The sequence below is a fragment of the Amphiura filiformis genome, chromosome 2 (assembly GCF_039555335.1).
Source record: "Amphiura filiformis chromosome 2, Afil_fr2py, whole genome shotgun sequence".
Lineage (NCBI taxonomy): Eukaryota > Metazoa > Echinodermata > Ophiuroidea > Amphilepidida > Amphiuridae > Amphiura > Amphiura filiformis.
Window position 1 is genome coordinate 89,025,172 of NC_092629.1, and position 72,089 is coordinate 89,097,260.

The following is a 72,089-nucleotide window of genomic DNA, read 5'->3' on the forward strand; positions in this document are numbered from 1 at the left end:
TTTTAAGGTTATGAAAACGTTTTATACTCTTAATATACCCTTTATATAACCCGACATTTAAACGTTTTCTGACAACCTTTTATAACCTTTTGCGGATGATATCGAAAACGTTTTGTGTTTGCTGGGAAGGTAGACTTTCTTGCCGCCGAGCCTCCTTCCGTGGGCAATTTGCGCAAAAAGTAGACTTTACTTGCTCCCAGCTTCCTTCCATGAGCAATTTGCACAGTAAAGTATACTTTCCTTGCCCAGGCCTCCCTTCACGAGTAATTTGCACAATAAAGTAGACTTGCCTTGTTCCGAACCTCCTTTCATGAGTAATTTGCACAGTAAAGTAGACTTTCCTTGCTTCGGGCCTCCTTTCATGAGCAACTTGCACAATAAAGTAGACTTTCGTTGCTCCGTGCCTCCTTTCATGAGCAATTTGCGCAATGAAGTAGACTTTCCATGCTCCAAGCCTCCTTTCGCGAGTAATTTGCATAATAAAGTTTACTTTCCTTGCTCCAAGCCTCCTTTCGCGAGTAATTTACACAATAAAGTAGACTTTCCTTGCTCCCAGCCTCCTTTCGTGAGCAATTTGCACAGTAAAGTAGACTTTCCTTGCTTCAAGCCTCCTTTCACGAGTAATTTGCATAATAAAGTAGACTTTCCTTGCTCGCTCCCAGCCTCCTTCCATGAGCAATTTGCACAATAAAGTAGACTTTCCTTGCTCCGAGCCTCGTTCCGGGAGCAATTTGCACAATAAGGTAGACTTTCTTGGCGCCGAGCCTCCTTCCGTGGGCAATTTGCACAGTAAAGTAGACTTTCCTTGTTCCGAGCCTCCTTTCATGAGCAATTTGCACAGTAAAGAAGACTTTCTTGGCGCCGAGCCTCCTTCCGTGGGCAATTTGCGCAAAAAGTAGACTTTCCTTGCTCCAAGCCTCCTTCCACGAGTAATTGGCACAATAAAGTGGACTTTCCTTGCTCCAAGCCTCCTTCCATGAGCAATTTGCACAATAAAGTAGACTTTTCCTTCTCCGAGCTTCCTTTCATGAGCAATTTGCACAGTAAAGTAGACTTTCCTTGCTCCGAGCCTCCTTTCATGAACAATTTGCACAGTTAAGTAGACTTTCCTTGCTCTAAGCCTCCTTTCACGAGTAATTTGCACAATAAAGTAGACTTTCCTTGCTCCAAGCCTCCTTCCATGAGCAATTTGCACAATAAAGTAGACTTTTCCTGCTCCGAGCTTCCTTTCATGAGCAATTTGCACAGTAAAGTAGACTTTCCTTGCTCCGAGCCTCCTTTCATGAGCAATTTGCACAGTTAAGTAGACTTTCCTTGCTCCAAGCCTCCTTTCACGAGTAATTTGCACAATAAAGTAGACTTTCCTTGCTCCAAGCCTCCTTCCATGAGCAATTTGCACAATAAAGTAGACTTTTCCTGCTCCGAGCTTCCTTTCATAAGCAATTTGCACAGTAAAGTAGACTTTCCTTGCTCCGAGCCTCCTTTCATGAGCAATTTGCATAGTAAAGTAGACTTTCCTTGCTCCAAGCCTCCTTCCATGAGTAATTTGCACAATAAAGTACACTTTCCTTGCTCCCAGCCTCCTTCCATGAGCAATTTGCACAATAAAGTAGACTTTCCTTGCTCCGAACCTCCTTTCATGCGCAATTTGCACAATAAAGTAGACTTTCCTTGCTCCGAGCCTCCTTTCATGAGTAATTTGCATAATGAAGTAGACTTTCCTTGCTCTGAGCCTCCTTTCACGAGCAACTTGCACAGTAAAGTAGACTTTCCTTGCCCCGAGCCTCCTTTTATGGGCAATTTGCACAGTAAAGTAGACTTCTCTTGCTCTGATCCTCCTTTCATGAGCAATTTGCACAGTAAAGTAGACTTCTCTTGCTCTGAGCCTTCTGTCAAGAGCAATTTGCACAGTAAAGTAGACTTTCCTTGTTCCAAGCCTCCTTTCATGAGCAATTTGCACAGTTAAGTAGACTTTCTTTGCTCCAAGCCTCCTTTCATGAACAATCTGCATAATAAGGTAGACCTTCCTTGCTCCGAGCCTCCTTTCATGGGCAATTTGCACAATAAAGTAGACTTTCCTTGCTCAACACAATTCGCATAATAAAGTAGACTTTCCTTGCTCCGAGCCTCCTTCCATGAGCAATTTGCACAATAAGGTAGACTTTTCTTGTTCCGAGCCTTCTTCCTTGAGCAATTTGCCCAATAAAGTAGACTTTCCTTGCTTCTCCTCACAATATAGCTTTCATCTTTCTTTTTCTGATTATCGTGAAATATATAGGTCTATATACAATAAAAAATGTTGTGAATAATACTCTTTTGTTCTAATATACAGATTGTGTTGCCCTAATGAGTAACCTATATTGCACTTGCAGGATAGCCAGTTAACTCTCTTCACGCGGGTGTCGACTGCAGACGACAAGTTTTTACAAAAAATTCTAAATTCAAAAATTTCATAAATGTAAATTTTCATGACCATATTTGGAATCAGCATGAAAAATGCATTAAAATGAGTACAAACAAGTAGTTCTTAAGATAGCTCTTGATATTTTGAGAAAATATTTCAAAACTTGAACTTTTCCATTGAAGCGCATGGCTAGCACGCAGAGCATAGCATTGGGTCTTACAGCACTTTTTGACAATGCTTTTTACTACAATGCCCAATAGCATGTTATACGGGTTGCAATACCATACAATGATAAAATGGGCTATTACGGTTGAATTCATACACCCCTTATGGAAGATATGACCTTAATCTCCCGTAAGTGTGAATTTTAAATGGGTTTACCTGGGGTGCCTCCAATTGAAATAATATTATATGTCTTTCATAGGGGTGTATGGATTTCAACTGGAATATCGCCACGTCGCTTTGAAAGAAACCAAATTCAAACTTTGCTTAAAATCTCTCTCTCTCTATATATATATATAAGAGAACAAACCAAATATTCGATGTTGTATTATAAGTTCTTTTGTTAGGGGAGGGGTTATAAAGTCCGATTAGTTGGTAAAACAAATCAGTTTAAATATAGGCCTAGTTGATCTTTCAGGTTGGAATTTTCAACATTTCATACTTATGTTACAGGGAAGGCGAGGTTAGCCTCTTATAACAAAAGCATTTTCGATGATAGGACACCATCGAGCTTTTGGTTTGTTCCCTCCCTAAATAAACAGCGTCTACATTCTAAAGTACTTTTCGATTACGTGATGTGATGAGTTATTTTCACTGCGCACAGTATTACAAATACAACAATCGACACACCTCCCATCATCTGGAATACCAAGTCATAGTCATTCAGCGTGTCGAAAATCCAACCTGGAGAATTAAACATTTCGATTAGTTGGGCAATTCCCAGTTATATATAGTTAAGGGAGGGGAAATAATTTCTGGCAGATTAATTCGTTTAGCAAAATTTTCGTCAAATTTGACTTTCGTTCTGGTACACCAGAACGAAAATTACAACGGTGGCCTATGGAGCAGTGTAATACACATAATCATGCATAACTCGCAAACGCAAAATCGGAATCAACTGACATTTTGGGAATAAGCTTTTTTCGTGGATATCTACTGAAAAATGCCATAAAAAGAGGATGCTAGCTAGCTCACGAAATCCTCATTTAATGGAAAAGACAGCATTTCAAATGTGATAAATTTGAGCTATTTCCTCCTTCAGAGCGATTCCTACCGGCTACTGAAATGCTCTCTTTTTATTCAGATTAGTATAACTTTGGAAAATAAAATCGCATCGCGCCGAATGAGGTATCAAAATACGCAGAATAAATTTCTCAATCTATTGACTATTTACTTCATTTTGTAAATTAGGTTTAGTGTATTTAAGATATTGATTCTGTTTTAAGTGTTCGGGTACTTTTTGTGCGCAGCATAGAATAATATTTTGAAGTCTTTTTGTTCCGAATGGTTTTGCTCAGAAGGATTTTTGCTCTAGAAGTACTTTATTTCAAATGGTCTTTAAATCATCATTTGGTACAAAAAAAATTTCTGTTTAACCAGTTGAACAGACCTAAAAAGAAACAGCAACAAAAACGATTCCTAGAGATTTATATCTAGCTTTTGAACATAAATAAAAATTAGTGAAGAATATTTTTGGTATGTTGTCCGAAACGTTTTGGGCCAAAAAAATGGGGTTAGGGGAACTTCCTCCAAAACTGAGTATTTGTGCCAAACTTTGAATAAGTTTGACTTCACAGATGGATTCGTCGCATGTTTTCTATGCTGAATATACTTTTATATACTTTAGAGCAACAACTTGGCAGTTATGCGGCACAAAAGTTTCATCACACAGGGTTGATACTGGACCTTTAACTACGTGGTCTGGTTTGAAACAAACATACCTGTAAGCGGAGATGATATCATACATCCTACTCCCGAGAACAAACATGCCCATCCAAGCGCACTGATAAATGTCCCAGTACCACACTCATCAACAAACTGTTTGATCATAACAGTCCATAAACTATTCCCTGATCCAATGACAAGTCCCGCAATCGCCGCGCTGAGCGACATCGTGAGGTAGGTATCAAATAAGGGATCGCACAAAAACAGAAACGAAGTGATAAGCGAACCAATCGCAAACATGTTTGTCGGATCAATAACATTCTTATCTATTACAGGCGCGTAAGCTATTCTTCCAAAGAAGTTAGTAAACCCTGCGACGGTTGACAGAAAGGCTGCGTCTTTAGCGTTTACACCGCGGGCAATGGCGTGCGGAACAAGGTAAACAGTCCATGCCCCGTAAGTGAATGCAAAGAAGAAGATAACAACATCGTAGAATATGATAAGTGGTTCTTGACCAAAGAATTTAACATCAAAACATTCAACAAGAAAATCTTTGAAAGACCTATTAGAAGTGGCGTCCTCATTGTTAACAGTCTGTTTTACAGATCTGCTTGCGCGGTTCTGTTTTAAATATTGCTTTTGCGCAGGTTCTATCAAAGATTTAGTGTCGTCAGCTTCAATCTCGTCTGCTTTTGAAAAATATTTTATCTCTCTCATATTGAAAAGTCTATAATCAAAACTAATGATGCATCTCTTTATCCTTTCAGGCATCGATTCTTTGTATACACCTTGTGTCTCTGATTCGTCAATATTATTTCCTTTCAACTTTATGTAGCGCGAACTTCTCGATGGTCTATTTTGATTCTTATTTACATTCAGATTTTTGCTCACAGTAGATTGATGCGCTTGTGGCATACGCATCAACGCTCCCGCGAAGACAATGTGAAGATCTAAAGCACTAAGCAGTAGCAATGTTCCTCTCCATCCATAAAGTTCAAAAAACTTTTCTGATACAGGTGGTAGCACCATCATTCCAATGGAAGCTCCACCCAAGGCTATTCCATTGGCTAATGCGAACCCTTCTGGAAAATGATAAACTATCGGTTCAACGCTTGGTAGAACAGACAGTCCATGCCCAAGTCCTGTATTAACAAAAGCAGAACACATTCAATATTTTATACGTCTCAAATTGCATGCAATAAGGCTTTCTGAAATATGGCGGGAACAAGAGGAGAGTGGCGTACTTTGGGTAATCTTTTGTATGCTTTCTCAGCTGACAAATTACCCAAGTCAACGTACTCTCTCGATTGAATCAAAGGCTTTCTTGAAGTCAATGAATGTTATAGTGAGTGAAAGTTGATAACTATAGAAAGCCTCTATGATTATACCGAGGATATGCGTTTGCTGTGCAGATTTTCTGCCTGGTCTAAGGGGGATGTCATTTTCTCCGGAAGGGGGTGGGTCATGAATATGTCGGTGACCGGAGTAAATTTTTATGACCCCCCTATCGCGGGCTAAATTTTTAACGACCACCCCCTATCTCAGGTCGAAAATTTGTATGACCCCACTTCCGCGTACTTCCGCCTACACAGATTGACGACAAATTATTCATCGCCGTGTAAAGAAGGTGCGCGGAGCGAGCAAAGCAAACAATTTGAATCATATAACTAAATATTGTGCATAAATTTTTATTGTAAGTTAAAAGAATGCGCGCGAAAATTTTGGGTCACCAGCCCTTGATAATTCTATAATCCTCCCTAATTTTGGTGTAAAAAATTATAACCCCCCTATTTTTGGTCCAAAAATTCTATGACCCCCCCCCGCCCCCTCCCGTATTCATGACCCACCCCCTTCCGAAGAAAATGACAGCCCCCTAAATCCGACCTGGTTGCTGCTTATTATATAGGATCAACGTGGTCCCTAATTCTATTCAGTAGGATCTTATTATGTATACACCTTATATTAGCTGCAACTGACATTGATAGTTGTTCATGAGGCTGCGTTCCGGCGGCGTATTAAAGTTTTGTAATTGAACTTCTGCGCAGAATTGATGGATGATGTCTACCATAGCTTCAACGTCACCCTGGAGTGTCTCAGTGGTAATCACACAGTCCAGTGCAGCAGCTGTTTGTTTTCATTGATTGAATGGCTTTCCTTGTATCTTCCAGGGTAAGGGGATCACCACAAATAGGTAAGTCCTGCTCGGATCAGATATTGGTGGTCCATTGTCATTGTTCAGCAAAGCACAGAAGTAGTCTTCCCACTCAGCAAGTAGTTCTTTGTCACTTAAGGGGACTACCTCATCTTTCTTCTTCACATTGGGATTTGATCTCTTCTTCTTCCACGAGAGATGTGATGGATTATTTTCCATGTGGTGTTATAATTGCCATTTACATTAATTTTGCTATTACAGGTCTTCCATCTGCCTGTATATAGAGGCAAGTTCATCAGCCCTATATGAGCTCGTTGAGGTCTCGTGTTGAGCCTTCTCCATACTTCTTTGGCGCGACGAGTTCTAACAAGTAGGTATGTCTTCTTGGCCGCATCTCTTCCTGATCTCAACTTGAGGGTCTTGTCTGTCACCCAGCCTGGCATTCCACAAGAACTACATTTCCCACGTCCTGTATGGTACATCGAAAAGTGCTGCAGTGAGGGTGGACAAAAATATCACAGAGTGGTTCAGAACTGTTACAGGAGCAAGACAAGGTTGCATCCTATAGCCACAGTTATTTACCGTACTGCTGGAGTACGGTTAGTCATCACCTTAGCAATCCAGGACCTGGACACTGGCATCAAAATCCAAGGCAAAACCCTCACCAAACAACCTACGGTTTGCAGATGATATTGTGTTAATGGCAGATTCAGAGGAAGATCTTCAAACACTTGTAAACTCTAGTCCACACCCAAAGCAATATATTTGGCCTCATAAACAAGGGGAAACTGAAGTTCAGATTATCAACAAAGTCAGCCACCCAATGACATTTTTCATAGGAAGAGACCAACTAAAGGAAGTCCAAACCTTCACCTACTTGGGAGGAGTTATTACAGAAATTTCAACCTGTATGGAAGACATCAAAATGGAGGATTGGACTGGCAATGGGAAACATGCCAAAGTTATCCACAATATGGAAGTCAAAAGAAACCAGTATAGTACGGCCCTGATTTGGTAAAATGATCTAACTTGAAATTAAAATCACTGTTTCGAGAAAAAGAGCTTTTAAAGTTTGAACACTTAACGTTTTTCTTTTTGAATAAAATAAATTATTAAACAGATCTAATGTCTTAGAAAATATAAAAATCTCATTATTTGGTGGCATGGTGGTGATTTTAGGATGTCACCAATGGAAAGAGCGCCCTCACATTACCCATGATAAGGATTTATCTCAAAATGTCCAAATTTCAAGTTAGATCGTTTTACCAAATCAGGGCCGACTGTAGTTAGTGATACAAAAATGAAACTCTACCAGGTGAACCTATGCTAATCTTGTCAATAGCAACATATGGCTCACGCTCAAGAAAAGAAATAAGAAGAGATTGTTGGTGTTTTAGATGTCTTGTTTAAGATGGATAATGAGAGTCTCCAGAAGAGAGAGAGAGAGAGACTAATTAGAGAGTCAACAAATAGCCAGGTCACAAGTATAGTCAAAATTAAAGGCAAACAACTCTTCTACTTAGGACACATCGTACGGATACCCCAAACTTGCCCTTGAAGGTAGAATACCTTGACACAGGCCAAGAGGTAGACCGCCAACCTAAGCAGCTGCCAAGAACTTGGGATTACATCAATTTACAAGTGTATGATCACAAACAGAGGCATATGGACCTGTGAAACGGCTGCTAGCTCCAAGGTTCCCAGGATCCGAGGGAGAAAAGCAATAAGTCCAATTAGTAGCAATTATTATAAATGGGGTGCACTTTGAACACATATCTAAACTTCAATGTTTTATACTTGTAACGCTTTCAAAACTAAAAGACTTTCAACACACTTCTAAACACCAAATGATAAACACATCAAATCATTTGTGTAGGCCCTATATTTTATTGCGTGTATGAACTAAACATCTTAGTGTTTAAAGTTAAGCACAATATAGACGTTTAGTTAATAATCATTGTGTTTAAAATCTTTTATAATAAAATTTGTTTGCAACTTAGCCGAATTTTGTACAATTTGCCGATATCTTAATAATACACCTTTGGGTCACATAAGTTGAGGAATTTACAAAAATCTAATCATATTTTGAGATACATGAAGTTGCGTGATATTTAAGAAATTGTATATAGGCATCTGTGTGCATTTTAAGAAACTATGCAGAGTTTGTATGTGTTTTTGTATTATGATTAACATTTTAAAGCATAATACCGTATCAATAAACCGCTGATCGAGCTGCAGCTAGTTAAAAAAATCTTTTCTAATATTATTAGAAAAGATTTTTTTTAAAGCCTTTTATGCAACTTTGCAAACTTTTTATTGGTTTTTGCATTCTGATTGATAACATTTGTTTTACATTTCACATTAACCAGGTGTGTACTTTAATTAAGCTGTAACTTTTCATAAAACATCCAACCTATGACAATAAAAAAAAATTAAAATTAAATTTAAAAATATGACTGTAAAATATCGAGTCATATTCGTTGAGATTGTAACCAACGCCGAGTTTATAGCGCCCATTTTTTCGCGTCCAGATTTTTAAACGTCGGGAAAAAATAGCGCCCTCTATAGTTTCTCAGCGTTATCCTTTCATAAAACTCGACGTTTAATGGCAGCTGTAGCGTTCCATAAACGCGCAGCGGCCCTTCCCCTTAAAATAGCCCCTCTACGACGGGGTAGTACCGGTATTACGGTTTTATTTCTTAAGACTACAAAAGAGGTAAGTTACCTGAACAGGTTAACGCCAAACATAAATGGACAGGCGAAGTGGATAATGATGCTGAAGCAAGTCCTGTTGCCGCAATAATGCCACCACTTATAACCATCCGTCTTGCTCCATAACTTCGTGTTAACGCGCCAGCAACGGGACCTGCAATGCACAAGAAATTGTAGGCGCTCGACATCAAACAGGAGATGCATGTAATTTTATACACAAGTTATAATTGAAGACCGAATTAAAAAGACTAGTTTGCGTCTGACGTCAGGGTAAAGGCGCGGTGTGATTGTTTGCTGACTGCGCAGTACGACATTTTGGTTTGGTTTACAGGACGTTATACACAAACTAGTCTTTTTAATTCTGTCTGCAATTATAGCCCATTATGACTATTGTAAAACAACAACTGTTAAGGGGGTACTACACCCCTATGGTAAATTTGTGACTATTTTTGTATTTTCTCAAAAAATGATAACACACTGGTAACAAAAGTTATGTATATTATTGGGGCAAGGAATCCAATTACTACACTGAATTTGCAGTGACTCAAGACAAGCGGTTCAGTATATATGATAGGAAATGAGGTACATCCTAGCGGTACCTTGTTTCTTATTATAAATAACGAACCGCTTGTCTTGGGTCACTGAAATTCCAGCGTAGTAATTGGATTCCTTGCCCCTATAATATACATGTACATAACTTTCTTTACCACTGTGTTATTAGTTTTTGAGAAAAATGCAAAAATAGACACAAATTTATCGAGGAGTGTAGTACCCCCTTAAGGATGAAATCAAATCTCGACCACTGGTTGCCGACCGTTTCGTGCCGGTCGAGTTTTGATTTCATCCCTTACTTTTTGGCAAATATTACAATCCTTTGTTACAGAATTGGTCATACTATGTGAAGAAAATTAGAATAACGATTGATTGCTTGATTGATTACTTGATTGATTGATTAATTGAGGAATTGATTGATTTTTAACATACCAAGTAAATAAACTAGTCCACCATACAATCCAAACCCCCATCCAACGCTGGTGACATCGGTTTCAAGCCCTCTTTCAAGATAAGGTAACAACACGCCAAAGGATTTGTAGATTCCAAAAGCTAAGAAATATACCACGAATTTTGCAAAAACAACTGTCCATCGCCATATCGAAGAGCAGCCCATACTTTGATAAACGGATCAAATCATCTGAAAAAAAACCACATGAAATTGGATAAGATGATATCAAATGAGAGAATGAATAAAAATATAGCCGGTATAGGGAATAGACCGAATCACCATCTCCGATAACGCTCCAGGTAGGGCCTATAGGCCTATGGTAGTCAGGCTCACATCACACACTATATGTGGCGCTATTCGTCCATAGGGAAGTGGAATGTGCCTGTACGGTCTAAAAATGGCTTTACTGTGGGGCTCAATGGAAAAAAATAATTTTGACAACCAAAACCTAAGTGATGTTGACTTATGTTGGTACTGGCATAATAATGGATTCATAAGCTATCACATAGTGCAATCTATGTTCCACCAAGTGGACGCTCGTTAAAGCGCAAAAGCAATTTGTGTGTTAATCAAGACCATCCAAAACAGCTTTCTTACAGTAAAGAATAGGAGGTCATCTGGGGTCACATACAGTAGTGTACATTGTACATGTGCCTGCTGTCACAATTTCACACACAAAATTTTGGACAATTTGGTGACCCTATTTTGTCTGTAACTTCAAAAGTATATGAACTAGAAACATGATTGAACCCTTATTGTTTAGGTAATTTGATTCTCTTTCAAATGAAAGAACTTTCAGCTAAAAATATTAAACTTCAACATTTTATGAACATACCGACCTATGGACAAAAGGTTTGGACATGACCTTTCTCACGCGCGTGGAAGAACACCACCTTTGGAGGATCTCCACGCAATGTGGAGCAATCTATAATGTGGCAATCCATGTAAGTAGATCACCTTGTGGATCACCACGCACTGCGTGAGCTTGCGTGGCAACCTCCGATGTTTCAGGTGCATCGCCACGCTATCTTTCGATGTTGGAGGGTCGCCACCCACGCGGGATTTGGATTCCTCACTTTGTGTGAGGTTTCGGTTTGATCACCTGCGTCCCAATCCTCAGATCATGGTGTAGGGTTGCCTCTATTGTGTGACAGTCCTTTTGAACATTGTTGAAGGGTTTTGGGTCGCTCTATTTGAAGCACTGCGTGATATTTCTCCGACGTGCGGTACGGTGGATCGCCACACACATTGCGTGGCAACCCTCCGACTGACAAGCGGTATACCAGTGACGACATTGATGCAAATGGCTCATGAGATTGAACTCTAAGAAGTGTTTCTAACATGACTCACATGAATAATCCCGTTGCTCGCATAACTATAGCATGTGAGGTGTTCCATTCCGAATAAGTGGCATATCAATAAAACCACAACCAAGGCCAACAAAACTTTTGGCCTGCTTCGCAGAAACTTCTATCCTTGCGGCTGCGGTACAACAACTGCTTTCTTAATGTTGGATTAGCATCCTCTGTCTATGGGGATTACGTAGCAAACAGATGCAGAGAACCATAATTCCTCAACCTAACATGCTCACCTTGAATGATTATACTTTAGCACATTCCTTTTCCTTGCCACATATGAAACACTTTTAGGCCTACCTTACACTTCCGACATAGGAATGATGGTGAAGAAAACACTTCATATCCACCAGTTTAACTTCTCAGCGCTTGCCGTAAAGACAAAGACACCATCTATTAATATCCATCATGTTTACATAACTGCCAACGTAATTTTATTGCATCGCTTAAATTATTTTCCATTACCGGAGCTGCGGAGTGATGATTTGTCAACTTACATTCTCGGCGCTTCTCGTAAAAAACAATGCTAGATTATTCCCTATCTTTGCCGCCAATATCAATGTTGATAGCCTCTCTTAAATATTTCCGTTATTGGAGGCAAAAATCATCATTGCCTTCAGCTCGATTGTTCCGTGCAATTTAATTATTTTAACATGCGTGAATGATTGTCACCGCACCTGGTTCAAAACTTTGAACATGTTGAATATACATATTACGCCACTCATAAGTGTAAAAACGAATAACAAACTTGTTTTCCAGCCACTGTATCACTTCTTGCGTAGGCCTGCGCGGTATAGGAGAGTACATCGACTGGAGGGGGTGGTGCTGTGTGTTATTGCTATATTCCTGCATGGATTTATTTTCTATACCGCAGTACTTCGTCAAAAAAAATTGACCTGTGACGGTCATGGTTGATAATTTCAATAGCCCTATAACTGTACCACTACTAGAGTCATACCAAGAAGAATATTCTGGAGGCGACACTAAGTATTATTAGCATGCAACTTGTTGTATTTAAAATACAGTGCCACTAGCTAGGTGGGGGGAGGGGGGCAAGAGAGAGTATGTGCCCTGGGCGCCGTCTTAGGGGAAGCACATTGTCATCGCCCCGATATCTTCATGGCAGAAATCCCCATGATGGTAGGTCGAATCCACTAGTTCTTCACAGCCACGCATAGCGATTTTGTTCTGACTTGTTAATACTTTTGAGACTATGGGCCGAGACTAAGGCTATTGACAATAGCCTGGTCACTGTGACCTCCTGTACGTCAGTAAGTCTGGTACGTTTCTTTCCCACTAATCTGCTTTAGACTCCCTCCACCAGTCGTCTGCAGTCTGTCCACATAGAAGTACAAACCAAATCTGTGGCATCAGGGGCCGATACTTCGCGTCACACGCACTGCGTGTTAAAAATGCGACGCGTAAAGAGCTTGGGGCACTCGGCAAGTACAAATCGCGCAGCAGTTGGCGCGCCAAAGAAGCATTTACGCACGCATTGCACCGAAATAATTATTCTCATCCAGTTCCCGAGGTCTATTTACTTTGTACTTCTATGTGGACCCTGCGCATGTACTGTATGCTCCGTAACCCTGGGGTTGACGAATGAGAGCAGAAGCCATTTGTTTGTTCTGCACATATAAAATCCGAATTTGTATCATTTTTTGATTTCAAAACGCACAGTTGGTTCTCAATAAGATTATCACGTTCTTTCAACACATATATTCAAATGTAAACCTTACAATTGGTTTTCGTAGAAAGCAAAAATAAAACGGGAGATATTCACATTTTCTACCCCGGTATTCAAAGTTCTATCGTCTGAATACCAAATAGCAGACACACCACTCTACGCCATGTACAACTCGGCTGACCAATTACCTTAGCCCACCTAGAAAGGACAAGAGCGCGAGCGGTTACTTCAAATTATCTCATTTCCACCATGTAGTTTAGTCGTTCAGGAATTCTATAGAGACATTGAGGCTGCTTATTTATTGTCCCCTCAGCAATATACGTACGACGTCCGTATATAGGATTTTATTCTGTTTGGTCGTTACTAACAATAGGGTAGTTATCCTTGATTAGGAGCGAATAGAAATGTCAACTCTATTTTGTATATTGCTATATAGCGGCGTGCATAGCAGATACACGTGTATTGATTTAGTTTCCCTGTCTGTACAATATAATTATTTACCTGGCGTTGTCGCTGTGCGTGGTGCAGAACTCATAAGCGTGATCCAGTTGACATAGTGATAATCGAATTACACGTAACACTTCGCTGGCGAATCCTGGAGGTAACACTAAAAATTAGCATGACTTAAACTGTATAGCACTACCATAGACACTAAATCGATTGTATTGCCTCATTAAAGGGCATATATATTGCTCGGACAACTCCATTCGAGGAGAATAATTATTACATTACAAGTTCATTGACACTCGTTGCCATTTTTTTATTCGTATTTCTCCTGAAAAAGGAGAAATAGTGTTGGTAAAATGCGGTCTTGTACGGGTCCTTCCCCCGTTCGAAGCGAAATTGATTTTCAAGGCAAGAGGCTGAATGACGTAAGTAAATGAAGCGGACACTATAGGGGAGAGTGGGGTAATCCCGAACACCCTTTCATTTAAGCCTATAGAATAAACCATACCAATATCAAGAGTGGGTAATACTTTAATTATAAGCACGTTCTCATTAACTAAACCTTAATTAATAATAGTTAGAAGATATGATGAAACAAAAAAAGGGCGTCGTTCGGGATTACCCCGCGATTTGAGGGGTAATTCCGAACGGTACTGGAAAGCTCATTGAAGAATCAATTTTGAGTGTTAAAAAGAATTGAATTTTTGATTCAGCGTGACTTTAAATATATAATTATATATTGTCAGAGGCGTACCTGGGGCAGGGGGAAGCTTCCCCTGGCCCTTTGGCTCGAAATTCGGGATAGAATTGACAAAAACTTGTATATATGTACAGATCTTCCCCGGATCGACATCTTCCTTTAGTCCGTTTTAGGCATTGTCCTACTTTGTGCGCATCTTAGTGCATATTGCAAACATTCACACGGGTCGAGGGACGCTACATAAAATTGGGACATTGTGACACCCCCCCCCCTCCCCCCCCCCCCCCCCTCCAGACACACACACCCCAACACATCCCGACTCCGGTACGCCTCTGGATACAGCCAACATGACTTTATGTAACAATAATTATTATTGTCAACATGGCGCATCTTTAAAATGGCGTGAAGCCAAGCTATCGACAATATTTGTTATAGAAAGATCTGTATAAAAATAATATCGACGCTTGAATTGCAAAAATGTCGTATGTGTTTTGCTATTTGAGAAGCTGTGCTTTATTATGCCTTGGTGCTTTAGTAAACCCGTCTAACTGTTCAAAATCTCTCTTCTATGACGGACCTATTATTTATTAGTAAAGTAACCGATTTATATCAGAGCATCGATATTTTATTCTTAACTTTATATTATTCCATATAGAATCGTATGACAGATTAATGGTCAATGCCAACTAACTAAATTCTGAAGAAAAATCACCTTTGTGTTTTGCATGCATTTTTGGTTTGGTTTTGGTAAACAATTTTAGCTGCCTAAGTCCTGGTAGAATCAAGCTCATGGCTTGGAATTTTTTCCAGGTACTCAAATTAATATAAAGACTTTTTGAATTTTAAACTATATATGAAAGCAAGTACAACTTTTGTACAAATAATTTGTTAAGGTTGGTCTTAACCCTGGAATTATGGAAACTTTCAGGCTTCATAACTGCTAAATTATTGGTCTAAAGAATATAAAAGTATACATTTTTAGAATGGAAATGACTTGATGAATTCATCTGTGAGGTCCAATTTGGGCCATAATGCTCATTTTTTGAGAAAATCACAAAAAACAGGTTTTTTGGCCCAAATTTTTTCGCGCAACGTAACAAAAAAATTGTTTGGCCCAAAATTTGTTTTATTAATTTTTAAAAACTAGATAAAATATCTAGGGACCCTTTTTTTATTTTTTTGAATTTTGACCAACTTTGAGAAATTTGTACCAAAAATGGTCAAAAAATGCAAAATTTTCAAAAAAATCATAAAAAAGCCTGATTTTCGCCCAAATTTCAAATATTTTTGGTAAAGCCGATGAATTTTTTTGCATCAGCCCCCCCCCCCCTTACAAGTATTTGTGAACGGTCCCTTTGCTTTAGAAGAAAGCAAATTCAAACTTTGCTTTTAAAATCTATGTAATAAGGGAACAAATCGAATTTTCGATGACGTACTATAAACGATAGTCCTTTCGTTACGGGGAGCGGAGGTGTCAAAGAGTCCGATTAGTTTGTAAACAAACTAGATAAAGTATCAGTCAAAGTTGATCTTTCAGGTTTGAATTTTCAATATTTGACACTTAGGATAGAGGGTGTCCGCCACTTATAACGAAAGCACATTTGTTTATAGGACATTTTCGAGCTTTTGGTTTGTTCCTATATGTATCATCCTTATTGTCTAACGGTGTGAAGAAATAAAAATTCCTTTAAAAAAGGAACTTTGATGTGATGTGCTGAAATGTATAAACTTTGATGTGATGTGCTGAAATGTATAAAACAGTGTCTACATTCTTAAGTACAGTCTGATTACGCAAAGTACCGAGTTATCTTCACTGCACACAGTATTACAAATATTACCGCTGACACACACCCCATCATCTGGAATACCAATTCATAATCGTTCAGTTTGTCGAAAAGCCAACCTGGAGAAAATAAAACATTTCGATTAGTTGGACAATATTGACGTGGACAATTGACCTTTTTGGTAAATTCCATAATTCTTTACGGTTAGACCTGAGATGACGTTACGCCGAATCGCACATCGTTACTGCGCAATTCGCTGTCGTAGTGCACGTTAGAATATGACCATTGCTAGGTCAACTGGATCACGCTTTCTTTGTTACGAACCACTGATCGAAATGATCACAACACAAAGCCTATAGCATATCAAAATTCGGAACAGGTGTATAAGCTCAGGCTTGGAGCAGTGACCACTACTAACGTGCAATACGACAGCGAATTTATGGCTTTCAAATGCGTAGTAACGATGTTCGTCACATGATGTACACATCGGCGTGACGACATCTCAGGTCTAACCGCAAAGAATTATATGGGATTTACCGAAAAAGTCCATTCCGTGTTATGGTTAGGGGAGGGAAATAACTGAGTGTATCCTAGGGGATGTGATGAAGTTTAGGGTGCAGGACTGCAGGTCAATTTTGAATATTATTCCGAAGTCTTTTTGTTCCAAATGGTTTTAGCTGCTAAGGGTTTTTGCTCTGATAGTACAAGATGTACTTTTTTTCCAACGGCCTTTAATCTGAACGTTTTTCTACAAAATAGCGTTTTTAACCAGTTGATCAAAACTTTTAAAAAATAAGAATAAATGGTTCCTATATTTATATCTAGCTTTTGAAAAAAATAGTGAAGTACTGTTTGTTATGTAGGCTATGTTGGTCCTAAAAATAATGTTGGGTCAAAAATATGGCGTTTGGGGGAATTTTTGCCCGAAACCGACCTTTTTACCAGACTTTGACTCAGTTTGACGTTACATAATAGATTTTGTTGCGTATTTGCCATTCTAAATATACTTTCATATACTTTACAGCAACAGTTATGTGGCACAAAGTTTCCGTAACGTAGGGTTGTTCAGGGTTTGAAACAAACATACCTGTAAGCGGAGATGATATCATACATCCTACTCCCGAGAACAAACATGCCCATCCAAGCGCACTGATAAATGTCCCAGTACCAGACTCATCAACAAACTGTTTGATCATAACAGTCCATAAACTATTCCCTGATCCGATAACAAGTCCCGCAATCGCCGCGCTGAGCGACATCATGAGGTAGGTATCAAATAAGGGATCACACAAAAACAGAAATGAAGTGATAAGCGAACCAATCGCAAACATGTTTGTCGGATCAATAAGATCCTTATCTATAACTGGCGCGTAAGCTATTCGTCCAAAGAAGTTAGTAAATCCTGCGACTGTTGATAGTAAGGCTGCGTCTTCAGCGTTTACACCGCGGTCAATGGCGTGCGGAACAAGGTAAACAGTCCATGCTCCGTAGGTGAATGCAAAGAAGAAGATAACAACATCGTAGAATATGATAAGTGGTTCTTGACCAAAGAATTTAACATCAAACGATTCTACAAGAAAATCTTTCAAAGACCTATCAGAAGTGGCGTCCTCATTGTTAACAGTCTGTTTTCTAGTTCTGGTTGCGCAGTTCTGTTTTATATATTGCTTTTGCGCAGGTTCGATCAATGAATTAGTGTCGTCTGCTTCAATGTCGTCTGCTTTTGAAAAATATTTCTTTATACTCTTCTCACTCATATTGAAACGTCTATAAACAAAACTAATGATGCGATTATTTATCCTTTCATGTGTTGATTCGCCGTATACACCTTCTGTCTCTGGTTTTTCCATATTATTTACTTTCAAATCTATGTAGCGCGAACTTTTTGATGGTTCATTTTGATTGCAAGGTAATCTCTTTTCTTTCTTATTTACATTCAGATTTTTGCTCACAGTAGATTGATGCTCTTGTGGCATACGCATCAACGCTCCCGCGAAGACAATGTGAAGATCTAAAGCACCAAGCAGCAGCAATGTTCCTCTCCATCCATAAAGTTCAACAAACTTTTCTAATACAGGTGGTAGCACCATCATTCCAACGGAAGCTCCACCCAAGGCTATTCCATTGGCTAATGCGAACCCTTCTGGAAAATGATAAACTATCGGTTCAACGCTTGGTAGTACAGACAGTCCATGCCCAAGTCCTATATTAACAAAAACAGTACACATTCAATATTTTATACGCCTCAAATTGCATGCAATAAGGCTTTCTGAAATATGGTGGGCACCAAAGGAGAGTGGCGTAATCTTTGTATGCATTCTCAGCTGACATAAGATTACCAAATCAAAGTACGCCCTCTTTTTTGTGTCCGCCATACTTCAAAAAGGTTTATTGTGTCACAGCACCCCGTTTAGTTTGTTCCTATAAAGTTTTCTTATAATTCTCCCCTTCCATCCGTTAATGGCGTTTGGCTCGACTAGCTCCTTTTAGGACGGAATTAGCGAAACCGGGTTACACAATCGCCCTCGCTTTCAGTTTTCAGGCTACACAATCGTCATTGCTTTCAGTTTCCCGTTTCATTAATTTCAGCCTGATTGGAGTTAGAGGATTTTGATCAAAGTCGTCTCAAATTGTTCCGCTTTGAACAACATTTTAAACAAATAATAGTTTGACATATCTCCGGGGTTTTGTTGCATGGGTACAGGTAGAAAAATAGCTCAAAGTTAATATGATTCAATGGGATTTGACTTTTGTGAGTTGTTTTATGTTTAGGCCTTTTGGGTAAAAATGTATCTACCAAAACACGTTTCAAAACGTAAAAAGGGGCCAAGTTTAAAAAATCTTTCCTGTGTGGCTTTTCACCCTTTTTTTAAACTTGGCCCCATTCAGTAAAGTGGTACCGTAATAACATGAAGAATGAGTCCTAATTTCTACATGCAACAATTAGGTTTAAGACTGTTCGAAAGCGGTGCAATATGACGTAGGCTATGTATTATCAAAAACATTTGAAGGTTTATGTTTCATTATTGCGTGTTCATAAAGAGTATTAGAGTATCATATATACTTAGCAAATTTACTGTCTGTCAACCTGTTACATATTATAGGCCCTACATCTGTACATAAGGCGCAGGATCGCACAAGACGATGAAGAATTTAACAAAGTGAGTATTTGCTACTTTTGCTTAAATCAAAATACATTATAACGTCTTTACGGAAAAAGTTCAATCAAGCACGAACATTAATTAATTTACTCTACAAAATGAACACTGACAACTAAGAAAACAAACAAGTAGCCTAAAGATGACTTCGTATGGGTCTTTAGAAACTTTCATAAATGGGACCAAGTTTTAAAAAGGGTGAAAAGCCACACAGGAAAGATTTTTAAACTTGGCCCCTTTTTACGTTTTGAAACGTGTTTTGGTAGATATTAATTCTTTTTTTGAGGTAAAAAGATATTGCGCGGTAAGTGGTTCTTTGTAGCCATGCGCGGCGAAGTAGTTGGATATCCATATTTCGCGGTTAATGGTTCTTTGTAGCCCTGCGGGGCAAACTAGTTAGATATCCATATTTCGCGATGAGTGGTTTTTGAAGCTTCGAGGGGCAAACTAGTTGGATATCCATATTTCGCGGTTAGCAGTGCTTTGTAGCCCTGCGGGGCAAACTTGTTGGATATCCATATTTCGCGGTTTGTGGTTCTTTGTAGCCCTGCGGGGCAAACTAGTTGGATATCCATATTTCGCGATGAGTGGTTTTTACAGCTTCGAGGGCAAACTAGTTGGATATCCATATTTACGGTTTTTTTGTAGCCCTGCGGGGGCCTATGTTCGATATCCTCATTTCGCGGTTAGTGGTTTTTAAACGACCCGTAACCACCCCAATCAGCTGCATGGGGTAAAAGAATTATTTAAAAAAATAATAGCTGAACCCTATAGTTCAGCCAGGGACTGGAAACGACATATTGATGACTATTCGCTACTTGCACGGTTCCGCCATTATGCACTATGTGCGGGGAGAGCCTCGAACTGGCAGCATACATGAAAGGAAGAATTATGTAACCTTACACAGAACGTTATGACTAGTTCAATTCCCATTCATGTATGCTGCCAGTTCGAGGCTCTCCCACACATAGTGCATAATGGCGGAACCGTGCAAGTAGCGAATAGAATGTATTCAATAAACCCAAGCGGAACGAGAGCTGCTAAGTAACCGCTATCCGAACCATAAACACACGCATTATCAGACAACGAGTGTTCCATTTCCTCATAGCTTCTCACGTTGTACACACGTCAGTCGAATTTGGCGGTGTTGGTTTGTTAGCCCTCCAAGTTATAACATCGTTCACTTTGTGTTGAACATTTTATGTGGGCCGCACTGTAATAACATAAAGATCATTCTGATCAGTGTGATGATATCATTTCAAAAGGTCACTTCCCGATTAACATGATTAAGCTAAACAGCCTATGTGGAAGAATTTTATGCATGAGCATTGAGCAACCACATCAATGATGTAGTAATGAATACCCTCTATTGTTATCGGATTAATTTTTACGACCTTCGATTACATGGGAGTAGCAACGAGGACACGGTGTTTGATTTCACTCACATAATAGATCAATATTGACCTTCATCCAGCAAGGATCAGCCAAGCACTACAGTGGCCAAGCACGAAAGGTTTCTTGTTATCTCTTCAAGTATTTTTACCTTAGGTCTAATAATCATAATGCAGGCCTAAGGTAGTATGAACGGCTACGGTGTCATGCTCAGATTTGCTTCAAAATGATACAGAATGTGGAGATGGGTGAGAAAACCTCACCTGCCAATTTTTAATTTTTTCCAAAAGAGCGTTTTTGACTTATGTAATTTTTTGTGATTGGAAAACCCCATAGACTTTGCACACGGCATGTTTTTGGCATGTTGCCAAGTTCTTCAAATCAGCTTAATTTTTTAACACAAGTAATTTGTTTAAATGTGATTTTCTCTCCTTTATACCCACTGCATAAATCTGGTTTTTAATTTATTTTATTGCAAAAATGCTACTTAATAAAGAACAGCAATTTTTTCCAAGATATTGGCCTTAACAAAGGAGATATAAAATGGTACTGTTAGTACTTTTTTCAATTTTCTTGACTTTTTCTAGAAACACTAAATTACCTAAATTCTAGAATTTTTTTTGAGCTAACTATAGGTCCAATTTCAATTTTTAATTAAGTGTTTCTATTTTAAGTTATAGGTGTTTCCAAACTTCCCTAAAATCAAAAATTTAAAAATAAATTTTCTAAAAAATTAAACACTTTATCCAAAAAAGCTGGTGCATTTCGCATGTATAATGACTTATGTACAACTCTATGGAGAATGCAAACCTTACTGATGTGTTGAAGCCATCGAGTCCCAAAGCCAATATCTCTCAGAAATGTTGTCCAAGGACATATTTTCAACATACCTGAAGTTGATGGTGGATCAAAATGCCTGACATTGGTTTTCAGGGGGGTCAAAATGTACAATTGGGGTTTTGCATGGGTAATATCTCAGCTAAAGATATTCTAATAGGCTCAATATTGGTTAAGAGTAATGTCCTACCAAAGGGCTCTGACTAGCAAAAGAATGGACAAAAAAATTATTTTTACTTTTGGAGTTTTGACCCCCCAAAGTTGGTCCCGGATGGACGAAGTTGCATTTTGAGGGCCCTATATCTTTTAAAGGAGTTACAAGTTTTCTGATGCCAGATTTGAATTCTACACAAATAAGTACCCCAGGATACATACTTTTCAAAGTTGTAAATGGTTCCCTTTATACATTCATGGACCTCCAAACATCGTCTTTCGCGTTGCGACACATTTTTTACGCTGACCCCTCTAAATTTCAAATTGATGCCACGGGAAAACGAAATGGAGTATGAAGCTCAAATTTTCGGGATTTTACTTTCTCATCAATATCTACCACCACACAGAAAAATGAAAAAAAAAAAAAATTGAAGAGGTGCTGCGGTGCACATCCCTGGAGTTGACATGGAATGGGCCAGTACCTGTTTGTTTCCATATATCGGTTATTAAAATTACAATTCACCACAATACACATTCCAGTTTGCGAGAGGTTTATAATGAATAAATGAATAGGTTTTATTATTTCGAATTATATATAATTATTTAGGGAGAGTGTTTTAGGATTTTGTTAGAAAGGGATGATTGTTCATCATGTTTATTTTATTGTTGTATGTATTTTCCTGTCATTTCCTGCAAACCTAATAAAGATATTTTGATAATTGAAAATAGTCTGTATGATAAATCGTAGAGGTTGAAAGAGTCAACAAGAGTCAGAAATTATAATTTGCCATGGAACTTCGGTCATATTTTATTTGAAATATAACTGGATGTTAGGGTCTGCATGCATGGTATGCATAGTATGATGATATACAGACACTGACCTTTCCCTAAAACTATGAAGCAGCAAGTTGTGTATCACACCCATCATGGGTTCGAACCCCTTTATTGTATTTTATTGTTAAACCTGAATAGCGTGATTACTTTTGAATGAGCGGCAGCACACATATTTTGTTTGAGGATAGCTGGATCTATCTCCTTTTCCTCACATCTTCGCTGTAGTACAAAGCTGTCTTTTTATCTAGTGTTTAGACAGTGTTTACTCAACCATTGCTATCAATGGATGTTGTCATTTTTGACGACTTTTAACTTTTGAAATGCCCAAAATGAATCAATAAAACCGTGTATAAGATATTTGCGGGGATATTTGGGCGCGATTACAAAAAATTAGAAAATAAATGGGCACTTCTGGGTTGGGTATCTATCAGAGAAGATGTAATAAAGAGGAGGTTGATCAAGCTATCCTCAAACAAAATATGTGTGAGACCGCTCATTCAAAGTAAATGATGAATCACCCTATTTAGCTGCTTTACAATAGAATACCTCAATGGGGTTTGAACCCGGGATGGGTGTGATACACAAGTTACAGCTAACTGCTTTTAGGGATAGGTCAGTGTGTGCATGTCATCATGCCATGCACACCATGCATGCAGACCCTGTCATCCTGTCAGATTTCGGATAAAATATGACTGAAGTTCCATGGCAAATTATAATTTTTGCTGCTAGTTGCCACTTTCAGCCTCTATTATTTATGATAAAGAATGTTTTCAATTATCAGAATATCTTTATTAGGTTTGCAGGAAATGACAGGAAAATGCATAAAATAGTAAAATGGAAATGATCAACAATCATCACCTCTCTAAAAAATCCTAAAAATGTCCTCTTTAGAAATTTATATATTTACAAAAAAAGGGCGGATTTGGGGGGACATTTTACAGCACTCGATTTCTTTCTTGTATTATCCACATGTGGTATTCCATCCAAGCAGGAGGTCCTTAACACACGCGTTTCACACTTTTCAACAAATTCTCTATAGAAACATCGGAAATATTTCCAATTCTGAAGTGAAAATCGGTCAACCATGGGCGGTCACACACATAACATCATAGGATATTTCAAGTGGATGTTTAACTACTTGAGAATAAAGGACTATGAATAGATGCGACAGGATTACCTACGGGATTATCTCAAGGATATAATTCTGTTGACCCTCCTCTTTATTACATCTTCTCTGGTATCTATAGAGGCCCTGCATGAAATTATTGATTGGCTCCAAACAAAGAATTTGAACCGGTGTCCTTCACCGTAGTTATGGCGGAGTACAGTCCATTCAATCAGATGTTGTCATCAACCTATTTGATCGTAGTGCAGGGTTATGTGTGTGACACCAGAGAAGATGTAAGAAAGAGGAGGTTGATCCAGCTATCCTCAAATAAAATATGTGTGAGACCGCCCATTCAACGTAAATGATGAATCACCCTATTTAGCCGCTTAACAATAGAATACCACAATGGGGTTTGGACCCGGGACGTGTGTGATACACAAGTTACAGATAACTACTTTTAGGGATAGGTCAGTGCTTGCATTTCATTATGCCATGCATACCATACATGCAGGCCCTCTCATCCAGTCAGATTTCAGATAAAATATGACTGAAGTTCCACGGCAAATTACAATTTTTGCCACTTGTTGACACTTTCAACCTCTATTATTTATGACAGAGAAGATTTTCAATTATCAGAATATCTTTATTAGGTTGACAGGAAATGACAGAAAAATACATAAAAAAGTAAAACAGAAATGATCAACAATCATCACTTCTCTAAAAAAATCCTAAAAATTTCTTCTTTAGAAATTTATATATTTACCAAAAAGGGCGGATTTTGATGGAAATTTTACAACACTCGATTTCTTTCTTGTATTATCCACTTGTGGTATCCCATGCAATCAGCAGGTCCTTAACACACGCGTTTCTTACTTTTCAACAAATTCTCTATAGAAACATTTGAAATATTTCCAATTCTTGAGTGTAAATCGGTCAACCGTAGGCGGTCACACACATAACATCACAGGGTATTTTAAGTGGATGTCTAACTACTTGAGAATAAAGGACTATGAATAGATGGGACAGGATAACCTATGGGATTTTCTCAAGGATATCATTTTGTTCTCTCTCCTTTTCTTACATCTTCTCTGGTGACACGAACTGTCACGGTAGATTGCAATCATGCTTTTGTTGAATGCATTTGAGTAGTCTGCCATATTTACGGGATGATATGTCACATGCAATGCCTCTATAGATTCTATAGAATTTAAGTATGATATATTTTCGATGGGAATATATTTTCACTTTCAAAGTTTGTAGTTTTCATAATTGCAATTTCTGAATATTATATAAAAAGCGGGAATAAGTCTATAAATGTAAGGGTATCGGATCATTTTGAATGTTAATAAATACGAAACGCCGGCGGTAGACACCAGCGATATCAGGGATTGCCGCGATTCTTGCAGTAGCTTTTATGAATAGAATACAATAGTGGATATAATAGCGGATACAATAGCGGAACAATAGAGCTCTCTTACGGGCAAATAAACCTCGTCGCGTTTTACTAAATTTCACTTCTTCTTTTTCATGAACGAACCGTTATTTCATTAAGTAACCGTTATTTTTAAAACTTGGCAAAACCTCGACGCGAGGTTTTTAATATCTTTCATTGAATACGAAAAGTCACAATTTTCATATGTAATCATGGTAATGCGATCAAGCAAAATCAGTCGGAACTCGGAAATACTGATTTTGAGATATAGCCAAACAAAGGAAATTTCCTTTTGTTTCCTCTTGTTTTGGAAACTCTTTAATTGCCCGAAACTGGTTCTTCAATTTTATGAGGTTTTCTGCATAATGCAGCTTTTAAATGCCTTTTACTATTCCATAAGAAACTGAAAATTTTACATTTCCGAGTTCCGACTGAGTTTGCTTGATCGCATCACATAATGATCGTCGGCTTTTCTTCCCAGCTACATACACTGCAAAGACAGTGTTTTTTTTCCCATTTTCAGTCATTTTAATAATTACACTTCACTCTTTGCCGTCCCCTCCAAATGTTACAAAATATAGCTCGGCAGTTCTAGGGTGAACTTTCTTAAGGCTACAAACAGATAAGTTACCTGAACAGGTTAACGCCAAACATAAATGGACAGGTGAAGTGGATAATGATGCTGAAGCAAGTCCTGTTGCCGCAATAAAGCCACCACTTATAACCATCCGTCTTGCTCCATAACTTCGTGTTAACGCGCCAGCAACGGGACCTGCAATGCACGAGAAATTTAAGCGCTCGAAATCGAGATTGAAATACTTAAATAAAATGGTTCAACATGTATTACATCATAGATGAATTAGCGCCATTATGACTATTGTAAATATCAACTGTTAAAGTTGTTAAGGATGAAATCAAAACTCGATCGGCGAATGACCGCCGGTTTATACGCCCGGTTCCTTCCGTCCGGTTTCCCATTGTTTAGAACCGGACGGAACCGGCGGTCAACCGCCGGTCGAGTTTCAATTTCAACAGCTTTCAACCATTTCTTGTTTCCGGAACATTTTTGCCAAATATTCAAATTACACTGATTCTCTGTTACAGAATTTTGTCATATCTGAATCAAGGCCGTGCGTCTTGAGCTCGCCACTCAAAAAAGGTGGCGATGTTACATTTTCCCAAATTCATCACAAATTAAATGAGGATATCTCTGCTAAGTAAGAAGTTATTGTCATGCTTGTGGTCTCATTTTATTGCTAAATAAAATGCACTTTCAACCCTGTAAAAAGAATTGGGATTGATATTTTAGTGCATAATCTGCTTCTGTAAAGGCTGTAAATTGGATTTTGACTCTATTTAGCATTGTTTAGCATCTAAAAGACTCATGACCTTACAGCTAAACAATTCTACTAATTGGTTTTAATCATTTATCATTGGTTTAGTCTAGAAAATACAAACTTTTCCATACAAACTACCCGTTTTCATGTTAAACACTGTAGTAAGCATGCAATGCGGATGCACTTCAAATCTAAAAGTTACTGTAACATTTTAATTACTTGTCCTACCATAGTGAAAGTACAGATTTTCTAAAGGGAAATTTGATGAGGAATCTAAATATGGACTTACTTTTACTGTATGGGTTAGGGGCAAAATGTTTCCGTTCAAAATAGGTTGAATTGTAAAGAATTCTAACATACTTTTGGACACCCTGTATTCCGAGATTACCAAACAGCTGTGATTTTGGTTTCTTCCAAAGTCAGTGGGTTCCCCCTATCCTCTAACCAAATGAATGCGTTCCCTGCCACTGACTATTCATCCTCAATGACCCTAAGAAAGTCCCCTAAAGTCAAGAGTTACAGGTGGAAAACCAAAAGATTCAAGGAAAGCCCAGTTCCATACATGGCTGAACTCCTGAATCATGCTTAGTGTTCTCCTGTCCATCTAGTGATTTGGTTTGAATAATTTTTTGTGCGAATGGATGGATGGGAGGGGCTGGTGTGATTTAGTAGCCCAAGCCCTTAAGTGCAATTCCCTCTCCTGTCATATTGTCATATTATCGTAGCCTATCTTTTTATTATGCCGTCACATTGATATTCTATTAGGTTGAGTTTTTGTGCAATGGTAAGTGTGGGAGTGCATCAGTGGATGTTGGTGGGTGTGTATGGGTATGGGAGGGGGTGTGTGGGGGGTGTGCAGGGGTGTTTGAGATATGGTCTTGGGTGAGTAATTCGGTTGAGTATGAGCTACAGCTATTTATTAATTCTTTGATTGTACCTTTTAAAATTTTCATTGAGTATGTACGGTGCAATAATTCAAGTTTTTTATGTATTTTATTATTATTTGCATTTCTTTATATAAATTTGATTGTAATTATTGTAAATCACCATGCAATTCAGCCATTTTGGCTGCTATTTGAGTGTTTTGATAAAATATACCTGAAATATATGTTGTTTACTTCCAGTTTATTACCGCAAGTTGGTAATAAGCAATGCATTAAGTAACCCATTTTTTATCCGAATCTTTTTTATTCCACCCTGTATAACTTGAAGGTCTGCCTGTATAATGAGTTGAAATGTGTATGTTTGAATTGCTTATGCCTTCAGCTTTTCATAAATGTATACTTTTGCTAGTTTAGGGTTGATAATTGTGGAGATAATCTAATTAGAAATTCGATTGGTGTAAAAATTCATAATATTTGTGATGTAACGCTACGGGTGGCGAGTTCAGGACACATGGCCTCAAATTAAAATCACACGTGATTGATTGATTAATTGATTGATTGATTGATTGATTTTCAACATATCAAGTAAAGAAACTATAGTTAATTTTGGGCAATTACACTGATCCTCGACTGTTATAAAATAATTGGTCATACTATGTGAAGAAAATTGATTGATTGATTGATTGATTGATTGATTGATTGATTGATTCATTCATTCATTCATTCATTCATTCATTCATTCATTCATTTTTAACATACCAAGTAAATAAACAAGTCCGCCATACATTCCAAACCCCCATCCAACGCTGGTGACATCGGTTTCAAGCCCTCTCACAAGATAAGGTAACAACACGCCAAAGGATTTATAGATTCCAAAAGCTAAGAAATATATCACGAATTTTGCAAAAACAGCTGCCCATCGCCATATCGAAGAGCAGCCCATACTTTGATAAACGGATCAAATCATCTGAAAAAAAACCCATGAAATCGGATAAGATGACATCAAATAATTGAAAGAATGAATCAAATATAGACGCTATAGGGAATAGCTAACACAAACTTATCTCAACCTACCCATAACCCAAAGCCTAACTCTGAGCTCTGTTCCTAACCTCCGCTAACCCTAACCATATAGCCAAGTCCGAGGGGGGGGGGGGTAGGTTCTGCATGGATAATGATTTTGAATTAAATCTTTTCTTTGCAATGCACTTTTGGATTTTCAAGGATTTTCTTTGAAAAAATGGACTTAATTTTGTCCAGAATGAATGTGTTGAGTGTTAAATGTTATAAATAAATGAACGAGAGAAAAATATTTAATATATTGGTCAGAACACATTTTGCGGAATGCATTTAGTATTTTAGTTGCAAAATTCCAAAGAGCTGTCCTTTTAATATCCGCGCCTAATCAAACTACTGTGTTCCCTGCAGGATTATGTAGTGACCAGGTCCTAAACCATTCAGTCTTATGCGGCCCATTCAAATTTATGAATTGTAGCTGGAAGGATAACTCGTCCACCATTTGAAAATTTTGACCTTTCGTATTGAAGATATAAATTTTCCCCCAAAAGACCTCAAAGGTTTAGATGTGAGATATATGCCGCCCTTACCTATGATGGCTCTGAAAAGAGCCGTTCACTGAAAACTGCACAAAAAAGCCAATCCCACGATTTGATATCTCAGGGTAGACACACTGTTTCTCAATGCACAGTATCAATATTGTTAAAAATTGTCTTTCGGGATATCCTTATTCATGTAATGATAAAGATCACATTTATAATACACTCTTAGGGGGAAAAGTGCAACTTAAAGCCTTTTTTTGTACCATACAGCACCCCAAACAATGATAAGGTTCTATAAAGAACAATAAAAAGTTCTATAAAGATCCTTAAAGATTTAAATAGGCCTAGAGAACTTTCTAGTTAATTAATTCAGGGACTCGTAACAAAGTTTAGAACAGCGAAAAGGAGTGTTAACCCTTTTTGGTTCTAAAAATAATTTTCTAGGCTAAAGAAGCTTTTTTTGTTCTTCTTAGAACCTAATGGTTCCTTAAAAGTTCTTCAAGCTAATAAGGTCCTCCAAAGAACCATTTTCTTGGCTAAAGAACTTTTTGGTTCTACAAAGAACCCAATGTACAACCGACGGGTTCTTTGTTGTACCAAAATGTTATTTAGTAAAGAAAATGACTCTTTGTAGAACCTTGAACTTGAAGAACCTTTAAGGAATGAATGAAAGGTTCTAAGTAGAACAGAAAGAACGGTTCTAAGATGAACTTCTTCCTAAAGAGTGTGAAATAAGCAAATGATAGTAGAGTTACTCCTTCATGTAATATACACGAAATTAGGGTTAGGGTTAGGAATAGCTTACACGAAATAATTTATATGAAGGATCGACCGATAGTATACAAATACAACATGTTTTGAGAGGAAGTAGTCAAAACTACTGGTCGCGCCAGTGGAGGGAAGTAGTCAAATCATCCAACACCGAGGGACCAGTAGTTTTGAATACTTCCTCTCAAAACATATTGTATTTGTTTTACTATACCTCATAAATATTTTCACTATCACGGTAAAATCGTTCAAACAAAAGTCAACAACACCCCAGTCAACGTGCCGGCCAGCATGGTAAATAGGCCTAAGCTTAATATTTTGCTTACCTGATTTTATTGGAGGATTTTTGTTCAATCAATTTACATTTTGACGTATATTATTCTAATTTTCTTTTTAACATTCCATAAATAGCGTTTTGTTTCATAAAATGTCAAATTCGCGTGTTATTATCCATCGGTAATCTCAGCAAAATAACTGCAGCAGACGCCATTTTCACGATAAACGCGTCTGCAGAATCGCCGCTGTGTAGATAATGTTACGTGTGAAGGAACGGTGACTCGCGGGGTCGAGACACCGTGTGGTAGTAGGGTGCGGAAGTTTTTACTACTTCCCCGCGTGCGCGTAATTGCACAGGCGCGGTGAAGTAGTCAAAATACCGTACTCGGACGCTGGCGTTATTAACCAATTAGATGTCTGGATTACCTAATAAATATTTATGAGGTATAGTAATAGCCATCACATACCTGTAATGCAATCAGTACAGTGAGTCAGAATACGTGTCGAGACAGCTCTATCCTAGATAGATATAGTGAGGATCGGCATGATCACAATCTCAGCATCTTCACAAACCACTTTGTGAGGATGCCCGGTTAAAAACATACCAATCAACCAATCAGATAATTATAGTCATCTACTACTCCTACCATATCGGCTTACGATAATAATAGCCTTATTCATCCTATTATAACACCGGGAAGTTTTGGTGTAAACAATGTGGATCTATTGTTCGGGCTATTGTTAGAAGTTCATAATACACGTAAATACCACTCAAGAACGATAGTCATACCAGAGCTTTGTCCATGGAGGTATATAAATAAATGGAGAATGATCCAGCCAAGCCTCCTTTGTACTACGTTGGTTATGACCAATTATTGTTGAATAGGCAATTTCAGGTTTATATTGATTATGCTAAGCTGATTACATTGTGAAGTCTGTTTCACTGGCCATTGATTTCAATGGGGTAAAATGAAGTTTATACTTATTGGAAAGTGCTCATGTTTCATAAAATGTTGATATCAAAATCTCATTTTCGCCGAAAATTGAGTGCTTAAATTCTGAGACTAGTATACCTAGGTTTAGGTATACTAGTCTCAGTTAAATTGCATCAAGAAATCAGTCTTTTTGAAAAAAGAAACACCTTATCTGTTGTCATCTTGTGACTCCCTACATTTTGGTCATGAAAAATTGAATTATGACTTTTTTTCCCAAAAAGTTATGACCCCCCCCCCCCCGTTTATTTGGAACCCCTCCCTCCAAAGAAAATGATAGCCCCCTAATAATATTGATATAATCATTTAGGCCTAAATACTGATAATTATTTATTATAAAATGAGAAGTTTAATGATGATGATTTAGGCGGCCTATACGATTTCATGACAATACAGAATTAAAAGTTTAAAAACAATAACATGACATATCCATCATGGCACTCAATCAATTTGACCGGAAGCTTCAACCAAAATCACGGTTAGCATACACTAAACTATGAGAAACTGTTTAAACAAAGTATGTAGGGCCCAGTGTTGTAGTCAAGACCTCTATGTCCGAGACCGAGACCGAGACCAAGACCTGCCCGTCCGAGATCGAGACCGAGACCGAGACCAAACCTTCCGAGACCAAGACCACCCCTTTCGAGACCGAGACCTCTAAGTTCCGAGACCAAGACCGAGACCGAGACCTTGGTTTAATCCCTGGGATACTCAAGTTTGGTTTGGGTAGGGGTGCGCCGCTGAGAATTTAAAAGGGAACCCATCATTGTACCAACTGTTCAAGAAATTTGGACCTGCAGTTAACACTTTTGTCTTAATTTTTGCAATTTTTTCTCCATATTTTGGGAAAATTTTAAAAATGTTGGCGATAGTGGAGGCAAAATTAGGCTAGTGTGTGAAGGGCTGGAAACAACAGTGCGCGAAGCGCGCAAAATTGAGCAATTTTACCATATTTGGGCCAAAAACACACTTGTTTTTCGTGCTGAAAAGAAGATGCACACTGCACAGGGCAACTATTTGTTCATCTATTTTGCTTTTGTGGAGAATGTTCCCCTTGCAAACGTTAAGTGGGATCCTCACTTCCACCACCTGCCCACCTATGTTTAATCATGAACTGAAATTGGAAGCTCACATCCGAACAAGCTCACTTATGATTCATTTATAACTTTTTATAACCTTATAAAATGATTTCTGTATCTTTATTCTTAACAATTTCTTCAACATTTACTGAAATTTAGGGTAAGGAATAAATAATGAACAAAAACAGAAAATCATATCTTTTTCTTCAGGTCTCGACAGGTCTCGAACAAAAAAAACGTTCGAGACCGAGACTTTTGAGGTCCGAGACCGAGACTTTTGAGTTCGAGACCGAGACCTTGACATCCGAGACCGAGACACTACAAAAAAGGTCTCGAGATGGTCTCGAGACCGAGACCTGGTCTCGAGACCTACAACACTGGTAGGGCCTATACATTCCGTATATCAATTTCTCTCTAGAAAAGATTGTCTGATCATCACTTTTGCTTGAATTCCGAAGTACTTCCGGTAAATTTTGCTCGCTCGTAACTCAAATGGCCCAAATTGGCCCAACATAATTTTTTCACAATCGGAAGGTAAAAACATTTTGCTTTCATTTGCACTATATTTGAACTCCCTCAGACCCCTTAAAAGCTTAATATATGAACATGAAAACTAAGTATATTTGTCAAGTTACGGCACAACTAGTGTAGAAAACAGTTTCATAACTTGAGAACAGAACATCCGAATTTCTTCGGGTTTTCGCACGATCATACATTGAAACTATAAGCTATCAAAACTGGTGACTTTGAACATCTGATTGACTAGCTGACGTCATTATACAGTCTCTTTTACAAGGCTTCCGGTACGGTTCAATGTAGGGCGGTCAATTCCTATGAGGAAATTTTGGGAGTGACAATCAATGAACCATCATGGTAGAGGCTCATAACCATCGTGGAGATCAATATTTATTTATTTATTTTATTATTAGAACATACGCTTTTATATCAGCGGCACACGTCTACCCGACGGTGCGTTCACAAAATTACAAAGTAAAACAAGAAAACACAATAAATCAACAAACATAAAACATGGCAATATGTTAATGAGTAAATATTATCGATCCACTAGGCACAATCCCATTTACATGATCACGAGCAGGAAGCGGTGCAATGGCAAAAGCGGGAACCTACATCGTAGGTGGAGGGCGCGCATTTAACAAACATACCAGAGCACAAGCATTCAAATATGGCTGAGGAATAAAGTGTGATTGTGACTTGTGGAACAACAAATTTACTCAATACAAAACATAATTTACACAGCAATTACGGAAAGTGTACAATGTACATATAAAGGATTAAAGTACTTGCAGGGCTATCTTGGAGTCTTAATTTGTGAGTTCATTACGAAGTCGCCACGCCTTTTTAGGAATGATTTACATACAAAGTCAAAAATATTCAAAGCACAATCAATATCAATACCACCTATGTCAAGAAAAAAGGTGTTAGATAAGCCTAATAAGAAGCATGTCTTAACATTTAAATCACTAGATATAAACAAGTACCATAAAGCATCTAAACGATTAATTTTCAAATCATTTTCAAGACTTTGATATTCGGCGGCTCTAATACTTTGAAGTGATTTACAAACAAACAAGAAGTGCTTTAGATCCTCAGTCCCATTCTTACAGAGTGGACAAATACTGTTACCATCTTTGTTCCATAAATAAGTGCGACCATTTAGAGGCAAAGTATTCGACCGTGCCTTGAATTTAAGAGATGCCGCGTAAAAATCTACATTAGAAAGGAGATATTCTTCAAGGTGTGGTGTGTCTTTTAACAACGCATAGCTTAACAGGGACGATTTAGATCTGACACCGTTTCTCCATTTATAATTATTTACATCCATTACAATATTGTTAAATCGATTAATCCGTGCATTACCAATTACTGATACATCATTAAACACATAATCCGTACCGTATTCAGTAAACACGTTATACATATGGTCATGTTTTTTGAGGTGGGACCCAATTGTGTCACATCTTGCAATTTGTCAAAAATCCACTCCTTTTTTGTATTTCTGATTATAATTCAAAAAGTTTTCACTCAAACTATGTAAACATATACATTTTTAAAAAGCATATATTGTCAGAATTGCAAATCTGTAAAGTTTGAGTGGATATACAGGGTGTACCAAAAAATATACAGGGTGATTTCATTGAAAAATACCGAAAAAAACAAATTTCTTTGCCACTCCAATATTTCTACATAGTATATTAAATTGGGAAATGAACTTGATATTTGGAATGTACACAGTTAGTCCTTTCATTAAATATATAGTTTGTGCTATATTTGTTAAGCCCATTGTGTTATAACAGGATGTGAAAAAAGTTGTATTTTAAATTTTTTAATTTATGTAAAATTTCCCTAAGTGCCATTAAATTTGGAAAATATATTCAAAATAGTTTAAAGAATTGCTATAATATCAAATTTAAATATCCAATTCCTATATAGGGTGTTCTAAAAATCAATATACAGTGAATAATTAGTAACAAAGGTACATGTACATATGTAGGCATATACATGCACAATTAGCCTACATCAATAAACTATTTAACAATAACCAGAGATCAATAATGTCATCAGATTAAATCCTTTGACTGTAATAATCTCCTTTGAGAAGATTTATTTTATATTTCAAAGATAAAACAATATTTAAATTGATTTCATATGCATGCATGCAAAATTTAAAGCCCGTTGTATTGCATGACCCACATTCCACTGCATTAATAAAAAGCTTGTTAAATCCCTAATTACTAAGTTTATTAAGATTAACTAGGCAATTATAGTTATAGAAAGTTAGAAAATAAGATTAACATTATGCAAATGCATTTTTACTTCTACTAGGCAACAAAGTGCATACATTTTATAATGAAAACCAACTTCCCATTGGAATTACACAGAGCTCCTCCGCTTCCGGCTCCTCCACTTCCGGCACCACCCCTGACTAATTAACTTAATTAAGCTGTTGTAATTAATTAATACATTTGTTTAATTGTATTTGTTATTAATTCATTAGATTAATAATTTATCTTCAAAATAAGACCAAAACCATTTGTTAATGATGAATTTTAGCAAAAATATAGGAATAAGTAGACAAAATGATTTAGCAAAATGTGACAGCACCACCTTTTTTAGGGTCCCAGTATAAAAAACATGACCATATGAGAAAACCACCTGAGATGTTTGTTTTTATTTTTAATTGAATTACATTTATAAATCATATTCGTGATGTTGAACAAAAGTTTAGGCCATCGGTGCAGTGGCATAGCGCGAAGCCTTTCAAAATAATTGACACGTAATTTGTCTTGAAGTGTGGCAATCGGGTGCCAACCAAGATCACCTAACAGACATTCAATTGGTGTGTTTCTCGGTGCTCTCAAAATAGAACGGGCCATGCGGTTTTGTAAACTTTCCAGTCTTTTGTGATCTTTTACACTTAAAGGCATCCATACAGAAGAAGCATAATTAATAGTTGATAAACCCAAATTTTTCCATAAAATGTCGCCGTAATAGACACGATTAAAATCATCTTGACCATCAATGATAGATTTAATATATCCAATAAGTTTGTTTCCTTTTGATTACTTCCTCAATATGATGGTGATCAGTTAGGTTTCTGTTAAACGTAACCCCTAAATATTTATAAGTTTCGACTTCGTTAATATAATTATTTCCTAAATGCCAGAGGCGATACTTGTTTATACGTTTACCTACTATTAAAACATTAGATTTAGTATGATCAAAACTTAATCTCCAATTATCAGCAAAGTCAGCTGCTAAGTCCAACATCTTTTGTAATTCATATTCGTTATTTGCAATCAATACAATATCATCTGCCCAAAATAAATTACCAATGCGGACATTACATACGTTTACACCTAGATTATGTTCATTGAGCATTTTAGTAAATTCATGAATATAAATACAGAATAAAATTGGAGAGAGGACACAACCTTGTTTTACACCTTCATCCACTTCAAAGAAATCAGTAGTAAAATTTCCAAATTTAACCATAGCTTGGACATTTGTATATAAGTTATCAATGAGCTTCCACACCGAACCTCGGATTCCAATATTCCATGCAGAGTACAGTAGGCCCTCTCTCCAAACAGTATCAAATGCCTTACTGAAGTCCAGGAAGGCCATATAACTTTCTTTACCCTCAGCTAATCTGCTAGCGGCTATACTTTTAAGGGTAAAGATGTTATCTTCGCATCTGTGGTCTTTTCTGAAGCCTCCTGAACTTCCGTAAGGATGTTACCATTTTCAAGAAACTCTGATATATCATTGGCAATGATTCTATTAAAAATTTTAGAAATGCACGGAGTGAGAGTAATACCTCTATAGTTATTTAAGTCTTTATGGTCACCTTTCTTATAAATAGGTACAATGACGCCAATATTCCATTCTTTTGGAGTAACATTTGTTATAAGAATCTTACTAAATAATTTAAACAAGGAATTCGTTAAACAATCACCACCATTTTTTATCAGTTCATTATTAATTCCATCATATCCTGGGCTTTTATTATTTTTTGAGTTTCCAATGGCATCAATTACTTTATCAATAGTTAAATCTATCCTATCAAGACAATTCATATTGACAACACTTGTGTCATTAAAAGACCTGTAATGACTCACCATATCTTTAACATTGTGTGTTGACACGCTATTGTTACCATCTTTAAGCTCTCTATTCATCTTACCCAGGGTACGCCAATAGTACAAAACACAGTTTTTAATCTTTTTAGTATCATGAATAATAATACTAATAGCTTGGCTGAAGTGGCTGACTCATTGAATAGAGGTAACGGGATAATCTCCACTTAGGAGATTAGAATTCTGGCGATCATTCTCCATTTATTTATATACCTCCATGCTTTGTCATAGCTAGATGTGCATGTATATTCAATTGTGTTTTATTAATTTCTTGTATATAATTTTGTATGTTGATTGTCGGGGTTGTTGTTTTGAACGCACCGTTGGTAAGGCGTGTGGCACTGATACAAATTTTGATTAGGCCTACTAGAAACTAGTCAAAATATCCGTCAAAGTTGATCTTTCAGGTTGGAATTTTAATATTTTACACTTAGGATAATGAGTCCGCCACTTATAACGAAAGCACTTTTGTTTATTGGACATTTCCGAGCTTTTGGTTTATTCCCAAGTAGAGAGTGTCTACATTCTTAATTTCAGTCCAATTTACGCGATGTAATTCAGTGATTTCACAGGAACATTAAAAAAATGGAAATTTGTCAGAGTTGCTTAGAAATAAAGAATAAGTCTACAGAATTTCATTAAACCACTTTTCCCTGAATACATCGACAAATTAGTCAAAAACAGAAGTTTTAGAAAGGTTTTCTACTTCAACTCAGATCGACTCGAGAAAATCGAGATTTTCGTACAGTGCGCCACCAATCGACTGGAAAAACTTCCTAGTCCAGTGTTTCTAACACGGGGGAAGTAGAGTCTAAATTGATTTAAAACAGACGCTTAATTTTTGTAGTAGAAAACAAAATAAGCAATTAAAGGTCACCGAGGCAAACTAACGGTCAATTCAAATATGAAAAACAGTTAAAATTGTGTATTTTGTTCAAAATAGTAGCTACTGATGTTATAAGTAGTAGAAACAATACGCAACGCGTGTTGGTACGTGGAGAGTGAGCTTCTTTCGATCTCGAGTCGGACTTTTTGTACTGTCAGTATCAAAAGTCCAGAATCATGCAAATGCTTTATTTTGTCTAAAATACACGGCTTTCGACCGAACCACTAGCAGGCTATGTTAGCACATCTATGCCAATTACAAAGGTACCAAAATCTGAATTTTGATGATTTTTACGATCGTCCGGATGAGCAAATCACTGAATGGGCCTTTAACTTCACTGCACACATATTACAAAATCCGCTGACACAATTCCCATCATCTGGAATACCAAGTCATAATCTGATTAAAGAGTTTAACCATAGATGAACTCCTGGATGGGGCAGCTTTAATTAGCATGAGGCCGCATTGATATGTAAATAGCGTATTGTTATTTAAATTTGCGCCCAGACGTATTGAGGGCGACAGTCATGTTATCCAGACGGAGAATGGCTGCATATGCCGGGCATGTCAATTTGCTGAGTGAAGGCTGATAATCACCTTTCTGTATAGGTAATAAGCTGGTATATTTCGTGTACCAGTTGGTTATAACAAAAAATTAGTATCATATTAAATATATTAAATGTATACACTTTGAAATTTACATGAATTTGAAGAGCAGAGCTTCGAAATGTAGCTAAGTCAGGTGATGTGAAATTCTGCTGCGTGACCCCCTCTGCGTGGTAGAATTATATTCATAAAACCACGATTTATCAGCATTTAAAATATATGTTAATTAACAAAGATAAATAATAAAGAGTACAAATGGCAATTAACTAGTAAACAAGCCTGAAATCTTAAAATGTTGCCACGTGATTTCCCGAACACATGATAGGGGGCCCTATGTTAACAGGTGACCACTGTTCAGATTTACCGTAAATATTTGGAGTATGCTTGCACATCATGCACATACACTGTGCTTTTCTTTACTTCCGTATAAAATCAATAATTCATGCTGGGAGCCAAGTAACATTGTCTGCTCAGAGCAGATTGGTATTTTATTTTACTTGAGAGCATAATAGAAATACATAAAGACGAATAAGGCGCCATGATGGAAGGTCAGGTCGGGTATCAAAGGTTATTATAACTTAAATACTACTTGTATTTCCCACCTTGCCTCTGTCACATATTTCCTTCATATTATTGACAGCAAGTCCTAATTTTGACTTTGCTATTGCAAAATGTCATTTCATATCAAATTAGTAGACTTTCTTTGAAAAAACATATCACTGGTGCCTGATGGGAATACCCGTCCGCCATTTCATTAAACTGGATCGTTTTCGCCTGTTTTGTGCCCAGATGTATTGGGGGCGCGCTATACTCTCATTGAACAGGCAAAGTTCGCAAAACTAACAACGTTGTTATTTGCCAAACTCAATTAACATGATCCAAGGGGTCGAACATGAATTATTCATAACGAGCTGTAACGGATCGATAACTGGCCTCACTTTCTAGCTAGTAAACCAGCTGAATTTTTCATAGATTTTGCGTTGCTAATAGAACAACCGTGAATTTAGTGTCACCCCCTTGGTTTAACTTCAACACTACACTATTTTTCGCTCACCTGGAACATGGAAATAGTTATGCCTGGAACGTTTTCACTAGTTCGACTAGCGTCTTCAGCAGATGGTGATGCTGTGATGATATCTTGTCTACAATCGGGATATCTCTCACTGATGACGTCATATGATTGACAGGATGACGTCATAGGATGTTACGATGTAGCGCCACCCCCCCTGGGCATCAGCAAGTTATCCCAGATGGGGCACACCGACACCGCCTGGCTAATAATTATTTGGTGCAGAAGGGACACTAAAATGAATACACGGGATCGATACACGTGAATTGCTATGCACGATTTTGATATCAGACGAAAATCTTCTGATACCGGGTTAGAAAATGATGAATATCTCCCGTCATGATTTTTTTCTCAAGAAACCAGATTTGGTCTCATAAACTTGGAAATACGTGTTGAACAGATATGATAGTCGCTAGAATGCGCTTTGAAAATTGGCCGTGCGCTTTGAACTCAAAATTTGACCATTTTATATTGCGTTGGTCCTGTTATTGACTACAGCGTGCAGCGTGTAGTACAGCTGCACTCACTGTAGGCAGTATAAAAGTCGATGACCATTGACCTCAATGGGGTATACAAGCTTAATCACGCACAACCAAGATCGATTACCCGGCTATTGTGAGTAGCCTTAGTTATGTCCCTCGACTAATTATTAGTTTAAAAGAGCTTTAAAGGTTTGAACCAAATGGCTAATCGTGGCTGTGGATTTAACCTACCATGGCGATTCCTGCCATGAAGATATAGGGTCGAAGACACTGTGTGGGGTCTATTTCTAGACCTTTGTCACGATTCAGTCTTGGTTTCTGAGTCCTTATGTGTATTGCTTCCAGAACTCTACGGGAATATTTCTTTTGCTCCCGTTCAAGAACTTTTACATTTTCCCAGTCAATCCGGTGTCCTTTTGATCTTACAACGTGTTCCCTGACAGCTGATTTGGAACTGCCAGCGGTGGATTTATGTTCACTGATCCTTTCTCGAGCTTCCTGGCTGACTCGCCTATATAACTAGCATCACAATCAGCGCAAGTGATCTCGTACACAATACCAGACTGCTTACTCTGTAAGTAGTAAAAAATTCTCTGTCAAAGACATCGTGGTTGCTACTGAAACAGCGTGTAAAGACATACCCGGGGATAAAGCAGCTGAACTTCGTGCTCGAGTAGTCAATGTAATCAAGACTACAAAACCCCCGACCAGTAATATCACTAAAGAAGAAAGACTTGCTCTTAATAAGCTTAAGAAAGACACTGAGATCATAATTGTGCCCGGTGACAAAGGCAGGGCCACTTGTGTTATCGACTCGGCTGTTTATGAAGAGAAAGCTAACGCACTTCTTCAGGATGTGAATGTTTATGAACGGCTTCAGAAAGATCCTACACAGAAGTATCAGACTAAACTCATCAAATTACTTAAAGATCTGAAGGATAAAGGTGCCATTGACTCAAGAACTTATTGGAAATTATATCCTACTGTCTGTGATGTACCGAAATTTTATGGGTTGATAAAAATCCATAAGGCTGGTGCCCCGCTTAGACCGATTATATCAAGCATCGGATCGGCCACCTACGAACTTGCGCGGTTTGTGTCAGGGATTATATCTCCTCTTATTGGCAACACTGAACATCACATTACCAACACACAATCCTTCGTGGAGGACATTCGCGATTTGAAATTGGAATCGGATGAGTCACTCGTGTCATTTGATGTATCTGCTCTGTTTACCTCAATCCCCGTAGACAAAACACTTGAAGTTGTCGGTGAGCTATTGAAGAGTGATTCTAGCTGGAAGAAAGGCGAGGCGGAAAACCTTGAGCCTGAGCAAGTGTTGGATTGTTTGAGCTTTTGTTTATACACTTCTTATTGTGTGTTCCGGGACACCTTCTACCTTCAACGATATGGATGTGCGATGGGCAGTTCGTGTAGTCCGCTTTCTGCAGACGCGTACATGGAATACTTTGAGAGTCAGGCATTAACATCAGCCACCCACCCACCGCGTGTTTGGAAAAGATATGTGGATGATACATTCGTGGTCATAAAACTGCTCATATCGAAGATTTCACTGATCATATTAATAACATTGATCCGAACATCAAGTTTACGCGTGAGGAAGAAGAAGACGGCAAACTTCCTTCCTGGATACTCTGGTCTGTCGTCAACAGGACGGAACTCTGAAAGTCAAAGTGTACCGAAAACCGACACACACAGAGCAGTACCTGAACTTCTCCTCTCACCACCCACTTGAACACAAACTCAGTGTGGTAAGAACGCTACTCCATCGCGCAGAAACGGTTGTCACAGACCCGGTAGATAAGGAGGAGGAGATCGCACATGTGAAAAACGCTCTTAAAAACTGTGGCTATAAAGACTGGACTTTTTTCCGCCGCCAGCCCAAAGAGAAAGACAGTGCTTCTCAGAACCCGGACTCGGAGACGGCCAATAAAGGTTTTGTCACCTTGCCTTACATAGAAGGCCTTTCTGAGAAGCTACGCCGAGCGTTTAGGACCGCAGGAGTATCTACCAGCTTCAAACCTCAAAATACGCTTAGGAGTGCTTTAGTAGCCCCTAAAGACAAGACAGAACCCATTAAACAGTCTGGTATTGTGTACGAGATCACTTGCGCTGATTGTGATGCTAGTTATATAGGCGAGTCAGCCAGGAAGCTCGAGAAAAGGATCAGTGAACATAAATCAACCGCTGGCAGCTCCAAATCAGCTGTCAGGGAGCACTTCGTAAGATCAAAAGGACACCAGATTGACTGGGAAAATGTAAAAGTTCTTGAATGGGAGCAAAAGGAATATTCCCGTAGAGTTCTGGAAGCAATACACATAAGGACGCAGAAACCAAGACTGAATCGTGACAAAGGTCTAGAAATAGACCCCATCTGGGATAACTTGCTGATGCCCAGGGGGGGCGGCGCTACATCGTAACATCCTATGACGTCATCCTGTCAATCATATGACGTCATCAGTGAGAGATATCCCGATTGTAGACAAGATATCATCACAGCATCACCATCTGCTGAAGACGCTAGTCGAACTAGTGAAAACGTTCCAGGTGAGCGAAAAATAGTGTAGTGTTGAAGTTAAACTCTTTAATCGTTTTATCTACCACTACGTATGAATATCCATTCGTATACAAGTCATAATCGTTCAGCTTGTCGAAAAGCCAACCTGGAGAAAATAAAACATTTCGATTAGTTGGACAATTTAACTGGTCAATCAATTGATCTTGTTCCATAATTATTTGCAGTTAGACCTGAGGTGTCGTGACGCCGAATCGCATATCATGCGCGTATTTGTTCGGGGGGTAAAAGCAGGGGAGGAAGGGGCGGCCAAAGCGAAGGGGCGGCGGAAGAAGAAGGGCAGCAAAAAGAATTAGTAAAGAAAAAGGGCGGAAATTTTTTTAAAAGTAGTATAAAAATTACGAAAAAATGGTACTATCTGTTACTAGTCTCAGGTACTATACATCAAAATGTGTTGCTTTTAGGGCGCTAGCGCCTACTAGCGCCTATAATCCTTTTTTTTTTTTTGCTCTTCACTTTTCAAACCACCAAAAAAATTGGGTCAACCTTTTCGGGCTGTTGAGGAAGGGGCGGCAAAATGGAATTTTCTTCAGCCCCCGGGGAACACCGGCATCGTCTGGTTAATAATTACATTGTACAGCAAAGACACTAAAATGAATACACGGGGTCGATACACGTGAATGTGCTATGCACGATTTGATATTCAGACTATAAATCTTTGGATACCGGGGTAGAAAATGATGAATATCTCCCGTAATTTTTATATTCTAAAGAAGCCATATTTTTTCCTTGCACTTGAACATATGTGTTGAAAGGATATGATAGTCGTTAGCTTGCGTATTGAGAAAGATGCGTGCGTATTGTGCTCAAAAACTGACAAAAATTCTGATTTTATATGTGCCGAACTATAGCGCATGCGTAGGCTAGCTGCACTCACTTGTGGAGGCAGTCTAAAAGCAGATGACCTCATGGCATTTACATGCTCACTCTCACACAGAGAGGTCAATTACCAGGCTATTGTCAGTAGCCTTAGTCGGATGTCCCTCGGCTCATTATGCGTCTCAAAACTATTAACAGGTCGGAACAAAATGGCCATGCGTGGCTGTGGATTCAACCTACCATGGCGATTTCTGCCATGAAGAAATCGGGGCGATGACACTAGAGCGGCCACGGTACGCCACTGCATATCGTTACTGCGTTCGTCACATGATGTACACATCGGCGTGACGTCAAATTACGATATCTCAGGTTAAACCGCAAAGAATTATGGGATTTACCGAAAAGGTCAATTCCCGTGTTATGGTTAGGGGAAATAATCATAATTGAGTGTGCCCCGGGGGATGTGATGAAGTTTACGGTGCAGGTCTATTATTCCGGAGTCATTTTGTTCTTCTTCATGGTTTTTGCCCCGAACGGTTGTTGCTCTGGAAGTACAAGATGTACTTTATTTCAAACGGCCCTTAATCTGAAAAGTTATAACTTCGTTTTTCTACAAAATTTAGCGCTTTTAACCAGTCCATCAACACTATTAAATAATTAAAATAAAACGGTTCCTAGATATTTATAGCTAGCTTTGAAAATAGTGTAGAATTGTTTGTTATGTTGGCCCCAAAATAATCTTTAGGGGAATTTTGTTCGAAACGGATCTTTTTTACTAAACTTTGACTCAGTTTGACGTCACATAATGGATTCGTCACGTATTTGCCATTTTTAAATATACTTTTCTATACTTTAGAGCAACAACTTCTCAGTTATGAGGCCCTAAGGTTTCTGTCACGTAGGGTTGATACCAACCTTAATTAAAGGGTTTGAAACAAACATACCTGCAAGCGGAGATGATACCAGGCTTCCTACTCCCGAGAACAAACATGCCCATCCAAGCGCACTGATAAATGTCCCAGTACCAGACTCATCAACAAACTGTTTGATCATAACAGTCCATAAACTATTCCCTGATCCGATAACAAGTCCCGCAATCGCCGCGCTGAGCGACATCATGAGGTAGGTATCAAAGAAGGGATCGCACAAAAACAGAAATGAAGTGATAAACATCAGTCCCGATCAGAAAGTTTAAAGCGATATTACAGACTCATCACTTTCCGTATCTGACTGTTTCTCTATTTTTACCTCTTTTTTTTTTCCTTTTTTCTTATAGCTTGGCATATAGGCCGAATGTTTGTTTGTTTGTTTGTTTTTTTGTGTGTTTGTTTGTTTGTTTGTTTGTTTGTTTGTTTGTTTGGTTTTTATCTACCCAACATACCATTTACGGTGCGATTTGCAAATCACCCGTTGCGACATGCATCATCTTCTGTGAACACGCACGGCCGCACTTACGGCATGCATCATTTACGATCTGCATCATTTTGTCGGAACGCGCCCGCAAACGGCTATCTTCTGAAGATAGCATTGCGGGCCTAATAAATAAATAGCATTTAGAATCTCATCCCGATTCATTGCATCTTTCTACTCTAGAAGTAATGTTTTACATGCATTATTTTCTCTAAATGTTTACTTCATCATGTAGCGGCGAGTTTTTTCTTCATGATACATCAGTCCCGATCAGAAAGTTTAAAGCGATATTACAGACTCATCACTTTCCGCATCTGACTGTTTCTCTATCTTTACCTCTTTTTTTGTCCCCTTTTTTCTTATAGCTTGGCATATAGGCCGAATGCCGAGAAATATTATTTGGTATATTTTTTTATATTTCATGTTTGTTTATTTGTCTGTCTGTTTGTTTGCTTGTTTGTTTGTTTGTTTGGTTGGTTGGTTGGTTTTTATCTACCCAAGATACCATTTACGGTGCGGTTTGCAAATCACCCGTTGCGACATGCATCATCTTCTGTGAACACGCACGACCCCACTTACGGCATGCATCATTTACGATCTGCATCATTTTGTCGGAACGCGCCCGCAAACGGCTATCTTCTGAAGATAGCATTGCGGGCCTAATAAATAAATAGCATTTAGAATCTCATCCCGATTCATTGCATCTTTCTACTCTAGAAGTAATGTTTTACATTATTTTCTCTAAATTGTTACTTCATCACGTAGCGGCGAATTTTTTCTTTCTAATACATTAATTAGTTCCGATCTGAAAGTTTAAAGCGATATTACAGACTCATCACTTTCCGCATCTGACTGTTTCTCTATTTTTACCTCTTTTTTGCCCCCTTTTTTCTTATAGCTTGGCATATAGGCCGAATGCCGAGAAAGATCATTTGGTGTATTTTTTTTATATTTCATGTTTGTTTGTCTGTCTGTTTGTTTGTTTGTTGGTTTGGTTTTTATCTACCCAAGATACCATATACGGTGCGATTTGCAAATCACCCGTTGCGACATGCATAATCTTCTGCGAACACGCGCGACCCCACTTACGGCATGCATCATTTACGATCTGCGTCATTTTGTCGGAACGCGCCCGCAAACGGCTATCTTCTGAAGATAGCATTGCGGGCCTAATAAATAAATAGCATTTAGAATCTCATCCCGATTCATTGCATCTTTCTACTCTAGAAGTAATGTTTTACATTATTTTCTCTAAATGTTTACTTCATCATGTAGCGGCGAGTTTTTTCTTCATGATACATTAGTCCCGATTAGAAAGTTTAAAGCGATATTACAGACTCATCACTTTCCGCATCTGACTGTTTCTCTATTTTTACCTCTTTTTTGCCCCCTTTTTTCTTATAGCTTGGCATATAGGCCGAATGCCGAGAAAGATTATTTGGTATATTTTTTTATATTTCATGTTTGTTTATTTGTCTGTCTGTTTGTTTGTTTGTTTGTTTGTTTGTTTGTTTGGTTTTTATCTACCCAAGATACCATTTACGGTGCGGTTTGCAAATCACCCGTTGCGACATGCATCATCTTTTGTGAACACGCACGACCCCACTTACGGCATGCATCATTTACGATCTGCATCATTTTGTCGGAACGCGCCCGCAAACGGCTATCTTCTGAAGATATCATTGCGGGCCTAATAAATAAATAGAATTTAGAATCTCGTCCCGATTCATTGCAAAATCTACTCTAGAAGTAATGTTTTACATTATTTTCTCTAAATTTTTGCTCCATCATGTAGCGGCGAATTTTTTTCTTTCTAATAAATTAGTTCCGATCTGAAAGTTTAAAGCGATATTACAGACTCATCACCTTCCGCATCTGACTGTTTCTTTATTTTTACCTCTTTTTTTTTTTTTTTTTCTTATAGCTTGGCATATAGGCCGAATGCCGAGAAAGATCATTTGGTATATTTTTTATATTTCATGTTTGTTTGTCTGTCTGTTTGGTTGGTTTTTATCTACCCAAGACACCATTTACGGTGCGATTTGCAAATCACCCGTTGCGACATGCATCATCTTCTGTGAACAGGCGCGACCCCACTTACAGCATGCATCATTTACGATCTGCATCATTTTGTCGGAACGCGCCCGCAAACGGCTATCTTCTGAAGATAGCATTGCGGGCCTAATAAATAAATAACATTTAGAATCTCATCCCGATTCATTGCATCTGTCTACTCTAGAAGTAATGTTTTACATTATTTTCTCTAAATTTTTACTTCATCATGTAGCGGCGAGTTTTTTCTTTCTAATACATCAGTCCCGATCAGAAAGTTTAAAGCGATATACAGACTCATCACTTTCCGCATCTGACTGTTTCCCTATTTTTACCTCTTTTTGCCCCCTTTTTTCTTATAGCTTGGCATATAGGCCGAATGCCGAGAATGATCATTTGGTATATTATTTTTATATTTCATGTTTGTTTGTTTGTCTGTTTGTTTGTTTGCTTGGTTGGTTGGTATTTTATCTACCCAAGATACCATATACGGTGCGATTTGCAAATCACCCGTTGCGACATGCATCATCTTCTGTGTACACGCGCGACCTCATTTACGGCATGCATCATTTACGATCTGCGTCATTTTGTCGAAACGCGCCCGCAAACGGCTATTTTCTGAAGATAGCATTGCGGGCCTAATAAATAAATAGCATTTAGAATCTCACCCCGATTCATTGCATCTTTCTACTCTAGAAGTAATGTTTGACATTATTTTCTCTAAATGTTTACTTCATCATATAGCGGCGAGTTTTTCTTCCTAATACATCAGTCCCGATCAGAAAGTTTAAAGCGATATTACAGACTAATCAATTTCCGCATCTGACTGTTTCTCTATTTTTACCTCTTTTTCGCCCCCCTTTTTTCTTATAGCTTGGCATATAGGCCGAATGCCGAGTAAGATCATTAGGTATATTATTTTTATATTTCATGTTTGTTTGTCTGTCTGTTTGTTTGTTTGTTTGGTTGGTTTTATCTACCCAAGATGCCATATACGGTGCGATTTGCAAATCACCCGTTGCGACATGCATCATCTTCTGTGAACACGCGCGACCCCACTTACGGCATGCATCATTTACGATCTGCATCATTTTGTCGGAACGCGCCCGCAAACGGCTATCTTCTGAAGATAGCATTGCGGGCCTAATAAATAAATAACATTTAGAATCTCATCCCGATTCATTGCATCTTTCTACTCTAGAAGTAATGTTTTACATTATTTTCTCTAAATTTTACTTCATCATGTAGCGGCGAGTTTTTTCTTTCTAATACATCAGTCCCGATCAGAAAGTTTAAAGCGATATTACAGACTCATCACTTTCCGCATCTGACTGTTTCTCTATTTTTACCTCTTTTTGCCCCCTTTTTTCTTATAGCTTGGCATATAGGCCGAATGCCGAGAATGATCATTTGGTATATTATTTTTATATTTCATGTTTGTTTGTTTGTCTGTTTGTTTGTTTGCTTGGTTGGTTGGTATTTTATCTACCCAAGATACCATATACGGTGCGATTTGCAAATCACCCGTTGCGACATGCATCATCTTCTGTGTACACGCGCGACCTCATTTACGGCATGCATCATTTACGATCTGCGTCATTTTGTCGAAACGCGCCCGCAAACGGCTATTTTCTGAAGATAGCATTGCGGGCCTAATAAATAAATAGCATTTAGAATCTCACCCCGATTCATTGCATCTTTCTACTCTAGAAGTAATGTTTGACATTATTTTCTCTAAATGTTTACTTCATCATATAGCGGCGAGTTTTTTCTTCCTAATACATCAGTCCCGATCAGAAAGTTTAAAGCGATATTACAGACTAATCAATTTCCGCATCTGACTGTTTCTCTATTTTTACCTCTTTTTCGCCCCCTTTTTTCTTATAGCTTGGCATATAGGCCGAATGCCGAATAAGATCATTAGGTATATTATTTTTATATTTCATGTTTGTTTGTCTGTCTGTTTGTTTGTTTGTTTGGTTGGTTTTTATCTACCCAAGATGCCATATACGGTGCGATTTGCAAATCACCCGTTGCGACATGCATCATCTTCTGTGAACACGCGCAACCCCACTTACGGCATGCATCATTTACGATCTGCATCATTTTGTCGGAACGCGCCCGCAAACGGCTATCTTCTGAAGATAGCATTGCGGGCCTAATAAATAAATAACATTTAGAATCTCATCCCGATTCATTGCATCTTTCTACTCTAGAAGTAATGTTTTACATTATTTTCTCTAAATTTTACTTCATCATGTAGCGGCGAGTTTTTCTTTCTAATACATCAGTCCCGATCAGAAAGTTTAAAGCGATATTACAGACTCATCACTTTCCGCATCTGACTGTTTCTCTATTTTTAACTCTTTTTGCCCCCTTTTTTCTTATAGCTTGGCATATAGGCCGAATGCCGAGAATGATCATTTGGTATATTATTTTTATATTTCATGTTTGTTTGTTTGTCTGTTTGTTTGTTTGCTTGGTTGGTTGGTATTTTATCTACCCAAGATACCATATACGGTGCGATTTGCAAATCACCCGTTGCGACATGCATCATCTTCTGTGTACACGCGCGACCTCATTTACGGCATGCATCATTTACGATCTGCGTCATTTTGTCGAAACGCGCCCGCAAACGGCTATCTTCTGAAGATAGCATTTCGGGCCTAATAAATAAATAGCATTTAGAATCTCATCTCGATTCATTGCATCTTTGTACTCTAAAAGTAATGTTTTACATTATTTTCTCTGAATTGTTACTTCATCATGTAGCGGCGAATCTTTTCTTTCTAATACATTAGTTCCGATCTGAAAGTTTAAAGCGATATTACATACTCATCACTTTCCGCATCTGACTGTTTCTCTACTTTTAACTCTTTTTTGCAGCCTTTTTTCTTATAGCTTGGAAAATATAGGCCGAATGCCGAGAAAGATCATTTGGTATATTTTATTTATATTTCATGTTTGTTTGTCTGTCTGTTTGCTTCTTTGATTGGTTGGTTTTTTATCTACCCAAGATACCATTTACAGATTTACGGTGCGATTTGCAAATCACCCGTTGCGACATGCATCACCTTCTGTGAACACGCGCGACCCCACTTACAGCATGCATCATTTACGATCTGCATCATTTTGTCGGAACGCGCCCGCAAACGGCTATCTTCTGAAGATAGCTCTGAGGGCCTAATAAATAAATAGCATTTATAATCTCGTCCCGATTCATTGCATCTTTCTACTCTAGAAGTAATGTTTTACATTATTTTCACTAAATGTTTACTTCATCATGTAGCGGCGAGTTTTTTCTTCCTAATACATCAGTCCCGATCAGAAAGTTTAAAGCGCTATTACAGACTCATCACTTTCTGCATCTGACTGTTTCTCTATTTTTACCTCTTTTTGCCCCCTTTTTTCTTATAGCTTGGCATATATGCCGAATGCCGAGAATGATCATTTGGTATATCATTTTTATATTTCATGTTTGTTTGTTTGTTTGTTTGTTTGTTTGTTTGGTTGGTTAGTTGGTTTTTATCTACCCAAGATACCATATACGGTGCGATTTGCAAATCACCCGTTGCGACATGCATCATCTTCTGTGAACACGCGCGACCTCACTTACTGCATGCATCATTTACGATCTGCGTCATTTTATCGGAACGCGCCCGAAAACGGCTTTCTTCTGAAGATAGCATTGCGGGCCTAATAAATAAATAGCATTTATAATCTCATCCCGATTCATTGCACCTTTGTACTCTAGAAGTAATGTTTTACATTATTTTCTCTAAATTGTTACTTTATCATGTAGCGGCGATTTTTTTCTTTCTAATACATTAATTAGTTCCCATCTGAAAGTTTAAAGCGATATTACAGACTCATCACTTTCCGCATCTGACTGTTTCTCTATTTTTACCTCTTTTTTGCCCCCTTTTTTCTTATAGCTTGGCATATAGGCCGAATGCCGAGAAAGATCATTTGGTATATTTTATTTATATTTCATGTTTGTTTGTCTGTCTGTTTGTTTGTTTGTTTGTTTGTTTTTTATCTACCCAAGATACCATTTACGATGCGATTCGCAAATCACCCGTTGCGACATGCATCATCCTCTGTGAACACGCGCGAGCCCACTTATGGCATGCATCATTTACGATCTGCATCATTTTCTCGGAACGCGTCCGTAAAAGGCTATCTTCTGAAGATAGCATTGCGGGCCTAATAAATAAATAGCATTTAGAATCTCATCCCGATTCATTGCATCTTTCTACTCTAGAAGCAATGTTCTACATTATTTTCTCTAAATTTTTACTTCATTATGTAGCGGCGAATTTTTACCTCTTTTTTGCCAACTTTTTTCTTATAGCTTGGCATATAGGCCGAATGCCGAGAAAGATCATTTGGTGTATTTTTTTTTATATTTCATGTTTGTTTGTCAGTCTGTTTGTTTGTTTGTTGGTTTGGTTTTTATCTACCCAAGATACCATTTACGGTGCGATTTGCAAATCACCCGTTGCGACATGCATCATCTTCTGTGAACACGCGCTACCCCACTTACGGCATGCATCATTTACGATCTGCATCATTTTGTCGGAACGCGCCCGCAAACGGCTATCTTCTGAAGATAGCTCTGAGGGCCTAATAAATAAATAGCATTTAGAATCTCGTCCCGATTAATTGCATCTTTCTACTCTAGAAGTAATGTTTTATATTATTTTCTCTAAATGTTTACTTCATCATGTAGCCGCGAGTTTTTTCTTCCTAATACATCAGTCCCGATCAGAAAGTTTAAAGCGATATTACAGACTCATCACTTTCCGCATCTGACTGTTTCTTTATTTTACCTCTTTTTTGCCCCCTTTTTTCTTATAGCTTGGCATATAGGCCGAATGCCGAGAATGATCATTTGGTATATTATTTTTATATTTCATGTTTGTTTGTTTGTCTGTTTGTTTGTTTGCTTGGTTGGTTGGTATTTTATCTACCCAAGATACCATATACGGTGCGATTTGCAAATCACCCGTTGCGACATGCATCATCTTCTGTGTACACGCGCGACCTCATTTACGGCATGCATCATTTACGATCTGCGTCATTTTGTCGCAACGCGCCCGCAAACGGCTATTTCTGAAGATAGCATTGCGGGCCTAATAAATAAATAGCATTTAGAATCTCACCCCGATTCATTGCATCTTTCTACTCTAGAAGTAATGTTTGACATTATTTTCTCTAAATGTTTACTTCATCATATAGCGGCGAGTTTTTTCTTCCTAATACATCAGTCCCGATCAGAAAGTTTAAAGCGATATTACAGACTAATCACTTTCCGCATCTGACTGTTTCTCTATTTTTACCTCTTTTTCGCCCCCTTTTTTCTTATAGCTTGGCATATAGGCCGAATGCCGAGAATGATCATTTGGTATATTATTTTTATATTTCATTGTTGTTTGTTTGTCTGTTTGTTTGTTTGCTTGGTTGGTTGGTATTTTATCTACCCAAGATACCATATACGGTGCGATTTGCAAATCACCCGTTGCGACATGCATCATCTTCTGTGTACACGCGCGACCTCATTTACGGCATGCATCATTTACGATCTGCGTCATTTTGTCGCAACGCGCCCGCAAACGGCTATTTCTGAAGATAGCATTGCGGGCCTAATAAATAAATAGCATTTAGAATCTCACCCCGATTCATTGCATCTTTCTACTCTAGAAGTAATGTTTGACATTATTTTCTCTAAATGTTTACTTCATCATATAGCGGCGAGTTTTTTCTTCCTAATACATCAGTCCCGATCAGAAAGTTTAAAGCGATATTACAGACTAATCACTTTCCGCATCTGACTGTTTCTCTATTTTACCTCTTTTTCGCCCCCTTTTTTCTTATAGCTTGGCATATAGGCCGAATGCCGAGAATGATCATTTGGTATATTATTTTTATATTTTATGTTTGTTTGTTTGTTTGTCTGTTTGTTTGTTTGCTTGGTTGGTTGGTATTTTATCTACCCAAGATACCATATACGGTGCGATTTGCAAATCACCCGTTGCGACATGCATCATCTTCTGTGTACACGCGCGACCTCATTTACGGCATGCATCATTTACGATCTGCGTCATTTTGTCAACGCGCCCGCAAACGGCTATCTTCTGAAGATAGCATTGCGGGCCTAATAAATAAATAGCATTTAGAATCTCACCCCGATTCATTGCATCTTTCTACTCTAGAAGTAATGTTTGACATTATTTTCTCTAAATGTTTACTTCATCATATAGCGGCGAGTTTTTTCTTCCTAATACATCAGTCCCGATCAGAAAGTTTAAAGCGATATTACAGACTAATCACTTTCCGCATCTGACTGTTTCTCTATTTTACCTCTTTTCGCCCCCTTTTTCTTATAGCTTGGCATATAGGCCGAATGCCGAGTAAGATCATTAGGTATATTATTTTTATATTTCATGTTTGTTTGTCTGTCTGTTTGTTTGTTTGTTTGGTTGGTTTTATCTACCCAAGATGCCATATACGGTGCGATTTGCAAATCACCCGTTGCGACATGCATCATCTTCTGTGAACACGCGCGACCCCACTTACGGCATGCATCATTTACGATCTGCATCATTTTGTCGGAACGCGCCCGCAAACGGCTATCTTCTGAAGATAGCATTGCGGGCCTAATAAATAAATAGCATTTAGAATCTCATCCCGATTCATTGCATCTTTCTACTCTAGAAGTAATGTTTTACATGCATTATTTTCTCTAAATTTTTAGTTCATCATGTAGCGGCGAGTTTTTTCTTCATGATACATCAGTCCCGATCAGAAAGTTTAAAGCGATATTACAGACTCATCACTTTCCGCATCTGACTGTTTCTCTATTTTTACTTCTTTTTTTTTCCCTTTTTTCTTATAGCTTGGCATATAGGCCGAATGCCGAGAAAGATTATTTAGTATAATTTTTTATATTTCATGTTTGTTTATTTGTCTGTCTGTTTGTTTGCTTGTTTGTTTGTTTGTTTGTTTGGTTGGTTTTTATCTACCCAAGATACCATTTACGGTGCGGTTTGCAAATCACCCGTTGCGACATGCATCATCTTCTGTGAACACGCACGACCCCATTTACGGCATGCATCATTTACGATCTGCATCATTTTGTCGGAACGCGCCCGCAAACGGCTATCTTCTGAAGATAGCATTGCGGGCCTAATAAATAAATAGCATTTAGAATCTCACCCCGATTCATTGCATCTTTCTACTCTAGAAGTAATGTTTGACATTATTTTCTCTAAATGTTTACTTCATCATATAGCGGCGAGTTTTTCTTCCTAATACATCAGTCCCGTTCAGAAAGTTTAAAGCGATATTACAGACTAATCAATTTCCGCATCTGACTGTTTCTCTATTTTTACCTCTTTTTCGCCCCCTTTTTTCTTATAGCTTGGCATATAGGCCGAATGCCGAATAAGATCATTAGGTATATTATTTTTATATTTCATGTTTGTTTGTCTGTCTGTTTGTTTGTTTGTTTGGTTGGTTTTTATCTACCCAAGATGCCATATACGGTGCGATTTGCAAATCACCCGTTGCGACATGCATCATCTTCTGTGAACACGCGCGACCTCACTTACTGCATGCATCATTTACGATCTGCGTCATTTTGTCGCAACGCGCCCGCAAACGGCTATCTTCTGAAGATAGCATTGCGGGCCTAATAAATAAATAGCATTTAGAATCTCACCCCGATTCATTGCATCTTTCTACTCTAGAAGTAATGTTTGACATTATTTTCTCTAAATGTTTACTTCATCATATAGCGGCGAGTTTTTTCTTCCTAATACATCAGTCCCGATCAGAAAGTTTAAAGCGATATTACAGACTAATCACTTTCCGCATCTGACTGTTTCTCTATTTTTACCTCTTTTTCGCCCCCTTTTTTCTTATAGCTTGGCATATAGGCCGAATGCCGAGTAAGATCATTAGGTATATTATTTTTATATTTCATGTTTGTTTGTCTGTCTGTTTGTTTGTTTGTTTGGTTGGTTTTTATCTACCCAAGATGCCATATACGGTGCGATTTGCAAATCACCCGTTGCGACATGCATCATCTTCTGTGAACACGCGCGACCCCACTTACGGCATGCATCATTTACGATCTGCATCATTTTGTCGGAACGCGCCCGCAAACGGCTATCTTCTGAAGATAGCATTGCGGGCCTAATAAATAAATAGCATTTAGAATCTCATCCCGATTCATTGCATCTTTCTACTCTAGAAGTAATGTTTTACATGCATTATTTTCTCTAAATTTTTAGTTCATCATGTAGCGGCGAGTTTTTTTCTTCATGATACATCAGTCCCGATCAGAAAGTTTAAAGCGATATTACAGACTCATCACTTTCCGCATCTGACTGTTTCTCTATCTTTACCTCTTTTTTTGTCCCTTTTTTTCTTATAGCTTGGCATATAGGCCGAATGCCGAGAAAGATTATTTAGTATAATTTTTATATTTCATGTTTGTTTATTTGTCTGTCTGTTTGTTTGCTTGTTTGTTTGTTTGTTTGTTTGGTTGGTTTTTATCTACCCAAGATACCATTTACGGTGCGGTTTGCAAATCACCCGTTGCGACATGCATCATCTTCTGTGAACACGCACGACCCCATTTACGGCATGCATCATTTACGATCTGCATCATTTTGTCGGAACGCGCCCGCAAACGGCTATCTTCTGAAGATAGCATTGCGGGCCTAATAAATAAATAGCATTTAGAATCTCACCCCGATTCATTGCATCTTTCTACTCTAGAAGTAATGTTTGACATTATTTTCTCTAAATGTTTACTTCATCATATAGCGGCGAGTTTTTTCTTCCTAATACATCAGTCCCGTTCAGAAAGTTTAAAGCGATATTACAGACTAATCAATTTCCGCATCTGACTGTTTCTCTATTTTTACCTCTTTTTCGCCCCCTTTTTCTTATAGCTTGGCATATAGGCCGAATGCCGAATAAGATCATTAGGTATATTATTTTTATATTTCATGTTTGTTTGTCTGTCTGTTTGTTTGTTTGTTTGGTTGGTTTTTATCTACCCAAGATGCCATATACGGTGCGATTTGCAAATCACCCGTTGCGACATGCATCATCTTCTGTGAACACGCGCGACCTCACTTACTGCATGCATCATTTACGATCTGCGTCATTTTATCGGAACGCGCCCGAAAACGGCTTTCTTCTGAAGATAGCATTGCGGGCCTAATAAATAAATAGCATTTAGAATCTCATCCCGATTCATTGCACCTTTGTACTCTAGAAGTAATGTTTTACATTATTTCCTCTAAATTGTTACTTTATCATGTAGCGGCGATTTTTTTCTTTCTAATACATTAATTAGTTCCCATCTGAAAGTTTAAAGCGATATTACAGACTCATCACTTTCCGCATCTGACTGTTTCTCTATTTTTACCTCTTTTTTGCCCCCTTTTTCTTATAGCTTGGCATATAGGCCGAATGCCGAGAAAGATCATTTGGTATATTTTATTTATATTTCATGTTTGTTTGTCTGTCTGTTTGTTTGTTTGTTTGTTTTTTATCTACCCAAGATACCATTTACGATGCGATTCGCAAATCACCCGTTGCGACATGCATCATCCTCTGTGAACACGCGCGAGCCCACTTATGGCATGCATCATTTACGATCTGCATCATTTTCTCGGAACGCGCCCGTAAAAGGCTATCTTCTGAAGATAGCATTGCAGGCCTAATAAATAAATAGCATTTAGAATCTCATCCCGATTCATTGCATCTTTCTACTCTAGAAGCAATGTTCTACATTATTTTCTCTAAATTTTTACTTCATTATGTAGCGGCGAATTTTTACCTCTTTTTTGCCAACTTTTTTCTTATAGCTTGGCATATAGGCCGAATGCCGAGAAAGATCATTTGGTGTATTTTTTTTTTATATTTCATGTTTGTTTGTCAGTCTGTTTGTTTGTTTGTTGGTTTGGTTTTATCTACCCAAGATACCATTTACGGTGCGATTTGCAAATCACCCGTTGCGACATGCATCATCTTCTGTGAACACGCGCTACCCCACTTACGGCATGCATCATTTACGATCTGCATCATTTTGTCGGAACGCGCCCGCAAACGGCTATCTTCTGAAGATAGCTCTGAGGGCCTAATAAATAAATAGCATTTAGAATCTCGTCCCGATTAATTGCATCTTTCTACTCTAGAAGTAATGTTTTATATTATTTTCTCTAAATGTTTACTTCATCATGTAGCCGCGAGTTTTTTCTTCCTAATACATCAGTCCCGATCAGAAAGTTTAAAGCGATATTACAGACTCATCACTTTCCGCATCTGACTGTTTCTCTATTTTACCTCTTTTTGCTCCCCTTTTTTTCTTATAGCTTGGCATATAGGCCGAATGCCGAGAATGATCATTTGGTATATTATTTTTATATTTCATGTTTGTTTGTTTGTCTGTTTGTTTGTTTGCTTGGTTGGTTGGTATTTTATCTACCCAAGATACCATATACGGTGCGATTTGCAAATCACCCGTTGCGACATGCATCATCTTCTGTGTACACGCGCGACCTCATTTAGGGCATGCATCATTTACGATCTGCGTCATTTTGTCGGAACGCGCCCGAAAACGGCTATCTTCTGAAAATAGCATTGCGGGCCTAATAAATAAATAGCATTTAGAATCTCATCTCGATTCATTGCATCTTTGTACTCTAAAAGTAATGTTTTACATTATTTTCTCTGAATTGTTACTTCATCATGTAGCGGCGAATCTTTTCTTTCTAATACATTAGTTCCGATCTGAAAGTTTAAAGCGATATTACATACTCATCACTTTCCGCATCTGACTGTTTCTCTATTTTTAACTCTTTTTTGCAGCCTTTTTTCTTATAGCTTGGCATATAGGCCGAATGCCGAGAAAGATCATTTGGTATATTTTATTTATATTTCATGTTTGTTTGTCTGTCTGTTTGTTTGTTTGGTTGGTTGGTTTTTTATCTACCCAAGATACCATTTACAGATTTACGGTGCGATTTGCAAATCACCCGTTGCGACATGCATCACCTTCTGTGAACACGCGCGACCCCACTTACAGCATGCATCATTTACGATCTGCATCATTTTGTCGGAACGCGCCCGCAAACGGCTATCTTCTGAAGATAGCTCTGAGGGCCTAATAAATAAATAGCATTTAGAATCTCGACCCGATTAATTGCATCTTTCTACTCTAGAAGTAATGTTTTACATTATTTTCTCTAAATGTTTACTTCATCGTGTAGCGGCGAGTTTGTTCTTCCTAATACATCAGTCCCGATCAGAAAGTTTAAAGCGATATTACAGACTCATCACTTTCCGCATCTGACTGTTTCTCTATTTTTACCTCTTTTTGCCCCCTTTTTTCTTATAGCGTGGCATATAGGCCGAATGCCGAGAATGATCATTTGGTATATTATTTTTATATTTTATGTTTGTTTGTTTGTCTGTTTGTTTGTTTGCTTGGTTGGTTGGTATTTTATCTACCCAAGATACCATATACGGTGCGATTTGCAAATCACCCGTTGCGACATGCATCATCTTCTGTGTACACGCGCGACCTCATTTACGGCATGCATCATTTACGATCTGCGTCATTTTGTCGCAACGCGCCCGCAAACGGCTATTTCTGAAGATAGCATTGCGGGCCTAATAAATAAATAGCATTTAGAATCTCACCCCGATTCATTGCATCTTTCTACTCTAGAAGTAATGTTTGACATTATTTTCTCTAAATGTTTACTTCATCATATAGCGGCGAGTTTTTCTTCCTAATACATCAGTCCCGATCAGAAAGTTTAAAGCGATATTACAGACTAATCACTTTCCGCATCTGACTGTTTCTCTATTTTTACCTCTTTTTCGCCCCCTTTTTTCTTATAGCTTGGCATATAGGCCGAATGCCGAGAATGATCATTTGGTATATTATTTTTATATTTTATGTTTGTTTGTTTGTCTGTTTGTTTGTTTGCTTGGTTGGTTGGTATTTTATCTACCCAAGATACCATATACGGTGCGATTTGCAAATCACCCGTTGCGACATGCATCATCTTCTGTGTACACGCGCGACCTCATTTACGGCATGCATCATTTACGATCTGCGTCATTTTGTCGCAACGCGCCCGCAAACGGCTATCTTCTGAAGATAGCATTGCGGGCCTAATAAATAAATAGCATTTAGAATCTCACCCCGATTCATTGCATCTTTCTACTCTAGAAGTAATGTTTGACATTATTTTCTCTAAATGTTTACTTCATCATATAGCGGCGAGTTTTTTCTTCCTAATACATCAGTCCCGATCAGAAAGTTTAAAGCGATATTACAGACTAATCACTTTCCGCATCTGACTGTTTCTCTATTTTTACCTCTTTTTCGCCCCCTTTTTTCTTATAGCTTGGCATATAGGCCGAATGCCGAGTAAGATCATTAGGTATATTATTTTTATATTTCATGTTTGTTTGTCTGTCTGTTTGTTTGTTTGTTTGGTTGGTTTTATCTACCCAAGATGCCATATACGGTGCGATTTGCAAATCACCCGTTGCGACATGCATCATCTTCTGTGAACACGCGCGACCCCACTTACGGCATGCATCATTTACGATCTGCATCATTTTGTCGGAACGCGCCCGCAAACGGCTATCTTCTGAAGATAGCATTGCGGGCCTAATAAATAAATAGCATTTAGAATCTCATCCCGATTCATTGCATCTTTCTACTCTAGAAGTAATGTTTTACATGCATTATTTTCTCTAAATTTTTAGTTCATCATGTAGCGGCGAGTTTTTTCTTCATGATACATCAGTCCCGATCAGAAAGTTTAAAGCGATATTACAGACTCATCACTTTCCGCATCTGACTGTTTCTCTATCTTTACCTCTTTTTTTGTCCCCTTTTTTCTTATAGCTTGGCATATAGGCCGAATGCCGAGAAAGATTATTTAGTATAATTTTTTATATTTCATGTTTGTTTATTTGTCTGTCTGTTTGTTTGCTTGTTTGTTTGTTTGTTTGTTTGGTTGGTTTTATCTACCCAAGATACCATTTACGGTGCGGTTTGCAAATCACCCGTTGCGACATGCATCATCTTCTGTGAACACGCACGACCCCATTTACGGCATGCATCATTTACGATCTGCATCATTTTGTCGGAACGCGCCCGCAAACGGCTATCTTCTGAAGATAGCATTGCGGGCCTAATAAATAAATAGCATTTAGAATCTCGTCCCGATTCATTGCATCTTTCTACTCTAGAAGTAATGTTTTACATTATTTTCTTTAAATTTTTGCTCCATCATGTAGCGGCGAGTTTTTTCTTCCTAATACATCAGTCCCGATCAGAAAGTTTAAAGCGATATTACAGACTCATCACTTTCCGCATCTGACTGTTTCTCTATTTTTACCTCTTTTTGCCCCCTTTTTTCTTATAGCTTGGCATATAGGCCGAATGCCGAGAAAGATTATTTGGTATATTTTTTTATATTTCATGTTTGTTTATTTGTTTGTCTGTTTGTTTGGTTGGTTGGTTTTTATCTACCCAAGATACCATTTACGGTGCGATTTGCAAATCACCCGTTGCGACATGCATCATCTTCTGTGAACACGCGCGACCCCACTTACGGCATGCATCATTTACGATCTGCATCATTTTGTCGGAACGCGCCCGCAAACGGCTATCTTCTGAAGATAGCATTGCGGGCCTAATAAATAAATAGCATTTAGAATATCGTCCCGATTCATTGCATCTTTCTACTCTAGAAGTAATGTTTTACATTATTTTCACTAAATGTTTACTTCATCATGTAGCGGCGAGTTTTTTCTTCCTAATACATCAGTCCCGATCAGAAAGTTTAAAGCGATATTACAGACTCATCACTTTCTGCATCTGACTGTTTCTCTATTTTTACCTCTTTTTGCCCCCGTTTTTCTTATAACTTGGCATATAGGCCGAATGCCGAGAAAGATCTTTTTTTTTAAATATATTTCATGTTTGTTTGTCTGTCTGTTTGTTTGTTTGTTTGTTTGTTTGTTTGTTTTTTATCTACCCAAGATACCATTTACGGTGCGATTTGCAAATCACCCGTTGCGACATGCATCATCTTCTGTGAACACGCGCGAGCGCGCCTGTGCTTACGGCATGCATCGCGACCTGCATCGGAATGCATAGGCCTGCATTTTATATCAGCTATATAGCCTACTAGTATTCAGTAGGTAGAAGAAAAAAACACATGTAATTAAAATTATCAAGCAAAACAAAATGTAGCAACATTTGACATTTTAATTTGATCTTCAGAAGATAGCAGTAACATGATTCTATAAAATATCGCTTTTGGGTTCATATGCCACTAAATCCGCCTGCGAAGCGGTTTCCGGTAAAAGTTTATCACGCCTATAGAGTCCCAAACTTTGCATAAAAATTCTAGAAAATCGGTACAATATTAACAATTTTAGTGTTGAAAATCGTGTTTTACTAGAACTTGTGAACGTGATCTCTACAAATTTGTAAAGAAAATGCGAAAATTTGAGTGATATTTACGATTATATGCGCATGAACAAACGAGGTCAGAAAGCGGTTAGCAGTCGGATGTAAACACAGGAAAATGTGACCTTTTATATAGCACTAATTTTCTGAAAAATTAGTCGGACCTAAAATGTGTAGTCATTTTCAGAAATGTTATGCAGAATTTTGTTCTAGTTAAGATGATATCAAATATATATTTCAAAGTTGGACGTAACTCGTCTTATGGCCAAAACGCGTGACCCATATTTATCACGTAAAGTCTCTGGAAAGCTTTTCTGTGGTATATCTCGTTCAGCAGACAAAAACGACAACCAACGGGCATTTAAATTTGAGCTATCTGCAGTTGATAGCAAAATCACACTTATCCGACAAACACCAAAATGACATAAATCAGATAGAGAAATGTAAAAGCTTTATTTCAAAGTTTGTTTCAGTGTCATACAGTATTCGGTTCTTGAGATATTTCAATTTTAATATTACCCATGTAAATCAATGCAGGAGCTCTATAGACACCGGCACCAGAATCGAGCAAATTACGGCATGTCTCGCCACATTTTCTTTTAGTATAAAAATCGGCACTAGGCCGAATGCAAAGCTAAAAGAAATATTAAAATCTTCAGAAGAAAGCAAGCAAAAAAAATAATAATAATAATAATATTAAAAAAAAAAAAAAAATTGCCTAGCACGCGTTGTAGATGATGATTCAGTACGGCGCGAAACGGTAAAACTGCATTGAACGGGGTGGCGCGATCAGAGAAAAATCGGCATGCCGACTGCAGAGCTATAAAGAAATGACAAAATAACGAAGCTGACCAAAATTTTAAACGGCACTTATAAAGCAGAGATTATCATCTGCCTGTTTCTCTATTTTACCTCTTTTTTCTCCCTTTTTTTTTTAATAGCGCGGCATATTGGCCGAATGCTGATTTTTAATTCGGGCAGAGTACGCGTTTTAGGATTTTTCGCTATATCTACTGAAGATAGCATTTAGAATCTCATCCCGATTCATTGCATCTATCTACTCTAGAAGTAATGTTTTACATTATTTTCTCTAAATTTTTCCTTCATAATGTAGCGGCGAATGTTTTCTTTCTAATACATTAGATCCGATCTGAAAGTTTAAAGCGATATTACAGAATCATCACTTTCCGCATCTGACTGTTTTTCTATTTTTACCTCTTTTTTGCCCCCTTTTTTTCTTATAGCTTGGCATATAGGCCGAATGCCGAGAAAGATCATTTGGTATATTTTATTTATATTTCATGTTTGTTTGTCTGTCTGTTTGTTTGTTTGTTTGTTTTTTATCTACCCAAGATACCATTTACGATGCGATTCGCAAATCACCCGTAGCGACATGCATCATCTTCTGTGAACACGCGCGAGCCCACTTATGGCATGCATCATTTACGATCTGCATCATTTTCTCGGAACGCGCCCGTAAAAGGCTATCTTCTGAAGATAGCATTGCAGGCCTAATAAATAAATAGCATTTAGAATCTCATCCCGATTCATTGCATCTTTCTACTCTAGAAGTAATGTTTTACATTATTTTCTCTAAATGTTTACTTCATCATGTAGCGGCGAGTTTTTTTCTTTCTAATACATCAGTCCCGATCAGAAAGTTTAAAGCGATATTACAAACTCATCACTTTCCGCATCTGCCTGTTTCTCTATTTTTACCTCCCCCTCCTTTTTTTTTTTTTTAATAGCGCGGCATAGGCTATAGCCCGAATGCCGATTTTTGTTATTCGCGCAGATTAACCGTGCGCGTTTTCGGATTTTTTTTTCGCTATATCTACTGAAGATCGGCCTAGCATTTAGAATCTCATATAGTCCCAAATTAACGCATATAGTCCCAAATTAAACCAAAACAAAATGTCGCAACATTTGCAATTTTAATTTGATTCTCAGTAGATCATCACCAGTAGGCCTAATTCGATTCGAAAATATATATCATCTCGCGCAGGGGACAATGAAAACATAGGCCTGCATTTTATTTCAGCTATATAGCCTACTAGTATTCAGTAGGTAGAAGAAAAAAAAAACACATGTAATTAAAATTATCAAGCAAAACAAAATGTAGCAACATTTGACATTTTAATTTGATCTTCAGAAGATAGCAGTAACATGATTCTATAAAATATCGCTTTTGGGTTCATATACCACTAAATCCGCCTGCGAAGCGGTTTCCGGTAAAAGTTTATCACGCCTATAGTCCCAAACTTTGCATAAAAATTCTAGAAAATCGGTACAATATTAACAATTTTAGTGTTGAAAATCGTGTTTTACTAGAACTTGTGAATGTGATCTCTACAAATTTGTAAAGAAAATGCGAAAATTTGAGTGATATTTACGATTATATGCGCATGAACAAACGAGGTCAGAAAGCGGTTAGCAGTCGGATGTAAACACAGGAAAATGTGACCTTTTTATATAGCACTAATTTTCTGAAAAATTAGTCGGACCTAAAATGTGTAGTCATTTTCAGAAATGTTATGCAGAATTTTGTTCTAGTTAAGATGATATCAAATATATATTTCAAAGTTGGACGTAACTCGTCTTATGGCCAAAACGCGTGACCCATATTTATCACGTAAAGTCTCTGGAAAGCTTTTCTGTGGTATATCTCGTTCAGCAGACAAAAACGACAACCAACGGGCATTTAAATTTGAGCTATCTGCAGTTGATAGCAAAATCACACTTATCCGACAAACACCAAAATGACATAAAACAGATAGAGAAATGTAAAAGCTTTATTTCAAAGTTTGTTTCAGTGTCATACAGTATTCGGTTCTTGAGATATTTCAATTTTAATATTACCCATGTAAATCAATGCAGGAGCTCTATAGACACCGGCACCAGAATCGAGCAAATTACGGCATGTCTCGCCACATTTTCTTTTAGTATAAAAATCGGCACTAGGCCGAATGCTACGGAAGCATATTAGTGCCAAAAAAAAAAAAAATTAGAAATATTATTGCGAATATTCGCAATAATTATTGCGAATATTCGCAATGTTATTGCGAATATTCGCAATAATTATTGCGAATATTCGCAATGTTATTGCGAATATTCGCAATAATTATTGCGAATATTCGCAATGTTATTGCGAATATTCGCAATGTTATTGCGAATATTCGCAATAATTATTGCGAATATTCGCAATGTTATTGCGAATATTCGCAATGTTATTGCGAATATTCGCAATGTTATATTCGAGGGCGTAATTATAAAATTATAACCCTATATTAGAGGGCGTAATTATAAAACTCAATAATTATTGCGAATATTCGCAATAATTATTGCGAATATTCGCAATAATTATTGCGAATATTCGCAATAATTATTGAGTATAAAACTATCGACAGTAGATAGCTGGTGCAAAGTGTGAACATACCACTATCTAGAGTAGATAGTGTGTGAGTAAAAACCTTTCTAAAGTAGATAGCAAAGTATGAATAAAACTATCAACAGTAGATATCAGGTTATAAGTATGACAGTAGGCCTATATATAGCAGATATCAGTGTGTGGGAATAAAAGTATCTTCAGTAGATAGTAGGTGTGATTATAAAACTATCTAGAGTAGATAGCAAAGTGTGAGTATAAAAGTATATTCAGAAGATAGCAGGGTATGAGTGTAAAACGAGCTAAAGTAGATGGCAGGGTGTGCGTATAAAAGAATCTTAAGTAGATGACAAGGTGTCTGTGTAAATATATCTACAGTAGACAGCAAAGCATGAGTATAAAAATATGTAGAGTAGATAGCAGGGTGTGAGTACAAAACGTTCTAAAGTAGATTTCAAAGGGTGAATAAAACTCCCAACAAGCAAAAAATCGGGGTGTGAGTATTTATAGTAGATATTAGAGTTTGAGAATAAAAGTATCTTCAGTAGTTGGCTGTGAGTATAAAAGTATCTTCAGTAGATTAGAGGGCGTAATTATAAAACTATCTAGAGTAGATAGCAAAGTTTGAGTATAAATGTATCTTCAGTAGGTAGCAGGGTATGAGTGTAAAACGAGCTAAAGTAGATGACAGGGTATGCGTATTAAAGAATCTGATGTAGATGACATATCTAGAGTAGATATCAGGGTTTGAGAATAAAAGTATCTTCAGTAGATTGCAACATGCAAGTATAAAACTATCTTCAGTAGGTAATAAAGTGTGAGTATCAAACTATCTATAAAGTTATAGAACCGTGACGCCGAAGCATGAAACACCGATTGCATTAATAAGTAGGCCTACATAATCAAACTGGTGGTGTGATTATTTGCGAATATTCGCAATATTATTGCGAATATTCGCAATAATTATTGCGAATATTCGCAATGTTATTGCGAATATTCGCAATGTTATTGCGAATATTCGCAATGTTATTGCGAATATTCGCAATAATTATTGCGAATATTCGCAATAATTATTGAGTATAAAACTATCGACAGTAGATAGCTGGTGCAAAGTGTGAACATACCACTATCTAGAGTAGATAGTGTGTGAGTAAAAACCTTTCTAAAGTAGATAGCAAAGTATGAATAAAACTATCAACAGTAGATATCAGGTTATAAGTATGACAGTAGGCCTATATATAGCAGATATCAGTGTGTGGGAATAAAAGTATCTTCAGTAGATAGTAGGTGTGATTATAAAACTATCTAGAGTAGATAGCAAAGTGTGCGTATAAAAGTATATTCAGAAGATAGCAGGGTATGAGTGTAAAACGAGCTAAAGTAGATGGCAGGGTGTGCGTATAAAAGAATCTTAAGTAGATGACAAGGTGTCTGTGTAAATATATCTACAGTAGACAGCAAAGCATGAGTATAAAAATATGTACAGTAGATAGCAGGGTGTGAGTACAAAACGTTCTAAAGTAGATTTCAAAGGGTGAATAAAACTCCCAACAAGTAAAAATCGGGGTGTGAGTATTTATAGTAGATATTAGAGTTTGAGAATAAAAGTATCTTGAGTATAAAAGTATCTTCAGTAGATTAGAGGGCGTAATTATAAAACTATCTAGAGTAGATTGCAAAGTATGAGTATAAATGTATCTTCAGTAGATAGCAGGGTATGAGTGTAAAACGAGCTAAAGTAGATGACAGGGTATGCGTATTAAAGAATCTGATGTAGATGACATATCTTGAGTAGATATCAGGGTTTGAGAATAAAAGTATCTTCAGTAGATTGCAACATGCAAGTATAAAACTATCTTCAGTAGGTAATGAAGTGCGAGTATCAAACTATCTATAAAGTTATAGAACCGTGACGCCGAAGCATGAAACACCGATTGCATTAATAAGTAGGCCTACATAATCAAACTGGTGGTGTGATTATTGCGAATATTCGCAATAATTATTGAGTATAAAACTATCGACAGTAGATAGCTGGTGCAAAATGTGAACATAAAACTATCTACAGTAGATAGTGTGTGAGTAAAAACCTTTCTAAAGTAGATAACAAAGTGTGAATAAAACTATCAACAGTAGATATCAGGTTATGAGTATGATAGTAGGCCTATATATAGCAGATATCAGTGTGTGGGAATAAAAGTATCTTCAGTAGATAGGAGGGTGCGATTATAAAATTATCTAGAGTAGATAGCAAAGTGTGTGAGTATAAAAGTATATTCAGAAGATAGCAGGGTATGAGTGTAAAACGAGCTTAAGTAGATGCATGGCAGGGTGTGCGTATATAAAAGAATCTTAAGTAGATGACAAGGTGTCAGTGTAAATATATCTACAGTAGACAGCAAAGCGTGCGTATAAAAATATGTAGAGTAGATAGCAGGGTATGAGTACAAAACGTTCTAAAGTAGATTTCAAAGGGCGAATAAAAACTACCAACAAGTAAAAATCGGGGTGTGAGTATTTATAGTAGATATTAGAGTTTGAAAATAAAAGTATCTTCAGTAGATAGCAGGCTGTGAGTATAAGCGAAGTTTGAATAAAACTATCAACCGTATGAAAGTATCTATAGTAGGAGTGTGAGTGTGAGATTAAATTAGGCTATCTTCAGTAGATATCAGTGTATGATAATAAAATTATCTACAGTAGATAGCAAAGTGTGAGTATAAACTATCTCCAGTAGATAGCAGGCTTGTGAGAGTAAAACTTCCAAAGTAGATAGTAAAGAGTGAATAAAGACTATCAACAGCAGATATCAGGGTGTGAGTATGAAAACCATTTTCAGTAGATACCAGGGTGTAACTACAAAAATGTCTTCAGTAGATAGCAAAGTGAGAGTATAAAATTATAGATAGTGTGGTCTGAGTAAATCAGATAGCAGGATGTTAATAAAAAAATCATCTACAGTAGATATCAGGGTGAAGTATAAAAACTAATAACTATAAATTAATCTACATCAGATAGCAGGATGTGAAAGACAAAAAGAAAGATAACGAGAAAGCACTGTTGTGTTTAGGCAAACACGAATATAATATCCGTTATCCCCCCCTTGCCCTGCCTTCAAACAAAAACTTGATTACCACGATGTGGAAGCCCTTGTTATAAGCTTTCATTTCTTATATCTCAAGGTCATAGCACCTCAAATAAAAAAAGCGCCCAATTGGACGCCAAGAAAGAAAAGCAAAATGCGTACACATTCCCCTTTAAGGGAATTTTATATAAGTTTTATATCAAGACGTACGTTCTAAGCCTTTATCTTTGCTAATATAGATAGCTACCAGTACTACACTGTGTCAATAGGTCTAACGTATTTGCTCTTGACGTACGTTCCAATCCGTTATCATTGCAAATAAAGGTAGCTACCAAAATGCCATCTTTTGCACTGCACTGTGTTAATAGGTCAGACGTATTTGCTATTGACGTACGTTCCAATCCGTTATCATTGCAAATACAGGTAGCTACCAAAATACCATCTTTTGCACTACACTGCGCCCGACACTGCGTTCATAGGTCGAACGTATTTACTAATGACGTACGTTCCAATCCGTTATCATTGCACATACAGGTAGCTAGCCAAATGCCACCTTTTGCACTACACTGTGTAAATAGGTCGAACGTTTTTGCCTTTTAAAGCCTGTGAACTTTGACCTCTGGGGTTGCGGCTACCATAGGATACATCTGGGGCCATGGGGCAACATTTTACCAAGTATGAACCCTGAGGGCGCTGTAGTTCTTGAGCTAGAGCTGTTTGAAATTTTACACATATTGGTCCCTGTAGCCCATGACCTTTGACCTCTGGGGTCGGGGCTACCCCAGGAAATTTCTAGGGGTCATGGGTCATCATTATACCACGTATGGACCCCAAGCCTACTTTAGATCTTGAGAAAAGCTATTGAAATATTTGCAAAATCATTGCGAATATTCGCAAAGTTATTGCGAATATTCGCAATAACATTGCGAATATTCGCAATAACTATTGCGAATATTCGCAATAATTATTGCGAATATTCGCAATAATTATTGCGAATATTCGCAATAATGTATGGGTGGCCGATAGTAACAAAACACGCCTAAAATTATACGCCTAACCATGTACGTCCAAGATTGCATCTTGGACGTCCAAGAATTCGCGGCAGACATAAATCGACGAATCACGGGGTCAGAAATCTACTGTAGATAGTTTTATACTCACACTTTGCTATCTACTGTAGATTCTTTTATACTCACACCATGCAATCTACTGTAGCTACCTTTATACTCACACCCCGCTATCTATAATGTTATACTCACACTTTCCGATCTACTGAAGTTACTTTTGTAGTAACACTCTGGTATCTACTGAAAATTGTTTTTATACTCACACCTGATATCTACAGTAGATAGTTTTTATTCGCATCCTGCTATCTATTGTAGATAGTTTTATACTCACTTAAGCAGAGATTGAATAAAAACTTCATCAGTAGATATCAGGGTGTGAGTATGATAGTATCTATAGTTCTATAGTAGATATCAGAGTGCGAGAATAAAAGTATCTTCAGTTGAAAGCAGGCTTAATTATAAAACTATCTACAGTAGATCAAAAAGTGTGAGTATCAAACTATTTGCTATTGACGTACGTTCAAATCCGTTATCATTGCAAATACAGGTAGCTACCAAAATACCATCTTTTGCACTACACTGCGTTAATAGGTTCAACGTATTTGTTATTGACGTACGTTCAAATCCGTTATCATTGCAAATAAGGGTAGCTACCAAAATGCCATCTTTTGCACTACACTGCGTTAATAGGTTGAACGTGTTTACTATTGGCGTACATTCCAATCTGTTATCATTGCAAATACAGGTACTACCCAATTGCCATCTTTTGCACTACACTGTGTAAATAGGTCGAACGTTTTTTGCTTTTAAAGCCTGTGAACTTTTACCTCTGGGGTTGCGGCTACCATAGGATACATCTTTTCCAAATAAATCTATTTCTCTTGGAGCTTGGAACATCGATGGTCTTTTCTCACGAATTGGCAATACTCGTACCTCTAAACTAGATCTTGCTCCCATTCAAAACATTCTCAATAATTATGATATTTTCTGTTTATCAGAAACTCACTGTGAGGTAAATGATATTGTTGAACTTGATGGGTATAGTATTTTTCAGAATCATAGACCACGTTCACATAAAGCTCCACATGCATTTGGTGGACTAGCAATTGGGATTAAATTGAATTTAATGAAAGGTATCAAGGTTCTACCTCATTCTAATTCAGAGTTTATGTGGATTAAATTGTGTAAGAACTTTTTTGGACTTACCAATGATATTTATCTGTGTAATGTTTACATTAGTCCTTCTACTTCTAGCTATAGTCAACGTAGAGATGATATATTCTTCCTCATTGAAACTGCCATTGCAAAATTCACCTCAGTTGGTAATTGTGTGTTGATGGGTGATTTTAATGCCAGAACATGTACTGAACCTGATTTCATTGTTAATGATAACGATAAGCATATTACTGTACATCCTAATTATGTAAATGATATTCCTCTTATCAGACGTAATTTAGACAGAAAAGAACCTGATTCTCATGGTAAGAAACTTTTGGATTTATGTAAAGGCAGTGGTCTTCGCATTGTCAATGGACGTAAATTGGGTGATATATGTGGCAATTTTACTTGTTTTAGCCACCGAGGTAATCCTAGTTTGATTGATTATATGTTATGTGATACTGACATCTTTGATGATGTTGAATTTTTTTTTTTTCATGATTTCAATCCAGTTTCCATTCATTGTTTGATTACTTGTAAGTTACGAGCGGGTTGGAAGAATTATGAGATTCCTTCCACACAGGATTCCATGCAACTTCATGATTTACCCACCCAATTTAATTGGTCCTCCAAAGTTGCTTCTTTATGGAAACTTGCTTTAAATCGTGATGATATAAAACGTGATATTGATTTGTTTTTGTCAGAATTTGTTAATGCTGATATTTCTGTTGATACTTGTCTTGATAAGTACTATGAGTTATTACGTACGATCAGTTGTAAAGCTGGCTTACGACGGATTAATTCTAGAGGTAAACGTGTTAAAACCAATAAGAAACAATCTTGGTATGATCATGATTGTAAGTTGATTTACCGGAAACTTAAATCTCTTTCTCGTAGTATTAAACAACAGCCTACTAATTTAACTCTAATTCATAGTTATCGCAAGATTCGTAAGAGTTACTTTAAGTTGTTATCTAGCAAGAAATCTGCTTTTCGGAGAAAGATTTTTCAGAAGTTGGATGATCTTCAAAGCAACAATCCTCAAGCTTTCTGGAACATTTATAATGATCTATGCGTCTCTAAGAAAAACATGTCCAATCCTATTTCACCTAAAAAATGGTGGGACCATTTTCTTACTCTAATGAATAGGAATATTTCGCATAATGATGTTAATTTTGAGAAGCACATTGACGATTTTGTGTCCAATTTAAATGTTAATGAAATTAATTCACTTGATTTTGTAATCTCTCCATCTGAGATCATTCAGGCGGCTAAACACTTAAAAAGTGGTAAGGCTGCTGGTATCGATGGCATTAGACCTGATATGATCAAAGAAGGAATTGATATATTTGCTCCTGCTTTAGCAAATTTGTTTAATTTAATCTTCCAGGAAGGGAACTTTCCTTCCCAATGGAGAACTAGTTCGCTCACTGTTATTCATAAGAAGGGAGATAAAAATACTCCTAGTAATTATCGTGGTATTGCTGTTTCTAGTAATCTGTGTAAATTATTTTGTATTGTACTTTATAATCGTTTATATACCTTTGTTACTAACAACTCTGTTATTCCAAAACAGCAAATTGGTTTTCAAAGAGGCTCACGTACAAGTGATCATATTTTAGTTCTTAAGTCTCTGATTGATAAATATATTAATCGTGCTGGTAAGTCTTATCTTTATGTTTGCTTCATTGACTTTTCTAAAGCGTTTGATACAGTATGGAGAAATGCACTTTTATATAAATTAGTCCATGTTGGAATTGGTGGCAAATTCTTAAATATCATTAAAGATATGTATAATTCAGTATCTTTTGCCATTAAGTGTGATGATAAGATTACAGATTCATTTCAAACTAGTGTTGGTGTAAAACAAGGTTGTGTTCTTAGCCCGGTATTTTTTAATATATTTCTTCATGATCTTCCGCATATTTTTGATACAAGCTGTGATCCAGTTACTTTAAATAATTCTTTCTTGAGCTGTCTTATGTATGCTGATGATTTAATTCTTATTTCTGAAAGTGCTAAAGGTTTACAATGTGCTATTGATAAATTGTATGATTATTGTAATAAGTGGAAGTTGATAGTCAATATTCGTAAATCAAATGTTATGATCTTTAATAAGAGTGGTCGCATGCTGAAGAATTATACTTTTAAATATGGTGATGTTACATTAGACTTAACGAATGAATATTGTTATCTAGGTATCATTTTTGTTCCATCTGGCTCTTTCACTAAAGCTATGAACCAGTTGAAAGATAAGGCCAATAAGGCGTATTTCAAAATAAGAGATAATTTGTATAGTTCATCTGTTGCCTGTAGCCTAAAATTGTTCACTACTCTTATTCAGCCCATTTT

The 72,089-nt window shown here is 37.6% G+C and overlaps 3 protein-coding genes across 3 annotated transcripts; 1 reads left to right on the plus strand and 2 right to left on the minus strand.

Moving 5' to 3' along the window:
• Positions 1–2,893: 2,893 nt before the first annotated feature.
• LOC140137548 (monocarboxylate transporter 2-like) lies at positions 2,894–10,341 on the minus strand. The gene is made up of 4 exons (XM_072159262.1): positions 10,140–10,341; positions 9,169–9,309; positions 4,348–5,433; positions 2,894–3,310 (listed from the first exon to the last, which is right to left on the minus strand). Exons 1-4 carry the CDS (start codon positions 10,321–10,323, stop codon positions 3,195–3,197), a joined length of 1,527 nt encoding a protein of 508 aa, XP_072015363.1. The 5' UTR covers positions 10,324–10,341; the 3' UTR covers positions 2,894–3,194.
• A 5,269-nt stretch (positions 10,342–15,610) lies between these two features.
• On the minus strand, positions 15,611–28,227 carry LOC140144488 (monocarboxylate transporter 2-like). Its single transcript, XM_072166301.1, has 4 exons — positions 28,026–28,227; positions 25,677–25,817; positions 17,219–18,334; positions 15,611–16,250 (listed from the first exon to the last, which is right to left on the minus strand). The coding sequence occupies exons 1-4, from the start codon at positions 28,207–28,209 to the stop codon at positions 16,135–16,137; spliced, it is 1,557 nt and encodes a 518-aa protein (XP_072022402.1). The 5' UTR covers positions 28,210–28,227; the 3' UTR covers positions 15,611–16,134.
• Positions 28,228–33,050: 4,823 nt separating this feature from the next.
• On the plus strand, positions 33,051–41,400 carry LOC140144497 (uncharacterized). The gene is made up of 2 exons (XM_072166311.1): positions 33,051–33,074; positions 40,207–41,400. The coding sequence occupies exons 1-2, from the start codon at positions 33,051–33,053 to the stop codon at positions 41,398–41,400; spliced, it is 1,218 nt and encodes a 405-aa protein (XP_072022412.1).
• Positions 41,401–72,089: the final 30,689 nt, after the last annotated feature.

Bases quoted from the DNA above. Each gene is read 5' to 3' on its own strand.
- LOC140144488 (XM_072166301.1), bottom strand. From the start codon at position 28,209: ATGGGCTGCTCTTCGATATGGCGATGGGCAGCTGTTTTTGCAAAATTC. The intron at 25,818-28,025 runs GTATGTTAAAAA...CGTGCATTGCAG, and splicing joins CGGACTTGTTTATTTACTTG to GTCCCGTTGCTGGCGCGTTA. The intron at 18,335-25,676 runs GTAACTTATCTG...TTGTTAATATAG, and splicing joins TTTGGCGTTAACCTGTTCAG to GACTTGGGCATGGACTGTCT.
- LOC140144497 (XM_072166311.1), top strand. From the start codon at position 33,051: ATGGCAAAAGCGGGAACCTACATC. The intron at 33,075-40,206 runs GTAGGTGGAGGG...ACACAATACCAG, and splicing joins CAAAAGCGGGAACCTACATC to ACTGCTTACTCTGTAAGTAG.
- LOC140137548 (XM_072159262.1), bottom strand. From the start codon at position 10,323: ATGGGCTGCTCTTCGATATGGCGATGGACAGTTGTTTTTGCAAAATTC. The intron at 5,434-9,168 runs GTAACTTACCTC...TTGTTAATACAG, and splicing joins TTTGGCGTTAACCTGTTCAG to GACTTGGGCATGGACTGTCT. The intron at 3,311-4,347 runs GTATGTTTGTTT...TTAATTCTCCAG, and splicing joins GATATCATCTCCGCTTACAG to GTTGGATTTTCGACACGCTG.